Genomic DNA, 72,089 nt, shown 5'->3' with positions numbered 1-72,089 from the left:
AAAATGTCCCTGTGGCTTACTATACATTGGAGAGACCACACAAATGATTAGGGATCACATTGGGAAACATAAATCTACTATCCGAACTAAGAATCTAATGTTACCTATCCCATTTTATTTTGATTAGTGCAAACATGGGATTGATCAATTGAGGTTTCAGGTACTGGAACAGGTTAAAAGACCAAGGAGAGGAGGGGATTTGAAGAAGCTGCTGTTACGTAGAGAAGCATATTGGATCCATATGTTGGATACTCTGCACCCTAGGGGCCTTAACAGGGATTATGAGACTATGCACATCTGATATTGTGTTATTTATTTATAACCTTTATTTTTCAGACATCAATTACCCGGTGAGGGATCTCACACACCAGGAAATATGAAATGATTTGTGGTAGATATGCATATATATTTTTTGAAGTATTGTATTATATTATATATTTTTTTAAACACAGTTTGAGGCATGAACCCTGTTGTATAAGTCTTTAATATACTGATTGATATTTTTGCCTGTTACTTACCCCTCCCACCACCTGTGCAGGTGTAGGGAGTTGGTGATGATGTCATAATGGGAGGAGTTATCTCATTATATATACTTGGTCATTTTGTATACCTGTACCTGTTGATAAAGGCATGCTTGCCGAAATGCGTTCTGGATTGAGGACATCTTTTGATTTGATGTAATAAAACATCATATACTTGAAGACACGACTGCTGGTATTTTCTTTGAATATTCGTGGAGACTTCTTCGTATCCCGTGCAGTGTGCAATACTGAGTGAGTGCCGGCTGTTTTTCTTGTGACAGGATAAATATGTAACTGTAGGCAGGGGCGGACATACCGCCTGTGCAGCCGGTTCAGCTGCACAGGAGCCCAGTGTGGGAGGGGGCCCTCCACAGGACGCACAGACAGCCGATTCTAATGGTGAAGCAGAGAGCCGCCCGCTCCCAGCTACACCATTCATAACTCCATCCACTCCAGCATGTAGAAGGGGTCCCCATGGCAATCTGTGGCTCACTGTCTTGAGTCTGAGGACGTGCTGTGCCGTCCACAGCTCTGAGCAGCAGGGCCTGGGCAGCCCCTCCTGAGCTGTATCAGTGATCGCCCTGCCTCCTTACAGCCGAGTCCTGCTGTGTGGGGGGCACTGGGGCAGCCATGAAGAGTTTGAAATGAGCTCAACCAGGCCTGTGCTGAGCCACTTCACGGTGCCGGTAGCTTCGCCCCCGTCTAGTGATGACAGTAGCTCCGACCATCTAGTGATGAGGGTAGCTCCGCCCGCATCAAGTGATGGTCGTAGCCGCCATCGGTAGCTTCACCCACATCTGGTCCTCTCCTAGATTTTCAGCACCGCAGAGTTGGTGCTTAATGTGTGAGACCTGCAGCAAACCAGCAACTCAGGAGAAAGTGAGTAAGGACTGGAGGTGGCCCGTGTGCCCACTGTCCCTGCCAGACACTGAACTTGACACTTGGTATGTTTTTTTTTTTTTACTCCACCCATTACCCCTGTCCCCTTCTGGCACTCTTGTGACTGGCCCTGGCCCACACTCATGTATTTTGCGGTCCGTGGATTCGGCAAGATATGTATGTGTTCCATGTGCGATCCGCATATTTTTGCAGACCCATTGACTTAAATGGGTCTGCAGTCTCGATTTTGTAGAGAAATATAGGACATGTAACATTTTCCACTTGTGGAACGGACATACAGAGGCAGAATGCATATAGAATGCATATAGAAGTAATTTGCTTTCTGCATCCTTATGTCTGTTCCCCAAAGAATAGAAAATATGACATGCCTTTACTGGTCCCTTTACATGCAGGCTAGTTAATGGGTCTGCAAAAAAAAGGTGGATGGCACATGGACGTCATCCGTAATTTGCAGATCACAAAATGCATATGGTTTGTATTGTGTAAATTGGTTAAAAGTGTTGCTCAGACACTCAGGGGGTCATTTATTAAGACCAGCGTTTTAGACCCCGATCTTAATAACCTCTATATCTGGCGCCGGCCTCTTCATAACCCTTGGCTATCCTCCGCCAGTTCTACATGTTCTAGATCATCTAGTTCTAGATGTAGATCATTTTCTACCCATAAACCAGGCGTAGAAAATGGTGAATGAGACGGGCCTGTCGGCCTCTCCCCTTCCATGTCTACTTATTTAGACATGGTGTGAGCGGGGGAAAATGGCGCAGATTGCGTATTTTGGGATAATAAATTACCCCCTCAGGTTCTTCTGATCAGACACGGAGAAAGAGCAAAAACATTTCCGACACCCAACAATTATCAAATGAGAAGTGTCCATGTACGACACATGCTGAGCGTTGCATGGTTGCTTTGTCTGTTGTCAGCAAATGGCATGCGCGGGTGTCCCTCCACGTGTGATGTGAGATTAAATCCTCTTTCAATAGCAAATGTGTGCAGCAAATGCATATCATCCAGACTGAATCCAGACCCATTCATTTTAATGGGTCTGTGTGAGGGGGCACATATCAGGCCATAGTACTGTGAGGGGCACATATCTGGCAAAACTACTGTGACAGGGCACAACGTGTATATTACTACTGTGTTCTGGCACAAAGGGGCAATAATTACTGTGTGAGGACATTAAGGGGGCATTAATGTGGACCACAGGATCTGGACGGTCTCCACCATCTTTGATGCCCTTGATCACCCCTCCCTCCCCCTGAGGATCGGGAGGAGCTGACAATCTGGTGTGCCTTCTGCTGTCACACATCCCTATGTATTAATCTTTGCCTATGGCCTATATATTTCTGTATGTGTGGTTGCGGAAGGGCTAGGGGAAAGGAAGGGGGGCAGGCCCTCTGCTTTCTGTTTCCACCCCTGGGGGGCACATATCTACATATAAGTACTGTAAAAGGGGCACATATCTGGTCATAGCTACTGTGAAGGGGCACATATCTGGACATAACTACTGTGAGGGGCACATATCTGGATATAACTACTGTGAAGGGGCACATATCTGGGCATAAATGCTGTGAAGGGGGCATAGTGTGGGCGTTACTACTATGTGCTGGCCTTGGGAGGAGTTAGAGGCGTGGCCTAGTATGAAAAAAAATATATAAACATATTGACCCATATTATCAAGATTTATTTTTTTTATTTTTTTTGGGCACGTATATATTTATATCTGTATGGGTGTTTTTTGGTTTGTTTTTTTGCAGGTGGGGCCCAGGTACATACTTTGCACAGGGGTCCTCTGCTGTGTGTGTCTGCCCCTGACTGTAGGCCAGTGGCGGTCACAGGATAAATATTTAACTGTTGGCCAGTACAGACCCCAAAAATTAGCCAATAGGCATTCACCTGACAGCAAAGAACTTTGGATTCTGTGGCTGGAGGTAAATTAGGTGGTCACAGGATAAATATGTAACTGTCTGCCAGTGTCGGACCCTAAAATTAGGCATTCAACGGACATGGAAGGTCTTTTATGCTGCTGTATTTACCTAAAACAGGGAAAATGATTTGTTCTGGGTGGTGGCGGATATTTGTGGGCTGTCATGAGGAAATTCAATCAAACATGGTCGACTTGTCACATGTGTTGAATTCTTCCGAGATCTATGCCTCATTCATTTTTATAAATGTGAGGTAGTCCACACTGTCGTGAGCGAGGCACGTGCGCTTATCGGTCACAATCCCCCCTACTGTGCTGAATGTCCATTCGGACAGGGCACTGGACTAGGGGCAAGCCAACAGTTCCATGGCAAATTGTGCCAGCTCTGGTCACAGGTCAAGACTGCACACACAGTAGTCCAGGGGTTCATCGCTTCTCAGAGCGTCAACATCAGCCGTTAACCCGATGTAGTCGGACATCTGTCGGTCTAGGCGTTCCCTGAGGCTGGATCCGGAGGACGGCTGTCGATGGGTTGGTTGAAAGAATGATCTCATATCCGAAGTGACCAACACATCTGTGGCGAAAGCCACTTCGCCACAGTGTTTTGGAGGGGGCTGTTTGCCCGCCTCCTGCCCCTGGATTATGGCCCTTTAAGAACCATCTGGGGACATACTGTGGAGTTACTGGATGGCCACCATTTCATGTATCAGAGGCACATGTGAGAACAATGGATGGCGGCCATTTTTAACTCACAGACACTGTTTGAACTTTTCTACATGGTGCCATCTCGCCGGTATTTGGTGCACAAAGACATCGGGCAGTAGTTTTAAACTATACAACAGGGGACACATTATACAGTAATTATTTTTGATATAGCCTGTATATGTTCTGCGGAATCTGCATTAAACTGTATCTTCCATACTACTGAATGGATCTGGGTGAATTTTGGATATGTGGTTCACCCAGATCCCCTAGTTCCGAGGATATACTTGTTATAGGGTTATTGCATGTTTTGGGGTTCATGTGATATGTTTTATAAAACTGTATTTCTCTGCCTGTGATAATTATATTACCCATTGTTTTCAGTAATGATATCACAGGCAGAGGGGAGGATTTTGTGTGGGATTGTCTGTGTGTATTGTACGGATTGATTGGTTGTATTTCAAAACCCTGTGGGCAGTACTATGTTTGTGGATTGTGAATAAAAGAGTCTGTATGTGCCAGGACAGTCAGTTCTGCTTGACCTCAAAACAAAGTGTTGTCTCGTTATTGGGGGAATTGGATTGTATGCTGATTGCCAGGAGTGTAAGCTGATTGTATGTTTTTCCTGTTCAGCGGTTTCCAGTGTTCGTGTGTTTCCTGTCCGGGAGCTGAAGGATTCGTGTAGTTTGCAGTTCGGGAAATTGGTGCTTGCAGTAACTGCCTGTCAATCTGAAAGGAGGATTTCGTCTGAACGAAGTTGTGTGCTGAACGGTCCGTTACAACATCTTCAAACCGCCCTCTTCTTCCATGCGCTGTTAGATTGGTACCCGCAGCTGTTTCTCTGTGAGAGGGCCCGCAAAAGCAGAATGCAGCATTTCTCGAATCAAGGCCTGGAAGTGCTGAATTCTGACAGCCCTCTTTGACGGTGGTAACATTTCCACCATTTTGTGTTTGTACCGGGGTTCTAAGTACGTTGCCACCCAGTACTGGTCCTTGCCCTTTAAGCTATTTGAAGGCCCCCCAATTGCACTAAACTGGAAGTGGTGGAGTGGCCTGGCTCCTGCTCATCATCCAGGATAATGTCCTCGTTCTCCTCCCCCCATCCACGGACAACACCAGGGATCCCAGAAACGTTTAAAGCATGCTCTTCTTGCTCCTCCTCCACCCCGGCACCATCCTCCTCTGACTCCTCTTCAAACTCCTGTCGTTGACTTGTCTTAGATGGAGTAGCCCCCCCCTGGGAATTCATCCAGCATTGCGACTTCCTCATCTTCTAGCTTCAGCTCCTCGACAGCTTGATCAATGACACGACGCAATGCATGCTCCAGAAAGAAGGCATAAGGTACGATGTCACTGATGGTGCCCTGGCTGCAACTGACCTGTTAGGTGATCTCATCAAATGGCAGCAGAAGTCTGCATGCGTCACGCATGAGCAGCCACTGGTGCGTTGAAAAAAAAAAACAAGCTTCCCAGAACCTATCCTGCCACAGAGTTCGTACAGGTAGTCATTAACTGCACATTTTTGCTAGAGCAGCCTATCAAGCATATACAAGGTGGAGTTCCAGTGAGTCGGGCAGTCACAAATCCGACATCTGACGGGCAGATGGTGTGGCCGCTAAATTCAGCGCACTCAGCAGATTAGCACCATTGTCGCACACCACTTTACCGACTGTCAAATTGAGCGGGGTTAGCCACTGATCTGCCTGTGACTGCAAAGCTGAAATGAGTGCAGGATCGGTGTGGCTCTTGGCTTCCAGGCACAACAGATGCAGCACAGCATGGCAATGTCTCACCTGGCACATCAAATAGGTTCTGGGGATCTTGAGGGGGCGCAGCGGAAGAGATGGTTGCAGCAGAAAAGTAGGAGTCAGCCGAGGTGGAGAGGGAGGATGGAGTAGGAGGAGGAGAAGAAGAGGCAGGGCTGCATGCAATCCGTGGTGGTAACACCAAATCTACACATTGCTACGGGTTGAATGCTTGATGGCCGTCAGAAGGTTCACCCAGTGAGCAGTAAAAGTCATGTACCTTCCCTGCCCGTGTTTGCTAGACCACGTGTTTGTGGTCAGATGTATCTTGGCACCGACACTGTGTGCCAGAGATACATTCACTTGCTGGTGAACGTGGCCATATAGCTCTGGGATGCCCTTCTGGGAGAAATATTTCCTTCCGGGGACCTTCTATTGCTGTGTTCCAATGGCCATAAATTTTCTAAAAGCCTCCAAGTCCACCAGTTTATATGGCAGTAGTTGACGGGTTAGCAGTTCTGACAATCCAGCAGTCAGCCGTTGGGCAAGAGGGTTATCCGGCGTCATCATCTTTTTTCGCTCGAACATTTGGGGCAAGAAAGCCTGCCTTTTGCCAGATGAACGCAATGACGGCACGGTGGAAGGTGGAGTGGAGAATAACTGGAAGGAGAGACGAGAAGGAGAAGAGACAAGACGGTGAGTGCCTGGAGTGTGGCTATGTGGGTTCTGACGGTGTTGCTCCCACTTGGCTCGGTGATGGGAGGCCAGGTGCCTTCTTAAGGCAGTCATCCCTAGGTGAGTGTTGGGCTTACTGCGACTTATGCATTGACAGCACAGGCTGCAGATGGCAATACTATTGTCAGCAGTGGACACATAAAAAAAAGCAGCCCACTGAGTGGCTGGGTGGCGACCGTTGATACCTCCTCTTCCTGATACGATGCCAAGAATTGCAGCGCATCGGTAAGGTCTTGGAATGTATGGGAAAATAATTCCTCTGTCTCGAGCGGAGGGGATATGTTGGTGGTGGTGGTGTCTTTGGGGGTGGACACAGCAGAGAGTGAAGAGGGTGCAGATAGATGAGGATGGTGCAGAAGCAGAAGGCTGAGTGAGCCACTCAACCAAGTCTGGTGCGTCCTTTGACGTAATCTCACGCACCTTCTGCAACTTCCCACTTAGGCTCCGGCCTGGTGCATATGCCCGACCCCTATGGCCTGCCTCCTCCTCTGCCTGTCATTTTCAAAATGACCCTGTGACAAAAGTCTCTATAGAAGAGCAGTATTTGTGGAAAAAGGTATATCACACCCCTGCCTCAATCAGTTTTTTTGGGGGGCAACTGGTATATCACACCAGTAGAAATTATTGGTTCCAATAGTGTTTGTCACTCTTTGTAGAGGCGGTAACGCAGCAAAAACCACAGACAAATGCTGCACTACCTAAATGCACAATATAGAACGTATATTATTGGCATATAAAATCCCTGCTTTAATCAGTCTTTTGGGGGGACAACTGGTAAATCACACTAGTAGAAATTATTGGTTCCAATAGTGTTTGTCACTCTGGGTAGCTGCGGTAACACAGCAAAAACCGCAGACAAATGTTGCACTACCCAAATGCACTATATAGAATGTATATTATTGGTATATAACATCCTTGCTTCAATCAGTTTTTTGGGGGGCAACTGGTTAATCACACCAGTAGAAATGATTTCTTCAAATAGTGTTTGTCACTCTGTGTAGATGCCGTAACACAGCAAAACCGCTGACAAATGCTGCACTACCTACATGCACTGTATAGAAGGTATATTATTGGTATAGAACATCCCTGCTTCAATCAGTTTTTTGGGGGGGCAACTGGTAAATCACACCATTAGAAATTATTTCTTCTAATAGTGTTTTTCACTCTGTGTAGATGCAGTAAAGCAGCAAAACCACAAACAAATGCTGCATTACCCAAATGCACTATATAGAAAGTATATTATTGGTAAATAACACCCCTGCCTCAATCAGATTTTTTTTTTGGGGGGGGGGGCAACTAGTAAATCACACCAGTAGAAATTATTTGTTCTAATAGCATTTGTCACTCTGTGTGGCTGCAGTATCACAGCAGAAATACAATTGCACTATAATATAGTTTCTATGTTAGAAAGTATATTATAAGTATATTTCACCCCTCAGTAAATCACACCTATCGATAGCACACCTATACCAGTCCTTAAAAGGACTTTTGTGGCCCTATTAGCTAGTGTTTGGTGTCCTTAACAGCCTGTCCCTGCTCCACACAGCAACCTCTCCCTACACTGGCAAGAACTGAATGTAAAATGGCGGCCAGATCAGGTTTATTTATAAAGTAGGGGGTATGTCCATATGCTTAAACGTCTCTTTCCTGTACCACCTGATGGATGTGTCATGGTTCAAAGTTCTTCACAATGTAAAAGAATATGGAGGGCGCGAATATCGCCATATTTTTGCATGTTCGGCGAATCGCAAACGCGCAAAGTTCGCCGCAAAATGACCGCCGGGCGAACAGCAAGGCCATCTCTAATTATCAGTACAGTGAACATTGAATACTAAACGTCCATGAGTCAATATAATGGGCAACCTGCATAGAATATAAAAACTTGGTGAGAATAATTGTGGTTAAAAACATTTCCTGCCAATTAATAAGGAAAAGGACATTTTAATATTGAATAGTTAGGCATTAACATGTGAGAGTGATGGTTGATAATTCAAGACACACATTCAATTCAAGCAAATACTAGATTCAGGCAAAGAAAAGGGCATAGAATGTTTAAGTTCTTGCAATTCCCCCATGTCAAGGGTAATGGTAAGAGCCTTTGACTTTCCAAGTTTAATTTTAAAATTAGATGGCTGGCCAAAATCTTCAAGAAGCTGAAGCATGTGTGGAAAGGCTTGCTTGGGATTTAAAATGAACAGAAGCTGGTCATCTGCATACATAATACATAATATACATAATAATATTTGAGTGTTTCCATTAGAGATTAGTGAATCAAAGTTGACAAAGTGGAATTCGATCCAAATTTCAGGAAAAATTTGATTTGCACTGAGTCCGAATTTTCTCATGCTTCGTGGTAACTTATCAAATTTTTTCCTAAAATGGCTGCTGCATATGTTAGGACATGGAGCTAAGAACTCTGGGAACAAGGGATCACCCATAATGCCATGCATGCAGCCGATCAGCAGCCAGCCAGCCCTGTGATGTCACAGCCCTATAAATAGCCTCAGCCATCTTGGATTCTGCCATTTTCCAGTGTACTTAGTACAGGGAAAGACTTCAGCAGATGCTAGGGACAGTGCTAAAAATTACTTGAAAACTTTTATTTTGCTGAATAGAAGTTCAGGTAAAGACCATTAGAAGTGTAGGGTAAGGATAGGGAGGAATTATTCCATAGTATTGAAGCAGAACAGGGTTCAGTAAGGGAGTTTACAGACTGGGTAATAGGAACAATCCTAATACAACTTGCTGCACTGTCTGCGGATCCGAAATGCCATTATACTGTTGCTTGCAGGTTTGCAATAGATGATACCTCTGTATTTCCAGCAATCCGTTCTTTTTATTTGGGTGCAAGTGCTGTGTGAGACAGCCATTGACAGGGTGTTTTACTAGGAAATAGTCTTATTAGCCCTTGTGCAGTGCAGTTACAGTCAGGTCCATAAATATTGGGACATCAACATACAGACGTGGACAAAATTGTTGGTACCCTTTGGTCAATGAAAGAAAAAGTCACAATGGTCACAGAAATAACTTTAATCTGACAAAAGTAATAATAAATTAAAATTCTATAAATGTTAACCAATGAAAGTCAGACATTGTTTTTCAACCATGCTTCAACAGAATTATGTAAAAAAATAAACTCATGAAACAGGCATGGACAAAAATGATGGTACCCCTAACTTAATATTTTGTTGCGCAACCTTTTGAGGCAATCACTGCAATCAAACGCTTCCTGTAACTGTCAATGAGACATCTGCACCTCTCAGCAGGTATTTTGGCCCACTCCTCATGAGCAAACTGCTCCAGTTGTGTCCGGTTTGAAGGGTGCCTTTTCCAGACTGCATGTTTCAGCTCCTTCCAAAGATGCTCAATAGGATTGAGGTCAGGGCTCATAGAAGGCCACTTTAGAATAGTCCAATTTTTTCCTCTTAGCCATTCTTGGGTGTTTTTAGCGGTGTGTTTTGGGTCATTGTCCTGTTGCAAGACCCATGACCTGCGACTGAGACCAAGCTTTCTGACACTGGCTAGTACATTTCTCTCTAGAATTCCTTGATAGTCTTGAGATTTCATTGTACCCTGCACAGATTCAAGACACCCTGTGCCAGACGCAGCAAAGCAGCCCCAGAACATAACAGAGCCTCCTCCATGTTTCACAGTAGGGACAGTGTTCTTTTCTTGATATGCTTCATTTTTTCGTCTGTGAACATACAGCTGATGTGCCTTGGCAAAAACTTCGATTTTTGTCTCATCTGTCCACAGGACATTCTCCCAGAAGCTTTGTGGCTTGTCAACATGTAGTTTGGCATATTCCAGTCTTGCTTTTTTATGATTCGTTTTCAACAATGGTGTCCTCCTTGGTCGTCTCCCATGTAGTCCACTTTGGCTCAAACAACGACGGATGGTGCGATCTGACACTGATGTTCCTTGAGCATGAAGTTCACCTTGAATCTCTTTAGAAGTCTTTCTAGGCTCTTTTGTTACCATTCGGATTATCCGTCTCTTAGATTTGTCATCAATTTTCCTCCTGCGGCCACGTCCAGGGAGGTTGGCTACAGTCCCATGGATCTTAAACTTATGAATAATATGTGCAACTGTACTCACAGGAACATCTAGTTGCTTGGAGATGGTCTTATAGCCTTTACCTTTAACATGCTTGTCTATAATTTTCTTTCTGATCTCTTGAGACAGCTCTTTCCTTTGCTTCCTCTGGTCCATGTCGAGTGTGGTACACACCATATCACCAAACAACACAGTGATTACCTGGAGCCATATATATAGGCCCAATGGCTGATTACAAGGTTGTAGACACCTGTGATGCTAATTAGTGGACACACCTTGAATTAACATGTCCCTTTGGTCACATTATGTTCTGTGTTTTCTAGGGGTACCATCATTTTTGTCCATGCCTGTTTCATGAGTTTATTTTTTTACATAATTCTGTTGAAGCATGGTTGAAAAACAATGTCTGACTTTCATTGGTTAACATTTATAGAATTTTAATTTATTATTACTTTTGTCAGATTAAAGTTATTTCTGTGACCATTGTGACTTTTTCTTTCATTGACCAAAGGGTACCAACAATTTTGTCCACGTCTGTAATTCTAACATTTTTAGGTCTATCCACCACCACAATGGATTTGAAATAAAACAAACTAGATTTTAACTGCAGACTGTCAGCTTTAATTTGAGTCCAAAGAAAGAAGATGGAGGCAGCATGACCGGTAAAACATCCCTTTATTAGGGGAACCGCCAAGTGAACAGCGTGCAGGGGTTGTGACGTTTCGGCTGCTTCACAGCCTTTATCAAACACAAAATGCCATTAACAAGTGCCTGTTTAAATATCTTAAAACACACCCACTCATAAGAGAGTGGCCAATGATAGTGTGACTAAGGTGCTGAGGTCATCACAGATGCGTCCTCAGGTGCTCCTACTACATGTGTCAAACAATCATACATATTAGATCCTTATCGCCCACATACCTGACAGGCACACATGTGCCTCGGCGTTCACAAGCGCCAGGCGCGCATGACAGGAAAGAGAGGGTCACGTCACTGCCTGTTTCCTTAGGATCAGCTGCTCGCAGTGCGGCTCCGCCCACCCGATCTCACGTCATCCTATCTCCCCCGTCGTGCGCGCCGTTGTCAGGGACGCCTCCGGGCTGGTCCGCCCCTACCCCACAAGACGGGTGCGATAACTCCACCCCACCGCATCCGCAGTATTCACGATCCAAACCTAGATCGGATTAGGCTGCAATGCTGTTCTGCATTCCCTTCACAGCTTAAGGCAACGATGGGGGACGTCCACAAAGGAGGCGGTGTCATCACGTCATCAGCCGAAACCCGGCCCTGATGACATCACAGTCCCGCCTCTCCAGTGTCCGATCCACCCCGCATTGCCGAAGCTGCAACCTCGGTCTAGCCCCATCCTTTGCTGCGGTGCGTGAAGGGAGAAATCCACACTCATCTAGGGGTCACGGATTGGACCCAAGCCTTAGTTCTATGGCATGCCGTACTCCATGTGGGCTAGGAAAAAGTGAGAAACGTGCCTTAATAAAAAACAAACTACAGTTAAAACCATTACACAGAGAACCAGTTCAAAGGTCACTCAGGCTCATTACACATTCGTTATCGGAAAATCTATGTTCATCCCATAAGGTTGGAGGGCTCTCATTTCAAAAATCCACCTAAGTTCTTTCTTCTGTAGAATCCGATCCTTGTCCCCCCCACGTCTCAGAGGGCCAACCGAATTAATGATTCTGAATCGGAGTTGGTTGACCGAGTGCCCACGCTCCAGGAAATGTTTTGCCACCGGCTTGTCAATCTGGGCCCTACGGATGTTACTCTTGTGGGAATTGATGCGTTCCCTGGCTTCCATAGTGGTCTCCCCAATGTAGATGAGGCCACATGGGCACGTGATCATGTATATCACGTCCCGTGACCTGCATGTGAAAAAGTTTTTGATCTTATAAGGCTTGAGGGCATTTACATCCAAATCAGGTGAACGGTGTAGGAATTACAACAGTTTGCATATGTGCCTCCCACTTGTTTTTTTTTTTTGTATTAACAATTTTTATTGTTTTTCAAATAATAATAAAAGATAAATGACAATGGCGGGAAGGTAGCGCCAATATGAAAGTACAAAAATATAAATATACGGTATTAAGTCATACCAGCACATCATAACACAGCAAATCAGAAAGCAGTGCCATAGATTAACATAAATGGGGAAAGGGAAGTGGAGAAAACATCAACATAAACAAATGGTATAAATCAGGAAGATATAAATATACGTTATAGCTCACTTGATGCAGCATCAGGGTACGGTACTAAGTCAGTTATTTGCCCTATACAATAGAGAAAGGGTGAAATGGTAGTAATGAGAAAAGAAAGCTAGAAAAAATAAGTAAGTAAATATCAAGGAAGGCCCCTAAACGACTTCCAAGGAGCCCACATGTCTAGGAAGGTGCTTCTAGTGCGGGTTTCCCAATGAGAGAGTTCCTCTAATCTATACAATTGGTCCACCTTTTGTGTCCATTTAGCCTCATCTGGGGCTTCTGTAGAAAGCCAGGCGGCAGCAACTAAAATTCTAGATGCAGCTAATAGTATAAGTAATAAGGACCTGACCTTCTTGTGGATCCCATCCAGCCCCAGGCCAAGGAGAGTCAGTTCAGGAGAACATACCAAAGAAGTGCCACAAATCTTATTACATTTAATTATTATGGAATGCCACCATGATTGAATAGTTGGGCATTCCCACCATATGTGGTAGAAAGTGCCCTTGGAGGTTTTGCATCTCCAACAGGAGTCGGAAACGTTGGAAAAGTATTGCGCAATATTTTCTGGAGTTTTGTACCACCGCATCATAATCTTGTATCCATTTTCCTGAACACGCACGCACCTTGAAATTTTATGTGGAACAGAAAACATAGTCTTGATTTCAGTGGGGGTTAGGGATCGGTTGAGATCTTTTTCCCAAACTCTCACTATAGCTGGTGTAATGTCAGTCACCGGTGACTTGATCCTTTTGTATATGAAGGAAATTAATCTATTAGGCGCTTGTTTAGATCCAATTAGCCCTTCAAACCATGGGAACAGAGGTGTCACCTTAGGAAGGCTCTCCGCCGAAGCCATTTCAGATAGTATATATTTGTGTATAAATGAAAGAGACATAGATTCTTTCAGGTTGGTAAGAAGGAGAGGAAGGGGGGGGGAAAGTACCGTGCTCTTTTAGGATATCTGATATGAGTAAGTTAGACTGCCTAATCACGGGGCTACAAGACTCTTTTAAATCCAAGGGTGCTAAATCAATGACATCTCCCAAAGTCAGAAGTGAGGAAGGAGTGGTAAGCATTGTACCCCTAGAAGAGAACCATTCCCAAACTGCCAATGAGCATCTTATCATGGGGTTTTGGATTTGAGAAGATAGGGGAAAGGATTTCCCAGCAAGCAGAACAGCTCTGGGAGTGGAGGGGAGGAAGCTATTTTCCATCTGGACCCAAAATTTATGGGGGGGAGCTCTAATCCAATCTACTACTCTGGCTAGATGTATGGCTTTCATGTATATTTCAGGATCTGGGAGATTGATCCCACCTAGATCCTTTGGTTTGGTGAGAGTGTCCAATGCAGTTCTCGGTCTGCGCCCCTTCCAAATAAAATGACGTACTGCTTTGTTAAATCTATTAAAGAAGGATTTCGGAATCTTGATAGGCAGAACCTGCATGACATATGTCAATTTGGGTAGAATCAATGCCGATACCATATTCTTTCTGCCAAACCAAGACAGAAAAGGGAGGTCCAACGAGTCCATCTGGTCAATAACCGACTTTAAAAGAGGGATAAAGTTTAGTTTGTATAAGTCTTTAGTATTAGGGGATATGTTCACTCCCAGGTACGTCAACATTTGTGTGGACCAGTTAAAGGGAGATTGGAGCTTAAGAATTCTAATTGTTGAGGGGGGGAACCCACTATGAATGAGTTGAGATTTAGCAGGGTTTACCTTGAAATTAGAGAGTGACCCAAATAAATCCAGCAACGATAAGATAGCAGGAAGAGATTTTTTCGGATTGGTTGTGCAGATCAAGAGGTCATCAGCAAATGCAGCCAATTTGATTTCCTGACTTCCCACTTTAAGTCCTATAATATCTGTTTGCTGTCTCAGGGATTGTAAAAGCGTCTCCATAACCAATACGAAAATGAGCGGGGACAGGGGACAGCCCTGTCTTGTGCCATTCCTTATACTGAAGCAGGGAGACAGGGTATCATTAACTAGTACCGATGCCGAGGAGGAGTGATACATAGCCCTGATTGCATTTGAGAATTGAACAGGGATATTAAATTTGGCTAGTGTAAGACTAATATATAGCCAGTCTATTCTGTCAAACGCCTTCTCGGCATCGGTACCTAAGAGAACTATGGGTATTTTTTTTAAAAGAGGAGAAGTACAATGCATTTAGAACTTTCATAACATTGTCCTTACCCTCTCTTCCCTTAACAAATCCGACCTGGTCTGGATGGATCAGGGAGGGGAGTAGTTTTTGCAGTCTAGTAGCCAACATTTTGGCCAATAGTTTAAGGTCAGTGTTAAGCAAAGATATAGGACGGTAATTTGAGCAGATGGAATGATCCTTACCTGGTTTGGGAATAATTGTTATCGTAGCTCTAGACATATCGGATGACACAGGGGAGTTATGCAGAGCATTATTGCATATTGAAGTAGGTGGGGAAACAGGACTTCGGAATAAGCTTTATAATAGGACAGAGGTAAACCATCCGGTCCGGGGCATTTCCCGGCCGGGGATGAATTAAGTGCTTCTTGAATGTCCGCTATCGTAAACGGAGCAGCCAGCTGATCATGCTGGCTATTTGTAAGGACAGGGAGATGAAGCGAGCTAAGAAAGGAAGAGATATTTTGTTCTTTATCCAGTCCAGGATCAGGAAGATGGGGGGGGGGGAGATTATACAGGGACTCATAATACAACTTTAACTGTTCTGCTATTTCTTCTGTTTTGAGCAACATTGAACCTGTTGGAGAGGTAATTTTATGTATAAAGCCATTCAGTTTTCTACGTTTAATCCGTTGCATCTGAAACTTTGTTGCTTTATCGCCATGAGCAAAAAATTTTTGCTGAGAGCTTAAAAAATACTTCGCAGAGCGCTCATTTAGTAAATTTTTAAGCTCTGTTTTGAGTAAAATAAGTTCAGATAAGTGAAGTTGCAATAAAGAAATTTTATGAGTCTTCTCTAAGTTATTAATCCTGGAAAGAAGGGAGTCTATTTTTTTGTCGGCCTCTTTCTTCAGATAAGAGCATAGGCTTATCAATTGTCCCCTTATATAAGCTTTATGGGCATCCCATAGGGTATTTGGGGAAATGTCAGAAGTATGATTAATTTGGAAGTATTCCTTTAGGAGGGAAAGTATTTTATTCTTATGTTTGGCATTTTCCAAGATGGACTCGTTGAACCTCCAACCAGATTTCTTACCCATACCTTGCGAAGGGCGGATGGAGCAGAAGACTGGTGAATGGTCTGATAGCGTCATGGACCCTATTTTCGCCGAAGAGCAAAGTTGCAAGTGTTCTTTGGAGATTAATACATAATCAATTCTGCTATATGAGTTGTTGGCTGCAGAAAAAAAAGAGTAGTCAATATTAGTAGGATTAAGGCATCTCCACACATCAACCAAACCAAGTTTAAACATTCTAGCCAGAGTAGCTTTGATTGCCTTAGAGGGGAGAGCTGATTTTTTTGAATACGTATCCAAAAGGGGATTACGAGGCATATTCAAATCTCCCGCTAATATTAATATACCTTCCCTATGTTTCTCAACTAAAGATAGAAGGCTGGCAATCCATCTAGTTTGGTCAGCATTAGGGGCGTAGGCATTAACAAAAGAGTACAAGGTTTGACCGATTTTTCCTTTTAATATAATGTAACGGCCCTCTGGGTCTTGAACATGACTCAGATAGGTGAATGGGGTGTTACGCCTGAAACCAATGCTGACCCCTCTAGATGCCGCCCCATCTGCGCCACAATGATACCAAGTAGGGTATTTAGTGAACGATAGGTTTGGAAAGTTGTCCTGCTTAAAATGAGTTTCTTGTAGGAAAATCACTGCACTTTTTTCCTTCCAGAGGAGAGAAAAGATTTGACTGCGTTTAGAGGGGGACCTTAATCCTTTCACATTATAAGAGACAATTACTAGTTCAGACATTTCTTGACCATAATAACATACGGAGCGTAGCGATGCATAATGAGCATAATAGAATCTATAGGCCCTGAGTTATACCATAATAACATATAAACAGAAACTTGAGACCACATTAAGTGGTAGAACAACAACATGTGAAGTCGCACGTACAGCAACTATCAAATGGGATAGGGGGAAAGTGAAACAAGTTCACAAGTAACCTGCATCAGGGAGGGAACCGGCCTAAAATATAAAACATAAAATCATAAGAGACAAAAGCATAGATCAAATATGTAAAAGGAAGGTGACATTAAAGCTGGATTAAAATAACAGTATAGTGGACTACAAATAGAGAGGGACTGACAGGACAGTAAGAGAATAGAAAAAGAAAAGTCAAAGACAAATGACACCAAAAGTTCAGGAGCTATCCTGTGGGAAGTGGGTCTTTTTTGGTGTTGAGACATCTCTGGACTTCTTGGACCTCATTTTATTCGGTGTTACAGTGCTCTCCCAAGGCTGGGGGACAGGTAAGGCTGGTAGAGCTGAAATATCTTGAACTTTGTCCCAATCTGGAATGTTCAAAGGAGGAGAGTCCAAAGCTATATAGGCTTCCGATAAGTCCGAGAAGGATGATATCATGATCCTTTTTCCATCAGCTAGGAAGGACAGCCCAAACGGAAAGGACCATCTGTAGAGGATCTTCTTTTCCTTAAGCAATGACGTAAGGGGCCTCAAAAATCGCCTTTTTTGCAGGGTAGATGGTGATAAGTCTTGATATATCTGTATCTGCGACTCCTCCAGGAGAATCGATGGTGCAATTCTGGCAGCTTTCAATATTGCTTCCTTATCCTGGTAGTTCAGGAAACGACATATCACGTCCCTGGGGGGATCAGTGTCCATAGGACGAGGGCGTAAAGCTCTGTGTGCCCGTTCTATTATCAGCATGGCTGGATCAAATTCTCCCAGCAAGGAAGTGACTATTTTTGTAATGGCGTTTGCAATGTCTGAGGTGGAGATCGTCTCAGGGATCCCTCTAAACCGGAGGTTATTACGCCTTCCTCTATTCTCCTGGTCTTCCAGGGAGGAATATAACTGATTAAAGTGAAGCTGACAGGCAGATAACGATTTAGTGACTGCAGCGCTGTGGTCAAGCGTCGCTGCGTGCGCAGTTTCTAGCGCATCCACTCTGTGGCCTATCTGTTGAATGTCCTGAGCCACCTCCTGTAGTTTCGAGATTACCGGGTGCATTGCCTCCTCTAAAGCTTGCTTAATGAAGCGACGTGAAACCGGGAGGTTGCGGGACTCACCCTCTTCCTCCGCATCTTCCTCACCTTCAGAGAAGCTTGTAGTGCGGCCTCGTGGAGCGCCGCCGGGAGCCGCGGCCATCTTGGATTCTTTGGCCGGGCCGGCTGCCTGCTGCTTCTTCAGATATTTTGTCATGTCCGAGACCGCTGGCGAAGATTTAGCTTGTGCAGCTTGGTCACACTGCTTCTGGCCACCGTATTTGACCATTTTGAGCTCTCTGTGTTAAAGATAGCCGTTCCCTCAGCAGGTTGTAAGCCGGAGCTCTAACCGGATGCTTCCATTCAGTTCAGGAGCTAGCTCCGCCCCCCGTTCCTCCCACTTGTTAAGGGACCAAAAGTAATGGGACCTTTTTTTTTTTTTTTTAAAGTTTTATTGAATAAATCAATACAATACAAAAATTGAGCAGAAGAGAAGTAACATACTCCCCTACTCTTACACATAAGGAAAACAGAGTACAGGTCTGTCAAATATTAATTATACAATAAGTATGATAAGACGAAATCCCAAGGGTTAATCAGTAGGAAAACATCCAATGGAAAATATACTTAGTAAAAGCACATTTGATAACCAGGTGGCAATTATTGTCATAAAAATATCTACTAATTACCTTAAGTCTTAGTGCTATGATCCATCCGAGACGGCCCAAAGCGGGAGCAGCAGTACCATCTGAACAACTCTAAGTTAAGTAATGTGAGGGGGGTTAGGAAAGAAGTAGATGGGGAGATAGATGAGAAGGGCCCTAAATGCTGTACCTCTAGGAATAATGCTATTTGTGCTAACCCCCGTCTAATAGCCAAGGTAATCCATTGGCTCCAGTTCTTTAGAAAATTATGATGGGATCTAAGTTCCCATGAGGATAACTCTTCCAATCGGTAAATTTGATCAATCTTCTGATACCATTGATCCATAGAGGGAACCTCGGAAGATAACCATAATATAGGGATTCAGGAGGGCAACTTCCAGAGACGGCGTGATGTTGGTATTGCAAATCTTATTACAGATTTGGAAAACCTTCTCCCACCAACTAAGTAAAATTGGGCAAGTCCACCATATGTGGATAAAAGCGCCCCTTTCTTTTGAGCATCTCCAACATGTGTCAGATGCTGTAGCTGAGTATAAGCACGTCTTGTCGGTTTTATACCATCTTGTGATGATTTTGTAGTTATTCTCCTGAATCTTGACGCACCTTGAGGTTTTATGTGAAGAGTTATAAATAATGCAGGTATCCTCCGAAGAGAGACTTTTATTTAGGTCTTTTTCCCAAAGTCTTATGAAAGCAGGCGTTAGGGCATCAGGGGGAGTTCTCAACCTGTTGTACCATTGTGAGATCAGCTTATGTGGGGTAGACTCTTGAGAGATAATGTGTTCAAACCAAGTAATAGGGCATAGCAGCGTATGTAATTGTATGTTTTGAGACATGTATGCTCTTAAGAAATGGAGCCCAGTAAAGCTTGAGCATGGACTTTTTAAGAGATCACATATTTCAAAGTAGTTTGCCTTCTTTGTAAAGATCTGTCAGTTTCAGATTAGACTGAGCAATCTCAATGGGAATGCTGCTCTGTAAGGCCTGGGGGGCTAAGTGGAAAATGTCCTCTATTTTAAGGACAGGAGATGGGAGTGGGGAGCTCAAGGGTGATTTTTGTAAGGTGTTCCACGCATTTAGAGTAGCTTTCATAACCGCGGTGATATCAGGATGGGGGGCAATGGAGACATGCGTCCCAGTAAAGCCGCTCTGAACGGAAGTCCCAGCAAGGTCTCCTCCATTGGGACCCAAGATTTTTGCTTGGGGGCCGTCAACCAGTCTACTACTCTATTGAGTAAAATAGCTCTACCGTAGAGTTCAGGGTCTGGTAAAGCTATTCCTCCCCTCTCTCTCGGGTAAGACAAAGATTTGTAAGACATTCTGGCCTTTTTCTTATTCCATATAAAGGAACGAAACATGGACTTGAGTTTAGAGTAGTATATGGAAGGGACGGGAATTGGTAAAGTTTGTTGGAGGTAAGTAAGTTTAGGGATGATGAGTGACATTAATATGTTTTTCCTCCCAAACCACGAGAGTGTGGGGATATCAAGGGAGGTTAGATCTTCCGCCAATTTATTTTGAAGAGGAATATAGTTCAGATTAAAGAGTTGATTGGGATCTGTACTCATTTTGATACCCAGATAGGTTTAGGAAAGGGGATGACCAATTAAATGGCGAACCTGCTTCTAGATGAATCTTCAAAGACTTTTTAAGTCCTGTGGAAATTATTAGTCCGACAGTATATTCTAACACAGAGGCGTTCCCATAGTGATGGGGACGCTTCAAGTTACAATATACTTATTTTTTGGCTATATCCTACATCAGGGGCTTGGCTGTGCTTGCTATTTTATTGAGGGGTAAAATACAATTGCCAAAATAGCAGCACCCTAAATCTGGTGTTTCAGCTGTGGCCAGCCAATTGTAATACTGGCTGCTGTCTGGCAAAGGATATATTTTTGTTCAGGGTTGAAATACAATTCCCAACTTAGCAATTTCCTAAATTAGTGGTTTCTGCTGTATCAGGGCTACTTTAAATGTATTCATTAAAAGGGTATATAAGATTCAAGGTGCAGATAGGGTCATTCTCAATAACTTCACACGCTACTGTGCATTTCCAAGTCTAATTCTGTCTATAAACGTATACCTTTCACCCAGCGCCTAAATAATAGGCGTCAAATTTACATTCATCTAAATCTGTGTTTATTGCTGTGGCTGGTCAAGTTATTTAGTGTCCGTCAAAGCACAGTTTTTGTTCTGGGTTGAAATACAATTCCCAATTTAGCAATTTCCTAATTTAGTGGTTTCTGCTGTATCAGACCTACTTTAAATCTATCCCTAAAAGGGTATATTAGATTCAAGGTGCAGATAGGGTCATTCTCAATAACTTCACACACACGCTACTGTGCATTTCCAAGTCTAATTCTGTCTGTAAACCTATACCTGTCACCCAGCGCCTAAATAATAGGCCTCAAATTTATAGTCAGCTAAATATGTCGTTACTGCTGTGGCTGGTCAAGTTATTTAGTGTCCGTCAAAGCACAGTTTTTGTTCTGGGTTGAAATACAATTCCCAATTTAGCAATTTCCTAAATTAGTGTTTTCTGCTGTATCAGACCTACTTTAAATCTATCCATAAAACAGTATGTTAGATTCAAGGTGCTGATAGGGTCATCCACAATAACTTCACACGCTACCGTGCATTTCCAAGTCTAATTCTGTCCGTAAACGTATACCTGTCATCCAGCGCCTAAATACTAGGCCTCAAATTTATATTCAGCTAAATCTGTAGTTACTGTTGTGCCTTTATTAGTTTAATACGGTACCTAAATAGATAGCCAGATAGTGTTAGGTGTCTGTAAAAAAAGGCCTGAATTTGAATTCAATACATTGGGCCAAATAATATTTTTCTTGTTGTGGTGCACGGTAACAATGAGGAAAACATCTAGTAAGGGACGCGGACGCGGACATGCTCATGGTGGTGTTAGTGGACCCTCTGGTGCTGGGAGAGGACGTGGCCGTTCTGCCACAGCCACACGTCCTAGTGTACCAACTACCTCAGGTCCCAATAGCCGCCATAATTTACAGCGATATTTGGTGGGGCCCAAAGCCGTTCTAAGGATGGTAAGGCCTGAGCAGGTACAGGCATTAGTCAATTGGGTGGCCGACAGTGGATCCAGCACGTTCACATTATCTACCACCCAGTCTTCTGCAGAAAGGGCATCCACCTAGCCCTTCCCCAGCGGTGGAAGACATAGAATGCACTGACGCACAACCACTTATGTTTCCTGATGATGAGGACATGGGAATACCACCTCAGCACGTCTCTGATGATGACGAAACACATGTGCCAACTGCTGCGTCTTTCTGCAGTGTGCAGACTGAACAGGAGGTCAGGGATCAAGGCTGAGTAGAAGATGATGCAGGGGACAATAAGGTCCTAGACCCCACATGGAATGAAGGTCGTGCCACTGTCTTTCACAGTTCGGAGGAATAGGCAGAGGTGAGACCGAGCCAACAGCGTAGCAAAAGAGGGAGCAGTGGGCAAAAGCAGAACATCCGCCGCCAAGAGACTCCGCCTGCTACTGACCGCCGCCATCTGGGACCGAGCACCCCAAAGGCAGCTTCAAGGAGTTCCCTGGCATGGCACTTCTTCAAGCAATGTGCTGACGACAAGACCCGAGTGGTTTGCACGCTGTGCCATCAGAGCCTGAAGCGAGGCATTAACGTTCTGAACCTTAGCACAACCTGCATGACCAGGCACCTACATGCAAAGCATGAACCGCAGTGAAGTAAACACCTTAAAAACAAGGAAGTCACTCAGGCTCCCCGTGCTACCTCTTCTGCTGCTGCCGCCTTGGCCTCTTCTGCTGCTGCCGCCTCGGCCTCTTCTGCTGCTGCCGCTGCCTCGGCCTCTTCCTCCGCCTCTGGAGGAACGTTGGCACCTGCCGCCCAGCAAACATGGGATGTACCACCAACACCACCACCTGTGTCACCAAGCATCTCAACCATGTCACACGGCAGCGTTCATCTGTCCATCTCACAAACATTTGAGAGAAAGTGTAAATTCCCACCTAGCCACCCTCGATCCCTGGCCCTGAATGCCAGCATTTCTAAACTAATGGCCTATGAAATGCTGTCATTTAGGCTGGTGGACACAGACAGCTTCAAACAGCTCATGTCGCTTGCTGTCCCACAGTATGTTGTTCCCAGCCGGCACTACTTCTCCAAGAGAGATGTGCCTTCCCTGCACAACCAAGTATCCGATAAAATCAAGTGTGCACTGCGCAACACCATCTGTGGCAAGGTCAACCTAACCACAGATACGTGGACCAGTAAGCACGGCCAGGGACGCTATATCTCCCTAACTGCACACTGGGTAAATGTAGTGGCGGCTGGGCCCCAGGCAGAGAGCTGTTTGGTGCACGTCCTTCCGCCGCCCGCCAAGGATCGCAGGGCAACATTCTTTGCCTTCTGTTGCCACCTCCTCCTTCTCAGCTTCCTCCTCCTCTTCTTCCACCTGCTCATCCAGTCAGCCACACACCTTCACCACCAACTTCAGCACAGCCCGGGGTAAACGTCAGCAGGCCATTCTGAAACTCATATGTTTGGGGGACAGGCCCCACACCACACAGGAGTTGTGGCGGGGTATAGAACAACAGACCGACGAGTGGTTGCTGCCGGTGAGCCTCAAGCCCGGCCTGGTGGTGTGTGATAATGGGCGAAATCTCGTTGCAGCTCTGGGAATAGCCGGTTTGATGCGCATCCCTTGCCTGGCGCATGTGCTGAATTTGGTGGTGCAGAAGTTCATTCACAACTACCCCGACATGTCAGAGCTGCTGCATAAAGTGCGGGCCGTCAGTTTGTGCTTCCAGCGTTCACATCCTGCCGCTGCTTGCCTGTCTGAGCTACAGCGTAACTTCGGCCTTCCCGCTCACCGCCTCATATGCGACGTGCCCACCAGGTGGAACTCCACCTTGCACATGCTGGACAGACTGTGCGAGCAGCAGCAGGCCATAGTGGAGTTTCAGCTGCAGCACGCACGGGTCAGTCGTACTGCGGAACAACACCACTTCACCACCAATGACTGGGCCTCCATGCGAGACCTGTGTGCCCTGTTGCGCTGTTTCGAGTACTCCACCAACATGGCCAGTGGCGATTACGCCATTATCAGCGTTACAATACCACTTCTATGTCTCCTTGAGAAAACACTTAGGGCGATGATGGAAGAGGAGGTGGCCCAGGAGGAGGAGGAGGAGGAGGAAGAGGGGTCATTTTTAGCACTTTCAGGCCAGTGTCTTCGAAGTGACTCAGAGGGAGGTTTTTTGCAACAGCAGAGGCCAGGTACAAATGTGGCCAGCCAGGGCCCACTACTGGAGGACGAGGAGGATGAGGATGAGGATGAAGCATGGTCACAGCGGGGTGGCACCCAACGCAGCTCGGGCCCATCACAGGTGCGTGGCTGGGGGGGAAACGCAGGACGATGACGATACGCCTCCCACAGAGGACAGCTTGTCCTTACCCCTGGGCAGCCTGGCACACATGAGCGACTACATGCTGCAGTGCCTGCGCAACGACAGCAGAGTTGCCCACATTTTAACATGTGCAGACTACTGGGTTGCCATCCTGCTGGATCCACGGTACAAAGACAATGTGCCCACCTTACTTCCTGCACTGGAGCGTGATAGGAAGATGCGCGAGTACAAGCGCACGTTGGTAGATGCGCTACTGAGAGCATTCCCAAATGTCACAGGGGAACAAGTGGAAGCCCAAGGCCATGGCAGGGGAGGAGCAAGAGGTCGCCAAGGCAGCTGTGTCACGGCCAGGTCCTCTGAGGGCAGGGTTAGCATGGCAGAGATGTGGAAAAGTTTTGTCAACACGCCACAGCTAACTGCACCACCACCTGATACGCAACGTGTTAGCAGGAGGCAACATTTCACTAACATGGTGGAACAGTACGTGTGCACACCCCTCCACGTACTGACTGATGGTTCGGCCCCATTCAACTTCTGGGTCTCTAAATTGTCCACGTGGCCAGTGCTAGCCTTTTATGCCTTGGAGGTGCTGGCATGCCCGGCGGCCAGCGTTTTGTCTGAACGTGTATTCAGCACGGCAGGGGTGTCATTACAGACAAACGCAGCCGCCTGTCTACAGCCAATGTGGACAAGCTGACGTTCATAAAAATGAACCAGGCATGGATCCCACAGGACCTGTCCATCCCTTGTGCAGATTAGACATTAACTACCTCCCCTTAACCATATATTATTGTACTCCAGGGCACTTCCTCATTCAATCCTATTTTTATTTTCATTTTACCATTATATTGCGGGGCAACCCAAAGTTGAATGAACCTCTCCTCTGTCTGGGTGCCGGGGCCTAAATATATGACAATGGACTGTTCCAGTGTTGGGTGACGTGAAGCATGATTCTCTGCTATGACATGAAGACTGATTCTCTGCTGACATGAAGCCAGATTCTCTGTTACAGGACCTCTCTCCTCTGCCTGGGTGCCGGGGCCTAAATTTATGACAGTGGACTGTTACAAGTGTGGGTGACGTGAAGCATGATTCTCTGCTATGATATGAAGACTGATTCTCTGCTGACATGAAGCTAGATTCTCTGTTACGGGACCTCTCTCCTCTGCCTGGGTGCCTGGGCGCCAGGGCCTAAATATCTGACAATGGACTGTTACAGTGGTGGGTGACGTGAAGAATGATTCTCTGCTATGATATGAAGACTGATTCTCTGCTGACATGAAGCCAGATTCTCTGTTACGGGACTTCTCTCCTCTGCCTGGGTGCCTGGGCCTAAATATCTGACAATGGACTGTTCCAGTGTTGGGTGATGTGAAGCATGATTCTCTGCTATGATATGAAGACTGATTCTCTGCTGACATGAAGCCAGATTCTCTGTTACGGGACCTCTCTCCTCTGCCTGGGTGCCTGGGCCTAAATATATGACAATGGACTGTTACAGTGGTGGGTGACGTGAAGCCTGATTCTCTGCTATGGGACCACTCTCCAATTGATATTGGTTAATTTTATTTTATTTTTATTTTAATACATTTCCCTATCCACATTTGTTTGCAGGGGATTTACCTACATGTTGCTGCCTTTTGCAGCCCTCTAGCCCTTTCCTGAGCTGTTTTACAGCCTTTTTAGTGCCGAAAAGTTTGGGTCCCCATTGACTTCATTGGGGTTCGGGTTCGGTACGAAGTTCGGGTCGGGTCGGCCGAACTTCTCGTACCCGAACATCCAGGTGTTCGCTCAACTCTACTCATTACCTTTTGTCATATCTGCCAATTGTCTCTTCAAAAGCTCTACCGTGTAGTACTATTAGGGAAAATTGCTTCTTTATTGATCTGCAACTTCTCCAATACTTCCAATATGATCACAGTCTAGCCCTTAGATTTTTAACCGTCCTGCCACAATCCCTGTTTTATACATCTTAAGAATTCTAATTACGTTCTTATAAGCAGCTTCTACATTGTGTTGATTAGTGACTTGGTTTTGCAGAGGGAACGCTGCTTTTTATTTGGCTGGCTTTGATGGAACTTACAGGTGGTGTTTGTGAATAATGCTATTATTCGTTTTTACTAACTGTTCTTTCTATTTTTTTTTTATTATTATTTTGGAATAAGTCCAGGCTTTAAAGTAACTTCTAATGAGGAGAAAATGATTAGCCATGCTGGCAAATATGCCCATTTAATTTATTTTCACGAGATCCTCTACATGTTATTTTAGAATGAACAAAAGAACTTCTGCATGAAGGCCAAGCTGGGATACCAGGCTTCAATGTGCAATTTAAATGCATCACATTGCAAAAACAAATTTTTATGATTATTTTTACCTCCTATTTTAACGCTAAAGCACGTAAATTGTCAACTAGTGTTACTATATTTAACAATATTTCTATATAAGAGTCTACATAAGCATATAAAAAGTAGCAAAATGGGTACTCATGTTAAAGTACAGCAGAAAAAGTGGATGTACTTCCCTAAAGATCTGGAAAATCTGGAAAGTGTGGTGCTTTACATTCACATTTCCATTAGGATAATATACAGAGGTAAGTCATGTTACCAATAGCAGAATGGGGAAATAAGGATCAATTGAAGGCATCAGTTTGTCAAATGGCCAGTTTTTATAGTTTGATTCAGAGGATTAACCCTTTCAGGATCTTGCTATTTTTAACCTTAAAGAACAGGCCATTTTTAGAAAATCTGACATGTGTCACTTTATGTGGTAATAAATGTAAACACTTTTAGTTATCCAGGCCACTCTGAGACTGTTTTCTCATCACATATTGTACTTCATGACAGTGGTAAAATTCAGTCAAAATATTTAATTCGTATGTATAAAAAATACCAAATTTACCCGAAAAAATTGAAAAATTAGCAAATTTTCACATTTCAATTTCTCTACTTTTATAATAGATAGTAATAACTCAAAAAAAGGTTATTACTTTACAATCCCCATATGTCTACTTAATGTTTGGATCATTTGGAAAATTATATTTTATTTTTTTGGGACGTTAGAAGGCTTAGAATTTTAGAAGCAAATCTTAAAATTTTTTAAGAAAAAATAAATAAAAAAATAGGGCATAATTGCTGTTCAGCTGTGCAGTGATATATTCTACAGCACTGTTTGCAGTGTATCAGTGGCAATATAAAAATATATTTCCCGTTCAGCGTTGCACTTCTCTATTCAAAAGCCTTTTGTTTTGTGTCAAAGTGGAGAAAAAAATAGGACCTAATTGCCGTTCAGCTATGCAGTTATATTTTCTACATTCCTGTCTGCCATGCATTAGTGGCAAAAAAAAAGTATATTCACCGTCCAACATTGCACTTATGTGTTGAAAATAATTTTGTGTATTGTAAAAGTTGAAAAAATGTAGGGTCTAATTGCCGTTCAGCTAAGCAGTTATATATCCTACAGCCCTGTTTGCTGTAAATTATTTGTGAAATAAAAGTATATTCGCCATCCAGCATTGCACTGATCGATCTGTTGACAAGCCTTTTGTGTAGTGTCAAAGTAGAAAAAAATTAGGGCCTAATTGCCTTCCAGTGGTGCAGTGATATATTCTAAAGCCCTCTTTGCCTTGTATTAGTGGCAAAATAAAAATTTAAGTTGAGCTGGAGTGCTAACCTTGCTCCATCTGTATTTGCCGTTCAGTGTTGCACTTATGAGTTGAAAAGCATTTTGTGTAATGTAAAAGTTAAAAAAGAATTAAGGCCTAATTACGGTGCAGTTATATTTTCTATAGCCCTGTTTGCCATGTATTAGTGGTGAAATAAAAATATATTCACCGTCCAGCGTTCCACTTATCTGTTGAAAAGCCTTTTGTGCAGTGTAAAAGTAGAAAAAAATTAGGGCCTAATTTCCTTTCAGTGTTGCAGTGATATATTCTATAGCCCAGTTTGCCATGTATTTGTGGCAAAATAAAAATATATTCGCCGTCCAGAGTTGCAGTTATCTTTTGAAAAGCCTTTTGTGTAGTGTAAAAGTAGAAAAAAATTAGGGCCTAATTGCCGTTCATCGGTGCAGTGTTCTATTCTATAGCCCTATTTGCAGTGTATTAGTGGTGAAATAAAAATATATTCACCGTCCAGCATTGCACTTATCTTTTGAAAAGCCTTTTGTGCAGTGTAAAATTAGAAAAAAAAATAGGGCTTAATTGCCGTTCAGCTGTGCAGCAATATATTCTACAGCCCTGTTTACCATGTATCAGTGGCAAAATAAAAATATATTTCCCATTCAGCATTGCACTTATCTTATTCAAAAAACATTTGTGTTGTGTCAAAGTAGAAAAAAATTAGGGCCTAATTGATGTTCAGCTATGCAGTTACATTTTCAACAGCCCTGTTTTCCGTGTATTAGTGGCAAAATAAAAATATATTTGCCGCCCAGCGTTGCAGTTATCTGTTGAAAAGCCTTTTGTGTAGTGTAAAAGTAGAAAAAAATTAGTGCCTAATTGCCTTTCAGTGGTGCAGTGATATATTCTACAGCCCTGTTTGCCTTGTATTAGTGGCCAAATACAATATATTTGCCGTTCAGTGTTGCACTTATCTGTTGAAAAGCTTTTTGTGTAGTGTAAAAGTAAAAAAAATTAATAAAATTAGGGTGTAATTGCCGTTCACCTATGCAGTTATATTTTCTAAAGCCCTGTTTGCCGTGTATTATTGGCAAAATAAAAGTATATTCGCCGTCCAGCATTGCTCTTATGTATCTGTTGAAAAGCCTTTTGTGTTGTGTCAAAGTAGAAAAAAATTAGGGCCTTATTGCCATTCAGCTGTTCAGTTATATGTTCTACAGCCCTGTCTGCCATGTATTAGTGGCAAAATAAAATATATTCACAGTCCAGCATTGCATTTATCTGTTGAAAAGCCTTTTGTGCACTGTAAAATTAGAAAAAATGGAGGGCCTAATTGCCATTCTGCGTGCAGTGATATTGTAATGGTGCAGAACTCCAAACAACCAGACAGAGTTTAAACAATGGTGCATTTATTAAATGACGGCAGTACAGTCCAGACCAGAAATCATATGCAGGTAATCAATCCAAATAATAACTTGTGCAGGAAAACTCACAAGGGACAGCCAGAGCAGGCCAAAGTTCATATGCACAGAAATAGTCCGTGTAACATAGTACCTAGGGATGAGACATTTCCAGGGTCCGATCCCAGGTCCAACACTAGACAAACTGTTCTGGATAGAAGTTTACCACAGGCAGTCTCTAGGGCATGAATGTCAAACTCATGGCCCTCCAGATATTGCAAAACTGCAACTCCCATCATTCCCTGATAGCTGTAGTATGCCCAGGCATGATGGGAGTTGTAGTTTTGCAACAGCTGGAGGGCCACGAGTTTGACATCCCTGCTCTAGGGATTGAGGAAGTCAGAGGTCATGCACAGGTAGACTGGAAGAATGTAAACAGCAATATACACCCGGGCTATCAAAACAACAGTGGGCACTGACCAGTCAGGGAGATCACCTCTTAAACACCTGCTAGTCAATCACAGAGTGTCATGTGTCTATTCCTCATAGGCCATATGATTATCCTAATCCCTGACACTTGTGCGGCATTGGCTGGTCATTTATCAGTTAACTCATGAATGCCCTTTAATCTACTAGAGTTTATATACAGGTATATTCCCATTCAGCTGCCGGCGTAGCGAATAAGATGTGCGTACATTCGGTTGCTTAACCCTTTGCTAACCTCCTCTCAAGCGTGCATACGGAAGCTCAAGAGGCCCAGCATGGATACGCGATCGCTGCGGCACAGACGCCAGTATCGCATATTGCCCGCAAAGGAGTCAGAACCGAAGATTCCGCAGGCACATGTGTGACCTGTCCCGCTACTCCAATGGGGTGTCACCGCCAGATCTCTGAGAAGGTCTGATAGACGTTCTTCAGTACCTCCTACATGATGTTCTGTTGTTTTGGTTTCACTTTGACATCTCTTCTCCCTCTCCCAGCCATCATCTATTAGCACTGATTGCCTCCCTTTATATCCCCTCCCATACTGCCTCACTTTGTGGTTTATACAACTTCCTGGATGGTGCTCACTGCTAGAACTTTGCTACTGCTGATTTCTCAGATAAGTCTTTCCCATTATTTGTGTTTTCCTGTTGGCTTGGATCTAGGTGACCCTGACTCCCTCCGTATTAAGTGCAGGGAGCCGGTGGTCGTGTCCCCTCACTATTATAGGGGTTTCAGGTGTCACTCAGTCTAGGTACGTGGACATGCAACTTTCTATCCCAGAGATCTTTGCATGGGCTGAGCAGTCAGGGAGAGCTATAGGGTTTTAATAGGGCTCACCGTTTTGTTCCTTAGTTTTGGGATCAAGTCAGTTGGATCTTTATTTGTTACTTCTTGTTTTCTGCAACACCATCCGTGACATGGGGTCCCACATAGGCCTAGCCCCACGAGAATTCCTGGGGGCCCCAGTGGACCATGAAACAGGAGAGTGTCTTACAGATATATTCTACAGCTCTGTTTGCCATGTATCAGTGGCAAAATATAAATATATTTCCCGTTCAGTATTGCACTTATCTGTTGAAAAGCCTTTTGTGTTGTGTCAAAGCAGAAAAAAATTAGGGCCTAATTGCCGTTCAGCTGTTCAGTTATATGTTCTACAGCCCTGTTTGCCATGTATTAGTGGCAAAATAAAAATATATTCGCCGCCCAGTGTTGCAGTTATCTGTTGAAAAGCCTTTTGTGTAGTGTAAAAGTAGAAAAAATGTAGGGCCTAATTGCCATTCAGCGGTGCAGTGTTATATTCTATAGCCCTGTTTGCTGTGAATTAGTTTTGAAATAAAAATATATTTACCATCCAGAGTTGCACTTATCTTTTGAAAAGCCTTTTGTGCAGAGTAAAATTAGAAGAAAAAAAAAATAGGGCCTAATTGTGGTTCAGCTGTCCAGTGATATATTCTATATCGCTGTTTGCCATGTATTAGTGGCAAACAAAAAATAAATTTGCTGTCCAGAGTTGCACTTATCTGTTGAAAAGCCTTTTGTGTAGTGTAAAAGTAGAATAAAATTAGGGTCTAATTGCCATTCAGCAGGGCAGTGATATATTCTACAGCCCTGTTTGAGTCTATTAGTGGTGAAATAAAAATATATTTGCTGTCCAGCGTTGCATTTATCTGTTGAAAAGCCTTTTGTGTACTGTAAAATTTGAAAAAAAGAAGGGTATAATTGCCATTCTGCAGTGCAGTGATATATTTTACAGCCCTGTTTGCCGTGTATTAGTGGCTAAATAAAAATACATTCACCATCCAGCATTGCACTTATCTGTTGAAAAGCCTTTTGTGTAGTGTAAAAGTTGAAAAAAATAAGTGCCTAATTGCTATTCTGCTGTGCAAATATATATTTTACAGCCCAGTTTGCCGTGTATCAGTGGCAAAATAAAAATATATTTCCCGTTCAGAGTTGCACTTATCTATTGAAAAGCCTTTTGTGTTGTGTCAAAGTAGAAAAAAGTTAGGGCCTAATTACTATTCTGCAGTGCAGTGATATATTCTACAGCCCAGTTTGCCATGTATTTGTGGCAAAATAAAAATATATTCGCCGTCCAGAGTTGCAGTTATCTTTTGAAAAGCCTTTTGTGTAGTGTAAAAGTAGAAAAAAATGAGGGCCTAATTGCCGTTCATCGGTGCAATGTTCTATTCTATAGCCCTAGTTGCAGCGTATTAGTGGTGAAATAAAAATATATTCACCTTCCAGTGTTGCACTTATCTTTTGAAAAGCCTTTTGTGCAGAGTAAAATTAGAAAAAAAAATAGGGCTTAATTGCCGTTCAGCTGTGCAGTGATATATTCTACAGCCCTGTTTACCGTGTATCAGTGGGAAAATAAAAATATATTTCCCATTCAGCGTTGCACTTATCTATTCAAAAAACTTCTGTGTTGTGTCAAAGTAGAAAAAAAAATAGGGTCTAATTGCCATTCTGCGGTGCAGTGATATATTTTACAGCCCTGTTTGCCGTGTTTTAATGGCTAAATAAAAATACATTCGCCATCCAGCGTTGCACTTATCTGTTGAAAAGCATTTTTTATTGTGTAAAAGTAGAATAAAATTTGGGCCTAATTGCCATTCAGCAGTGCAGTGATACCTTCTACAGCCCTGTTTGCGTCTCTTAGTGGTGAATTAAAAATATATTCTCCGTCTAGCGTTGCAGTTATCTGTTAAAAAGCCTTTTGTGTAGTGTAAAAGTTGAAAAATAAGGGCCTAATTGCTGTTCTGTGGTGCAAATATATATTTTACAGCCCTGTTAGCCATGTATTAGTGGCTAAATAAAAATAAATTTCCCATCCAGCATTGCACTCATCTGTTGAAAAGCCTTTTGTGCAGTGCAAAAGTTGAAAAAATATAAGGACCTAATTGCTGTTAAACAGTGCAGTGATATATTCTACAGCCCTGTTTGCCGTGTATTATTGGCAAAATAAAAATATTTTTGCCGTCCAGCTTTGCACTTATCTGTTGAAAAGCTTTTTTGTTGTGTAAAAGTAGAAAAAAATAGGGCCTAATTGCTATTCAGCAGTGCAGTGAAATATTCTACAGCCCTGTTTGCGTCTATCAGTGGTTAAATAAAAATCTATTCTCCATCTAACATTGCACTTATCTGTTGAAAAGCCTTTTGTGTAGTGTAAAAGTTGAAAAGCATAAGGGCCTAATTGCCATTCAGTGGTGCAGTGATATATTTTACAGCCCTGTTTGCCATGTATTAGTGGCTAATAGAGTTGAGTGGACACCTGGATGTTCGGGTTTGACGGGTTCGGCTTAACTTCGGAAAAAAAAGTTTGAGTTCGGGACCCGAACTTGACCCCGAACCCCATTGAAGTCAATGGGGACCCGAACTTTTGAGCACTAAAATGGCTGTAAAAATGTAATCGAAAGGGCTAGAGGGCTGCAAATGGCGTCAAAATGTGTTTAAGAGCATGGCAAGTGCTCTGCAAACAAATGTGGATAGGGAAATGACTTAAAATAACATAAAATACGTAAAAATTAAAAAATTATAATCTTGATCTAGGAAGATCAGGTCCATATGGAGTAGGAGGTTGAGGAGGCGATGGATGTGGCCGTGTAGGTGGAAGCGGCGGTGGAGGAGGAGGAGGTAACCTACAATGATTTTTGGTTTAAATTTTATTTTTAAAATTAGGGTACACCCCAAACCATTGGGAAATATAACCTGTGATAACCCCCTCCAGTCACGCTAAACACACGTTCAGACAATACACTGGCTGCAGGGCAGGCCAGCTGTCACAACCAGACAGCTGAGAAGCTCTGACAGAGGCTTTTCAGAACCTCCCCCTTGAGTTTCTGTGTTGTGGTATTCAGCTCCTCCTCTCGTCAGCCTCTCTCAGCTGTCATGTCTTAATTGCTTCCCTTTAAATGCCTCCCCAGAATGCTTTTCTGGGCGGCTTATATTACTTCCTGGAGTGTGTGTGCACGCTGATCTGTCCTCCTGTTTGCTTCAAAGCTAAGTGTACTTTTATATGTTAATATCTGTTTGCTGGATCCCAGGTGACCCTGACTCCCTCCGTGTCTTGTGTAGGGAGCCGGTGGTCGTGTCCCCTCACTATAGTAGGGTGCTCAGGGCTTTATAGTCAAGGTTCGTGGATATGCAAACCTCCACCATTAGGATCTTTGCATAGGCTGAGCAGCCAGGGAAAGTGCCAGGTCTTCTGCAGGGGTCTCCCTTGGTTCCTTAGTTTTTGGATCCAGCGAGTCGTTTATACATGTTGCTTTGCCTTGTTACCTGTACACATTCCGTGACATTATAAGCCGCCAAAACCGTCTTAAGCATGGATCCGGTTTCACTTTTGGCTGAACGCTTCCAGGGTCTTTCATTGGAGGTAGCTGACCTCCGTAAGACTTTGTCTCAGCTTCAAGTGACCGGTTCAGCTTGCGTTCATGGAGCTTGTTCTGAGCCTAAGATCTCGCTCCCGGATACGTTCTCCGGGGGTAGTGAGAATTTTGTGCGTTTTAGAGAGGCTTGCAAACTCCATTTTCGCCTTCTTCCCCATTCTTCTGGTGATGAGGAACGGAGGGTGGGGATCATTATATCGCTGCTCAGGGGTAACGCTCAGTCCTGGGCCTTTTCGCTGCCGGAGGGGGCACGGCCCCTCCGTTCAGTGGATGAATTCTTTTTAGCCCTGGGTCAGATATATGATGATCCGGATCGTATTGCTCTGGCGGAGTCTAAACTACGTCTATTATGCCAGGGTAAACAATCCGCAGAAATATACTGCTCAGAATTTCGGAGTTGGGCAGCTGATACTGGTTGGAATGTTGCTGCACTCCGAAGTCAATTTTGCCATGGTCTTTCAGAGGGATTGAAAGATGCATTTGCCTTTCATGAAAGGCCTATTTCTTTGGACTCTGCTATGTCTCAGGCCGTTCGTATTGACAGGCGTCTTAGAGAGAGAGGAGAGATCTCTCCTTCCTGTCATACTCGGTCCCAGGACTGTGCAGCGGTCCCATTCTCTGCGCAGGGGTCTCAGTCGCTGTCAGCCCCTTCTGAGCCGGAGCCCATGCAGCTGGGGTTGATTGCTTCTGACAATAGAAGATTCAGCCCGCATGGGAGGGTTTGTTTTTGTTGTGGAGGTATTAATCATTTGGCAAATATTTGTCCCTCTAGGAGATTCAGGCAGTTCTCTGGGTATAATAAAGAAACAAAGAGGAAAAAATCTTTGAAAAATGTTCCGTCTGTTACTATTGGCAGGATTGAGGCGGAAATTGAAGATTTTCCGTTTGCTTGTAGTTCCCGTTTTGTCCTGCCGGCTAGGGTGGCGCTAGAGAGCAAGAACATTTTTTGTGAGATTTTTGTGGATAGTGGAGCAGCTGTCAATCTCATTGATAATCACTTTGCGATAACTCATGGTTTCCAGGTGTGCGCTTTGAGAAAGGATATTCCTGTGTTTTCTATCGATTCCGCTCCACTTTCTCAGAAGTCATTAAAGGGCATAGTTCACAATATCCGTTTAATTGTGAGTGATGCTCATGTTGAGGATGTGTCATGTTTCGTTCTTAGCGGTTTGCCGACTCCTCTAGTGTTGGGGCTACCCTGGCTCACTAAGCATAACCCCACCATTGATTGGCAAGCGAGGCAAATAAATGGTTGGAGTGACTTTTGCAGAGAGAATTGCCTCATGACATCTGTTTCTGAGGTTGCTACTAAGACTATACCATCTTTTCTCTCTGAATTTTCGGATGTCTTCTCTGAGAGTGGAGTTCAGGATTTGCCCCCGCACAGGGAGTACGATTGCCCTATTAATCTCATCCCAGACGCCAAGCTGCCTAAATCTCGTTTATACAATCTTTCCCAACCTGAGAGGATCGCTATGCGTGCTTATATCTCTGAGAGTCTGAGAAAGGGACACATACGACCCTCGAAGTCACCTGTTGCCGCTGGTTTTTTCTTTGTTAAGAAAAAAGATGGTTCTTTAAGACCTTGTCTGGATTTCAGGGAGCTGAACAATATCACAATTCGTGACCCTTATCCGCTTCCTCTGATCCCGGACCTGTTTAACCAGGTTGTTGGGGCTAAAGTCTTTTCCAAATTAGATTTAAGAGGGGCATACAACCTGGTCAGGGTCAGAGAAGGGGACGAATGGAAGACGGCCTTCAATACCCCTGAGGGCCATTTTGAGAATTTGGTTATGCCTTTTGGTTTGATGAATGCCCCAGCCGTTTTTCAGCATTTCGTGAACAGCATTTTTTATCATTTGATGGGAAAATTTGTATTGGTGTATTTGGATGACATTTTGATTTTTTCTCCCGATTTCAAAACTCATAAGGAACATTTACGTCAGGTCTTGCTCATCCTGCGGGAGAATAAATTATATGCGAAACTGGAAAAATGTGTGTTTGCGGTTCCAGAAATTCAATTTCTGGGGTTTCTTCTCTCCGCTTCTGGTTTTCGCATGGACCCCGAGAAGGTCCGCGCTGTGCTTGAGTGGGAGCTTCCTGAGAATCAAAAGGCGCTGATGCGTTTTTTGGGCTTTGCCAATTATTACAGGAAGTTCATTTTGAATTATTCTTCTATTGTTAAACCACTCACTGATATGACCAGAAAGGGGGTAGATTTTTCTTCTTGGTCAGTAGAGGCGCGTAAGGCCTTTTCTGATATCAAGGAGAGTTTTGCTTCCGCTCCCATCTTGGTGCAACCTGATGTTTCATTACCCTTCATAGTTGAGGTTGATGCTTCTGAGGTGGGTGTGGGGGCGGTCTTGTCTCAGGGTTCCTCTCCTGCCAATTGGCGACCGTGTGCCTTTTTCTCAAGAAAACTCTCCTCCGCGGAGAGAAATTACGATGTGGGAGATAGGGAATTGTTGGCCATCAAGTTGGCTTTTGAGGAATGGCGCCATTGGCTAGAGGGAGCCAGACACCCTATTACCGTATTTACTGACCATAAAAATCTGGCCTACTTGGAGTCAGCCAAGCGTCTGAACCCGAGACAGGCCAGATGGTCGTTGTTCTTTTCTAGGTTTAATTTTGTTGTCACGTTCCGCCCTGGAGTTAAGAATGTGAAGGCAGATGCCCTGTCACGTTGTTTTCCGGGAGGTGGGAATTTTGAAGACCCGGGTCCCATTTTGGCTGAAGGTGTGGTGGTCTCTGCTCTTTTTCCTGAATTGGAGGCAGAGGTGCAGGCAGCCCAGTCAGAGGCTCCTGATCTTTGTCCTCCTGGGAGGTTGTTTGTGCCTCTCGCTTTAAGACACAAGATTTTTAAAGAACACCACGATACGGTCCTTGCTGGGCACCCGGGGGTAAGAGCCACACTGGATCTCATCGCTCGGAGATTCTGGTGGCCTGCGCTTCGTAAGTCGGTTGAGGGTTTTGTGGCAGCCTGCGAGACTTGCGCTCGTGCCAAGGTCCCTCATTCACGGCCATCAGGTCCTCTCCTTCCCTTACCCATTCCTTCCCGTCCTTGGACACATCTGTCCATGGACTTTATCACGGACCTGCCTCGTTCCTCGGGGAAGACTGTGATTCTGGTGGTGGTGGACCGTTTTAGCAAAATGGTGCATTTCATCCCTTTTCCTGGTTTGCCCAATGCTAAGACGCTGGCGCAGGCATTTGTTGATCACATTGTCAAGTTGCACGGTATTCCTTCAGACATAGTCTCTGATAGGGGCACGCAGTTTGTTTCCAGATTCTGGAAGGCTTTCTGTTCTCGCTTGGGGGTTCGGTTGTCATTCTCTTCTGCTTTCCACCCGCAGTCGAATGGCCAGACAGAGCGCGTCAATCAGAATCTGGAGACATATCTGCGTTGTTTTGTGGCGGAGAATCAAGAGGATTGGTATTCTTTTTTGTCCCTTGCTGAGTTTGCTTTAAATAACCGTCGTCAGGAGTCCTCTGATAAGTCACCATTTTTTGGTGCATATGGGTTTCATCCACAGTTTGGGACTTTCTCGGGAGAGGGATCTTCTGGTTTACCTGATGAGGACAGATTCTCCTCGTCTTTGTCATCTATTTGGCAAAAGATTCAAGATAATCTAAAGAGCATGAGTGAGAGATATAAGCGTGTGGCTGATAAGAGACGTGTGCTTGGTCCGGACCTGAATGTTGGTGATCTGGTGTGGTTGTCTACCAAGAATATCAAATTGAAGGTTCCCTCCTGGAAGTTGGGTCCTAGGTTTATTGGGCCTTACAAAATCCTGTCTGTCATCAATCCTGTTGCATACCGTCTTGATCTTCCTCAGACTTGGAAGATCCATAATGTTTTTCATAAGTCCTTATTGAAACCTTATGTTCAACCCATTGTACCCTCGCCTTTGCCTCCTCCTCCGATTATGGTTGATGGGAATCTTGAATTTCAGGTCTCTAGGATTGTGGATTCTCGTCTTGTCCGCAGTTCTCTTCAGTACCTTGTTCAGTGGGAGGGGTATGGTCCTGAGGAGAGGATGTGGGTCCCAGTGACGGACATTAAGGCCTCTCGTCTCATCAGGGCATTCCATAGGTCCCATCCTGAGAAGGTGGGTTCTGAGTGTCCGGAGTCCACTCGTAGAGGGAGGGGTACTGTCACAACCAGACAGCTGAGAAGCTCTGACAGAGGCTTTTCAGAACCTCCCCCTTGAGTTTCTGTGTTGTGGTATTCAGCTCCTCCTCTCGTCAACCTCTCTCAGCTGTCATGTCTTAATTGCTTCCCTTTAAATGCCTCCCCAGAATGCTTTTCTGGGCGGCTTATATTACTTCCTGGAGTGTGTGTGCACGCTGATCTGTCCTCCTGTTTGCTTCAAAGCTAAGTGTACTTTTATATGTTAATATCTGTTTGCTGGATCCCAGGTGACCCTGACTCCCTCCGTGTCTTGTGTAGGGAGCCGGTGGTCGTGTCCCCTCACTATAGTAGGGTGCTCAGGGCTTTATAGTCAAGGTTCGTGGATATGCAAACCTCCACCATTAGGATCTTTGCATAGGCTGAGCAGCCAGGGAAAGTGCCAGGTCTTCTGCAGGGGTCTCCCTTGGTTCCTTAGTTTTTGGATCCAGCGAGTCGTTTATACATGTTGCTTTGCCTTGTTACCTGTACACATTCCGTGACACCAGCACCTCCAAGGGGTAAAGGGCAAGCTCAGGCCATGTGCCCAATTTGGAGACCCAGGAGTTGCAGGGGCTGACCCCTGTCAGTCAGTTCGTGTAGGCGTGTGCACACTTACTGCCCCACCATGTTGCACGTCCCCGTGATGTTCACGATCCAACGCTATCAACTTTTGTTGTTCTTTTATACGCCCACCATGGTGATCACGGGTAACGGGGAATCAGGGTTCCAGGCCAGAGAGGGAGCGTGAGAAAGAGAGACCACATCCAAGGGAGGATTCATTTTTTCTAATTTTAATTATGGAGTTGAAATATGGTAGACATTTTTAAAGCATAAAAGTGTGACAACTTTTCAAAGTTTAAGCATTGAATGAAAGGATGTGTTGCACATTAATTACTGAATAATTTATTACATTTTATACCCTGTCACCTATGCAGAGCAGGTGTTTATTCACGTCTAAAATTGTATAATGTCAACCCAAGAATGTAACAGAAAAATTATTGAAATTTATTAAGCTGTCAACTAGGTAGAGGAGGGGTATATTACACCCAAATATTGGTGAATTTCACCCAAAAATGTAACTGACAAATTATTATTTTTTTGTTTAACCTGTCTACTAGGTATAGTAATATACACACCAAAATTGGTGAATTTCACCCTAACATGTAAATGACAATTTATTTATTTTTTAACAGGTCTACTGGGTATAGCAGTGGTACTATACACCCAAAAATTGGTTTATTTCACCCGAAAAAGTAAATGACAATTTATTTTTTTATTTTTTTTGTTTAACCTGTCTACTAGGTATAGCAGTGGTACTATACAGCCCAAAAAATGTTAAATTCACCAGAAAATGTAAATTGCAAAGTATTGAAATGAAATAAAATAAAACACGTACAAAAAAATAAATGGATTTATGAGGTGGAGTTCCATATGGAGTAGGAGTTTGAGGAGGCGGTGGACGTAGCGGAGTAGGTGGAAGCGGCGGTGGAGGAAGACGAGATAGCCAACACAGGTTTTTGGTTTTAATTTAATTTTGTAAAATTAAGGTACACTCCAAAAGAGTGTGAAATATCCAAAATACAAACATGAGCAATTGTGCTGCAGTATAACAATGGCTGCTTAGTGCCAGTATACATGTCTATTCTGCACAAGGTACGGACAAGTCCTGCGGGATCCATACCTGGTTCATTTTAATGAACGTGAGCTTGTCCAGATTGGCTGTGGACAGGCGGCTGCGCTTGTCTGTGATGACGCCCCCTGCCGTTCTAAACACACGTTCAGATAATACACTGGCTGCAGGGCAGGCCAGCACCTCCAAGGCGTAAAGGGCAATAAACTAGTAATGTAGACAAACAGCTCACCCCTTTCACAATTCTGGAGTGGGTGCTCTAGTCTCAATTGTTTCACTCAGATCAAAAAAGGGAATATAAATAATGTATTATGAGACTGGCACTCCCTCGTACGGAAAAATATAAGTCCTAAATAGTGCTGTCTAAGTGGTACACAATATTTAATATGGCACACAATATTAACATTAACATATCACATAAAATACAATAATCAGTACTTCACAATCGATGCAGCAAACAAAGTAAAATGATCCCTAAAAATCTAAAACTTCAATAAAAAGTCAATAAAAAATCCAAAAAAGAAGGGAACCATAAATCCTAAATAAGAAAATGTGTAACGCAGACAAAAGGTGTAGTTTATCCAAGCTCAGGCCATGTGCCCAATTTGGAGACCCAGAAGTTAAAGGGGGCAGACCCGTCATTCAGTACGTGTAGGCGTGTGCACACATACTGCTCCACCATGTTGGTGAAATGCTGCCACCTGCTAAGATGTTCCATATCAGCTGGTGGTGCTGGTTGTTGTGGCGTGCTGACAAAGCCATGCTAACCCTGCCTTCTGAGGTGCTGGCGGTCCCCAGCTGTGCTGGCGGCCTCTTCCTCGTCCTCTGCCTTCACCTTGTGCTTCCACTGTGTCCCTGCTGTCAGGTGGTAATGGCACCAGCAGCACGTCTACCAGGGTGCGTTTGTACTCGCGCATCTTACGATCACAATCCAGTGACGGAATTAAGGACGGTACCTTGTCCTTGTAATGGGTATCCAGCAGCGTGGCCACCCAGTAATCAGCACAAGTTAGAATGTGGGCAACTCAGTGGTAGTTGCGGAGACACTGCAGCATGTAATCGCTCATGTGTGCCAGGCTGCCCAGAGGCAACGGAAAGCTGTCCTCTGTGGGAGGTGTATCATCTGTGTCCCCTGTATCCCCCCATCCACACACCAGGTTGTGCACAAAAAGGCTGTATTTCAAATGGCTGTATTTCAAATGCCTAATTCAAACCCCTGTATGTAGAGGTGGTATCTCAGAGGGCCCGAACCTCTGTAGGCCTGCAGTAAATATATCTTTGCACAAAATGGCTGTATTTCAAATGGCTGTATTTCAAATGCCTAATTCAAACCACTGTATGTAGAGGTGGTATCTCACATGCCCTGAACCAGTGTAGGCCTGCAGTAAACATATCTTTGCACAAAAAGGCTGTATTTCAAATAGCTGTATTTCAAATGCCTAATTCAAACCCCTGTATGTAGAGGTGGTATCTCAGAGGGCCTGAACCTCTGTAGGCCTGAAGTAAATATATCTTTGCACAAAATGGCTGTATTTCAAATGGCTGTATTTCAAATGCCTGATTCAAACCCCTGTATGTAGAGGTGGTATCTCAGAGAAAAAAATGCACCAAACGGATATGCCACTGACTATACAAGCTAGTCATACAAGCAGATATTAAAAGCTGAGACTTTTGCCAATATATTCCTGTCAGGAACACAGCGGAGCCCATTATGCACCACGTCACGGTCTCTCAGCATGGCAAGGGTCCTACCACTACGCTAACTATGGTGTAAACACGGTCTGAAGGTGATGAAATGGAGCTCACAGCCAAGCTTCCACACAACCGCATAGCAGGACAACTAATGCAATGTGAATAAAGCAAGACTGTAAGCCACACCCATATCAGACCATGTAATGGAAGTTACCAGGTGCAAAAGAATGTTTAAATGCCAGGTAAAGGCACATTCAATACATATAAAACATGATGGGCTCCGATGTGTTCCTGACAGGAATATATTTGCAAAAGTCTCAGCTTTTAATATCTGCTTGTTTGACTAGCTAGTATAGTCAGTGGCATATCCGTTTGGTGCATTTTTTTTCAGTGATATATATAATTATATTTTCATCCGCACAATGCTCCGTTTTGTGTAGGATGCCTTTGTGGTGCATGTGGACCACGCCTGCATCCTCCATTGTACACATTTTTTGCTGGGGATGGTCGTTTGCTGCCGTCCACATGCGGTGGGACTTCTCCCCCAATGAGAAACACGCTACAGTGTTTAGGGTTTGAGCAGTTCCCCCATATTTGCCACTATATTTATGTGATTTTGTTTTATATGTATTGAATGTGCCTTTACCTGGCATTTAAACATTCTTTTGCACCTGGTAACCTCCATCACATGGTCTGATATGGGTGTGGCTTACAGTCTTGCTTTATTCACATTGCATTAGTTGTCCTGCTATGCTGCTGTGTGGAAGCTTGGCTGTGAGCTGTATTTCATCACCTTCAGACCGTGTTCACACCATAGTTAGCGTAGTGATAGGACCCTTGCCATGCTGAGAGACCGTGACGTGGTGCATGATGCGCTCTGATGTGTTCCTGACAGGAATATATTGGCAAAAGTCTTAGCTTTTAATATATGCTGGTATGACTCGCTAGTATAGTCAGTGGCATATCCGTTTGGTGCATTTTTTTCTGTGATTTATATAATTATATTTTTATCCGCACAATGCTTCATTTTGTGTAGGAAGCCTTTGTGGTGCATGTCGACCACGCCGGCATCCTCCCTTGTACGCATTTTTTGCTGGGGATGGTCGTTTCATGCGGTCCACATGTAGTGGGACTGCTCCCCCAATGAGAAACACCCTACAGTTTTTGGGGTTTGAGCATTTCCCCCATATTTGCCACTATATTTCTGTGATTTTGGTATCTTACAGGACCTGAAGCTCTGTAGGCCTGCATTAAATATATATTTGCACAAAAAGGCTGTATTTCAAATGCCTAATTCAAATCCCTGTATGTAGGGGTGGTATCTCAGAGGGCCTGAACCAGTGTAGGCCTGCAGTAAATATATCTTTCCACAAAAGGGCTGTATTTTAAATCTCTGTATTTCAAATACCTAATTCAAACCCCTGTATGTAGAGGGTGTATCTCACAGGGCCTCAACCAGTGTAGGGCTGAATTCAATATTGGTGCACCAAATGGCGGGATTCAACATCTCTAACTGTACCCAAATGAATTAAGGGTGTATCTCACAATGACATCTGCATCAAAAGCTGCGCCAACTAAATTTTTGGTGCCCAAATGAATGTTTGTTTAAAAACTGAATTTGACAGCAGTATATAAGCCTGTAATTTCACACGTGCTGATGCTGCAAGGCCTGAAAATAGTGTTTTTTGTCAAAATAGTGTGTTTTTCAAACCCCAGAAAATGATGGGTGTATTTCAACCTTAAATTGCACACTGACTAATACAGATGTTGTAGATTGCCAAAAAAGTCTTTTTTTTTGCTAACAGAATATGAAAGCTGTATATATTAAACTTGAATTTAACACTTGCAGATCTGGAAAATACTGCTTTTTGAAAAAATTAAATAGGGTGTTTTTCAAACCCCAGAAAATGATGGGTGTATTTCTACCCTAAAATACACACTGACTAATACAGATGTTGTAGATTGCCCAAAAAGTCTTTTTTTTTGCTAACAGAATATGAAAGCTGTATATATCAAACTTGAATTTAACACTTGAAGACCTGGAAAATACTGTTTTTTGAGAAAAAGAAAAAATAGAAAATGATGGGTGTATTTTTTTACCTTAAATTGCACACTGACTAATCCAGATGTTGTAGTTTGCCCCCCAAAAATTGTGATTTGCAATGTCCCAAAAAGCTCAGATGCAGTGCTGGTGAACTGAGCATGCATAAAATGCCCGCCGCCACCCACCTAACTAACAGAATTTTAAAAGTTAGTATCTTTTGGTCAATGAGCTCAGGGTAGGGTAAAACGATAGTGCCCTGCACCCACACAACTATTTGTCTGTAGATTGCTGAGTTAGATTCTCTCCTATGCTCTCCCTGAATTCACAAGTCCAGCAGCATCCTCTCCCTACACTTGTAACAGCAGAGTGACGTGCAGCGCTACGTGACTCAAGCTTATATAGAGCCTGGGTCGCATGCTGCTCTTGCCAGTCACAGCCATGGCATTAGTAGGCATTGCTGTGATGGCCTCTTGGGGCAAGTAGTATGACGCTTGTTGATTGGCTGCTGTGCAGCCTTTCAAAAAGCGCCAAGAAAGCGCCGAACACCGAACCCGAACTTTTTCGGAAATGTTCAGGTTCGGGTCCAGGGTCCAAAAATCCTAAAGTTCGGTACGAACCCAAACTTAACAGTTTGGGTTCGCTCAACCCTAGCCTACTTGCCATTCAGCGGTGCAGTTATATGTGGTAAAGCCCTTTTTGCTGAGTAATTTTTTTGTGACACAAGCTTTTTTCGGGAAAATTTATGGGTAATTGTACACCTTCTTTTGCTGTATGGACCGACCAATTTAGTGGTGAAATTCTTTGTGTGACACAGGCTTTTTTGAGGGATAATTTGTGGGTGATTGTACACCTCCTTTTTTGCGATATGGGCGAATTATGTAGTGGTAAAATTTGTTATGTGAAACTGGCTTTTTTCTGGGAAAATTGATGTGTGACTGTACACATCCTTTTTCTGTATGGGCCGAATTACGCAGTGGTGAAATTTTTAAATTTCAAAGCAAACTCCGCTGCTCTGTATCTCTTGTGAAGTCAATGTCTCCAACTATGCCCTCGTGCGATTTACACCAATTATATTATTTTCATGGAGATCCAAAAATTAAGTTGGAGGCATGTAGTGTATGCAAGCCATGTGTGACCCCTCTCATCACGCTCACGCTGTTCTGGAACTGGTTTGACTGGACGAACAGAGTCACAAAGGGGTGGAACTACTCTGAGTCCTTCGGTAAGAAATCAAATCCTGGCTTTCTCCACAACAACTCAAAATCGGAACCATGGTGACCGACAACGGGATGTGCTGCGTCAAGGAGGTCTGAGCCATATACTCTGCATGGCACATGTGTTCAATCTGGTTGTCAAGCGGTTCCTAAAGTCTTCCATCCATCTGCAAGACATCCTAAAAATTGCTTGGAAACTTTGCATGCACTTCAGCTAGTCGTACACCGCAAAGCACAACCTCCTTGAGTGGCAGCGGCAGAATGGCATCCCCTAACATAGGCTGATATGCGGCATTTCCACCCATTGGAATTCCACCCTCCATATGTTGGACCAACTATACAAACAGGGAAAGGCGAAATACGGACAGGTGTAGTCGCTTGTGTAACTTCGACGTCAGCCAGTGGCAGCTCATGCGTGACACCTGCTATTTGCTCAGGACCTTTGAGGAGGCCACGTCATTTGTCAGTTGCCAGGATTACGGGATGAACAATGTCATTCCACTGCTTCATGTCCTGAAACAGATACTGGTAAATCTGGCTGGTGAGGGGACTAGAGACGTGACACCTAGAAAGATGGTGGCAGAGTTTGATACATTTGTCTGTCAAGATCACTGTTTACAGTCAGTGAACCGGAACATAATTTATTGCAAGGATATGCAAACACCAACCGATGGGGTGATAACCCAAAGAAGTAGGTCATCATCACAAAGGAGCAGCCATTTTCACAGCCCGAGGTATACTCCCGGAAGGTTGACCTCTGCACGACGACGGTCTGCATTGCAAAGCCTGTCTGAAAGAAAAATACTGCAGTGCACCCTCTTGGAGGAAACTCTTGATCTGGCACAGGTTGCGTTGCTCCTTCAAAAACAATGGACTCTGTATAGCGTGGCACAGATGTATAATTTCTCATACACCAGACTGAAAGAGTATTCCAAAGACCTGTCTGCCAACATAGCTGCCGAGAAGCAGAAGGGTCTTGCCATTGAAGTGGGCTCAGAACTGAACCTAAAAGCCAAAGTTTACTGTTTACTTGGATTCAAAGGAAATGACAGAGATCCACTGGCTGTGCTCATACAGATTTCATCCAAGCCTCCACTCACCAAGGCAAGCACAGAAGATTAGATTGTGTGGAGGTGTTACCAAAGACATTTACTTGTCTCATGCTGTTCTTGTATAACGGCTCTGAGGCTCTCACGGCTATCGTAGGGACATGGTTCCAAAGAAACTTTGACTGTTGTTTCGGTAATCTGGTGATCAGTTCTCAGGACCTTACGTGGCTAGCAGCGATGTGGACTGGGTATGACGTGTCTGAATCAGTGTTGGCCACAGAGCTTGTTTTCTCTGTGCCCGTCGAACCTCGCATGGACATTTCTTATGTCATCCACGCAGAGGATTTCAAGACTTTATGGAATGATATTCATAAATCAAAGGACGAGGTCACGTTGGAGGAAGTGGACAATTTATCCCAATGTCTTTACTCGCAGTTATTCAGACACTTTAAAATCCACTTATCAGCAACCCAGCTCGTCAAGGTGACGACATCTGTGGCATAAGCACATTGTGAATAAAAAGAAGTTCCTTAGTATGGACTACCTAATCCGAATGCTGGGATTCATCACGGAGCTGGCCATCAATAAGATCCAGTATTGAACACATGGACAACTCTAATTTTGTACCTTGTCCACAATGTTCGGGACCCCCGGACGTCTTACATGTCTTAGACATGATCCCTGCAGTTCTTACTACATGTTATACTGCCTCTTACCATTCTGTTACAGCGGCTGTGAGACCTGCACATGCTAAGGCTTATTTATAAAGATTTCAGGGTGTTGCCTGTACCTTCCAGCTGTGATTGTGTAGCCTGCACTGTAGGAATGAGCTGGAGTTGGCTTGTTTGCTGGACTGTCCTCCAGTTATCAGCCATACCCCATAAATTTCATGATCTATATGCATTACCATTGTGGTCTCCCAGACATGGGTAGTCAATCAATTCTTGTTGATGAAGCACTTTTTTTTTTTTTGTTTCTCCACCATTAAAAACCCCCAAAGAATTTGCTTGTGATTTGGTAGCCAAAAGCAGGAGTGGGTACAATACACCGAAGGCATGCAAATATTCTGTTCACATATCATCTCTATTTTGCATTTACTCCTGTTTTTTTTGGGCATTAGAAATACTGATGGATTACTGACCAAATGCTGACCAAGTGAAGGCAGATGCTCCACAGACAGGATCCATTTTTGTGGGTTATTGTTCTGACGGATCAGAGGAAGAGCAAAATTATCAGTGACTAGTGTTGGGCGCGAATATTCGAATTGCGACTTTTAATCGTGAATATCGCCACTTTGAGAATTTGCAAAGATTTAGAATATAGTGCTAATCGCAAATATTCTAGATTTTTTTTTTCATCTGAACATATGATCCCTCCATGCTTCTTCCTTGTGGGCCAATGAGAAGGCTGCAATGTCTTTCTCTGAGCTTAGCAACATCCCTAGCAACCAATAGGAAAGTTGCCTGATCCTTACTATAGAAGAACCTCCCCAGCAGCCATTTTCTGCAGTTTTTTGCAGTTCTGAGAGAGACAGCAGTGTTATTGCTGTGCTCTGTGCTTTGCTGTGTCATTACATTAGATAGTTAGCTTATATACTGTATATATAATACAGATAGTTAGTGGGAGACAGTCAGTGTAGGTTAGATCGTGATATAGACATAGTGCTGTGATGTCACAAGTTCACAACAATACTGCACCAATCAGTAATATTTAGTCAGACCTGCTAAAATGTGAAGTTGCACGTATTGTTGTACATGTGCAAAAATATGCACATCATTAATTGCGAATATATTGGAGCACTCTATCAGCATATAAAGCTATTGTAATGTTCTGCCGTGCCAACCATTTTCTCCAGTCTCAGAAAACTCCTAGCAGCTTGAAAAATGTAGCAAAAGTGACCTACGCCTGTATTGCTTGCGCAATACTGGCATATTGCATTGCCGATTTTCGCAATCCAGAAAATAATGGCAAATTCTCACATTCTCGAATTTATGACGAATATTTTCCCAAATATTTGCAAAATATCGCAAATTTGAATATTGCCCCTGCCGCTCATCATTATCAGTGACATCAACACAAAATTACTGCTGGTTCCCTCTCCACTCTGTCGGGAGGCTCTACTTATTGTGGCAATTTGCTCTGGTAAACAGGCTTTTGGACACAGTATAGAGTCAACAACAATGTCTTTAATTTAAACAGTTTGGTGTTTATTCACACATAAGGATAACCAAAACAAAAAGTCGGTTTCAAGGAAAACAGTCACCTTGAGTCTGGTGTTTGTTCACACCATGCAGCAAAGCGGAAGTCCTTGGACATAGCAGAAACCACCGGCTCTCACGCCAACAAGTCAGGAGGCTTTTACCCAGGCCCAAACTCCCAGGTCCCAACACAGCGACTGACAGAGCTTCACTGTCAGAGAGGAGTAAATTCCTCCCACCTGACAGTGCTGCCTCTGTTTTATAGCCCAAACCAAGACCCGGCCGGGAACGTGAGGAGCAGCCACCCACCCTGCACTTTGGCTGCTCTGGCACTTCGAGAATTTGCGAGTATTTAGAATATAGTGATATATATTTGTAATTTTGAATATTCTAGATTTTTTTCAATGGTAACCTCCCTTCTTGCTTGTGTGCCAATGAGAAGGCTGCAATGTCTGAGCTTAGCAAAATCCCTAGTAACCAATAGGAAAGTTGCTTACTCCTTATTATATAAGAACTTCCCCAGCAGCCCTTGTATGCAGTATTTTGCAGATCTGAGAGAGAAAGTAGTGTTATTGCTGTGCTCTCTGCTTTCCTGTGTCATATATTAGATACAAACCAGATTCCCAAAAAGTTGGGACACTAAACAAATTGTGAATAAAAACTGAATGCAATGATGTGGAGATGGCAAATGTCAATATTTTATTTGTAATAGAAGATAGATGACAGATCAAACATTTAATCCGAGTAAATGTATCATTTTAAAGGAAAAATAAGTTGATTCAAATTTTCACGGTGTCAACAAATCCCAAAAAAGTTGGGACAAGTAGCAATAAGAGGCTGGAAAAAGATAATTTGAGCATAACGAAGAGCTGGAAGACCAATTAACACTAATTAGGTCAATTGGCAACATGATTGGGTATAAAAAGAGCTTCTCAGAGTGGCAGTGTCTCTCAGAAGTAGGGATGAGCGAACCCGAACTGTATAGTTCGGGTTCGTACCGAATTTTGGGGTGTCCGTGACACGGACCCGAACCCGGACATTTTCGTAAAAGTCTGGGTTCGGGTTCGGTGTTTGTCGCTTTCTTGGCGCTTTTTGAAAGGCTGCAAAGCAGCCAATCAACAAGCGTCATACTACTTGCCCCAAGAGGCCGTCAAAGCCATGCCTACTATTGGCATGGCTGTGATTGGCCAGAGCACCATGTGAACCAGCCTCTATTTAAGCTGGAGTCACATAGCGCCGCCCGTCACTCTGCTCTGATTAGCGTAGGGAGAGGTTGCAGCTGCGACAGTAGGGCGAGATTAGGCTGATTAACTCCTCCAAAAGACTCCATCCATTGATCGATCTGCAGCTGTGGATGATTGAACTGCGGCTATTGAATTGCTCACTGTTTTTAGGCTGCCCAGAGCGTTTTTCAGTCACTTTTTTTCTGGGGTGATCGGCAGCCATTTTGTGTCTTGTGTTGCGCCAGCACAAGCTGCCACCAAGTGCATTTAACCCTCAATGGTGTGGTTGTTTTTTGGCTAAAGCCTACATCAGGGTCAAGCTGTCACACCAAGTGCATTTAACCAGCAATAGTCTGTTTATTTTTTGGCCATATACTACATCAGGGGCAACCTGCGCCTGTCACCAAGTGCATTTAACCCTCAATGGTGTGGTTGTTTTTTGGCTAAATCCTACATCAGGGTGAAGCTGTCACACCAAGTGCATTTAACCAGCAATAGTCTGTTTATTTTTTGGCCATATACTACATCAGGGGCAAGCTGTCACCAAGTGCATTTAACCCTCAAAGGTGTGGTTGTTTTTTGGCTAAATCCTACATCAGGGTGAAGCTGTCACACCAAGTGCATTTAACCAGCAATAGTCTGTTTATTTTTTGGCCATATACTACATCAGGGGCAAGCTGCGCCTGTCACCAAGTGCATTTAACCCTCAGTAGTGTGGTTGGTCAAGCTGTCACACCAAGTGCATTTAACCAAAAATAATCTGTTTATTTTTTGGCCATATACTACATCAGGGGCAAGCTGCGCCCGTCACCAAGTGCATTTAACCCTCAGTAGTGTGGTTGGTCAAGCTGTCACACCAAGTGCATTTAACCAGCAATAGTCTGTTTATTTTTTGGCCGTATACTACATCAGGGGCAAGCTGCACCTGTCACCAAGTGCATTTAACCCTCAGTAGTGTGGTTAGTCAAGCTGTCACACCAAGTGCATTTAACCATCAATAGTGTGGTTATTTTTTGGCCATATCCCAGTCTAATTCTGTCAGTAAACGTATACCTTTCACCCAGCGCCTAAATACTAGGCCTCAAGTTTATATCCAGCTAAATCTGTCGTTACTGGTGTGGCTGGTCAAGTTATTTAGTGTCCGTCAAAGCACAGTTTTTGTTCTGGGTTGAAATACAATTCCCAATTTAGCAATTTCCTAATTTAGTGGTTTATGCTGTATCAGAGCTATTTTAAATCTATCCCTAAAAGGGTATATAATAATCAAGGGGCACATAGGGTCATTCTGAATAACTTCACACACACGCTACTGTGCATTTCCAAGTCTAATTCTGTCAGTAAATCTTTACCTGTCACTCAGCGCCTAAATACTAGGCCTCAAATTTATATTCAGCTAAATCTGTCATTACTGCTGTAATGTTGTGGCTGGGCAAGTTATTTAGTGTCCGTCAAAGCAAATTTTTTGTTCTGGGTTGAAATACAATACCCAATTTAGCAATTTCCTAATTTAGTGGTTTCTGCTGTATCAGAGCTATTTGAAATCTATCCCTAAAAGGGTATATCAGATTCAAGGTGCACATAGGGTCATTCTGAATAACTTCACACACACGCTACTGTGCATTTCCAAGTCTAATTCTGTCAGTAAATCTATACCTGTCACCCAGCGCCTAAATACTAGGCCTCAAATTTATATCCAGCTAAATCTGTCGTTACTGCTGTACTGTTGTGGCTCGTCAAGTTATTTAGTGTCCGTCAAAGCACATTTTTTGTTCTGGGTTGAAATACAATTCCCAATTTAGCAATTTCCTAATTTAGTGGTTTCTGCTGTATCAGACCTACTTTAAATACATCCCTAAAAGGGTATATCAGATTCAAGGTGCACATAGGGTCATTCTGAATAACTTCACACACACGCTACTGTGCATTTCCAAGTCTAATTCTGTCAGTAAATCTATACCTGTCACCCAGCGCCTAAATACTAGGCCTCAAATTTATATGCAGCTAAATCTGTCGTTACTGCTGTACTGTTGTGGCTGGGCAAGTTATTTAGTGTCCGTCAAAGCACATTTTTTGTTCTGGGTTGGAATACAATTCCCAATTTAGCAATTTCCTAATTTAGTGGTTTCTGCTGTATCAGGCCTACTTTAAATTTATCCCTAAAAGGGTATATCAGATTCAAGGTGCACATAGGGTCATTCTGAATAACTTCACACACACGCTACTGTGCATTTCCAAGTCTAATTCAGTCAGTAAACCTATACCTGTCACCCAGCGCCTAAATACTAGGCCTCAAATTTACATCCTGCTAAATCTGTCGTTACTGCTGTACTGTTGTGGCTGGGCAAGTTATTTAGTGTCCATCAAAGCACAGTTTTTGTTCTTGGTTGAAATACAATTCCCAATTTAGCAATTTCCTAATTTAGTGGTTTCTGCTGTATCAGGCCTACTTTAAATACATCCCTAAAAGGGTATATCAGAATCAAGGTGCTGATAGGGTCATTCTCAATAACTTCACACACACGCTACTGTGCATATCCCAGTCTAATTCTGTCCGTAAAACGTATACCTGTCACCCAGCGCCTAAATACTAGGCCTCAAATTCATAGTCAACTAAATCTGTGGTTACTGCTGTGCCTGTATTAGTGTAATACGGTACCTAAATAGATATCCAGATAGTGTTAGGTATCTGTAAAAAAAGGCCTGAATTTGAATTCAATACATTGGGCCAAATAATATTTTTGTTGTTGTGGTGAACGATAACAATGAGGAAAACATCTAGTAAGGGACGTAGACGTGGACATGGTCGTGGTGGTGTTAGTGGACCCTCTGGAGCTGGGAGAGGACGTGGCCGTTCTGCCACATCCACACGTCCTAGTTTACCAACTACCTCAGGTCCCAGTAGCCGCCAGAATTTACAGCGATATATGGTGGGGCCCATTGCCTTTCTAAGGATGGTAAGGCCTGAGCAGGTACAGGCATTAGTCAATTGGGTGGCCAACAGTGGATCCAGCACGTTCACATTATCTCCCACCCAGTCTTCTGCAGAAAGCGCACAGATGGCGCCTGAAAACCAACCCCATCAGTCTGTCACATCACCCCCATGCATATCAGGGAAACTGTCTGAGCCTCAAGTTATGCAGCAGTCTCTTATGCTGTTTGAAGACTCTGCTGGCAGGGTTTCCCAAGGGCATCCACCTAGCCCTTCCCCAGCGGTGGAAGACATAGAATGCACTGACGCACAACCACTTATGTTTCCTGATGATGAGGACATGGGAATACCACCTCAGCAATGTCTCTGATGATGACGAAACACAGGTGCCAACTGCTGCGTCTTTCTGCAGTGTGCAGACTGAACAGGAGGTCAGGGATCAAGACTGGGTGGAAGACGATGCAGGGGACGATGAGGTCCTAGACCCCACATGGAATGAAGGTCGTGCCACTGACTTTCACAGTTCGGAGGAAGAGGCAGTGGTGAGACCGAGCCAACAGCGTAGCAAAAGAGGGAGCAGTGGGCAAAAGCAGAACACCCGCCGCCAAGAGACTCCGCCTGCTACTGACCGCCGCCATCTGGGACCGAGCACCCCAAAGGCAGCTTCAAGGAGTTCCCTGGCATGGCACTTCTTCAAACAATGTGCTGACGACAAGACCTGAGTGGTTTGCACGCTGTGCCATCAGAGCCTGAAGCGAGGCATTAACGTTCTGAACCTTAGCACAACCTGCATGACCAGGCACCTGCATGCAAAGCATGAACTGCAGTGGAGTAAACACCTTAAAAACAAGGAAGTCACTCAGGCTCCCCCTGCTACCTCTTCTGCTGCTGCCGCCTCGAGCTCTTCTGCTGCTGCCGCCTCGGCCTCTTCTGCTGCTGCCGCCTCGGCCTCTTCTGCTGCTGCCGCCTCGGCCTCTTCTGCCGCTGCCGCCTCGGCCTCTTCCTCCGCCTCTGGAGGAACGTTGGCACCTGCCGCCCAGCAAACAGGGGATGTACCACCAACACCACCACCACCTCCGTCACCAAGCATCTCAACCATGTCACACGGCAGCGTTCAGCTCTCCATCTCACAAACATTTGAGAGAAAGCATAAATTCCCACCTAGCCACCCTCGATCCCTGGCCCTGAATGCCAGCATTTCTAAACTACTGGCCTATGAAATGCTGTCATTTAGGCTGGTGGAAACAGACAGCTTCAAACAGCTCATGTCGCTTGCTGTCCCACAGTATGTTGTTCCCAGCCGCCACTACTTCTCCAAGAGAGCCGTGCCTTCCCTGCACAACCAAATATCCGATAAAATCAAGTGTGCACTGCGCAACGCCATCTGTAGCAAGGTTCACCTAACCACAGATATGTGGACCAGTAAGCACGGCCAGGGACGCTATATCTCCCTAACTGCACACTGGGTAAATGTAGTGGCAGCTGGGCCCCAGGCGGAGAGCTGTTTGGCGCACGTCCTTCCGCCGCCAAGGATCGCAGGGCAACATTCTTTGCCACCTGTTTCCACCTCCTCCTTCTCGGCTTCCTCCTCCTCTTCTTCCACCTGCTCATCCAGTCAGCCACACACCTTCACCACCAACTTCAGCCCAGCCCGAGGTAAACGTCAGCAGGCCATTCTGAAACTCATGTTTGGGGGACAGGCCCCACACCGCACAGGAGTTGTGGCGTGGTATAGAACAACAGACCGACGAGTGGTTGCTGCCGGTGAGCCTCAAGCCCGGCCTGGTGGTGTGCGATAATGGGCGAAATCTCGTTGCAGCTCTGGGACTAGCCGGTTTGACGCACATCCCTTGCCTGGTGCATGTGCTGAATTTGGTGGTGCAGAAGTTCATTCACAACTACCCCGACATGTGAGAGCTGCTGCATAAAGTGCGGGCCGTCTATTCGCGCTTCCGGCGTTCACATCCTGCCGCTGCTCGCCTGTCTGCGCTACAGCGTAACTTCGGCCTTCCCGCTCACCGCCTCATATGCGACGTGCCCACCAAGTGGAACTCCACCTTGCACATGCTGGACAGACTGTGAAAGCAGCAGCAGGCCATAGTGGAGTTTCAGCTGCAGCACGCACGGGTCAGTCGCACTGCGGAACAGCACCACTTCACCACCAATGCCTGGGCCTCCATGCGAGACCTGTGTGCCCTATTGCGCTGTTTCGAGTACTCCACCAACATGGCCAGTGGCGATTACGCCGTTATCAGCGTTACAATACCACTTCTATGTCTCCTTGAGAAAACACTTAGGGCGATGATGGAAGAGGAGGTGGCCCAGGAGGAGGAGGAGGAAGAAGAGGGGTCATTTTTAGCACTTTCAGGCCAGTCTCTTCGAAGTGACTCAGAGGGAGTTTTTTTGCAACAGCAGAGGCCAGGTACAAATGTGACCAGCCAGTGCCCACTACTGGAGGACGAGGAGGACGAGGATGAGGATGAAGTATTGTCACAGCAGGGTGGCACCCAACGCAGCTTGGGCCCATCACTGGTGCGTGGCTGGGGGGAAACGCAGGACGATGACGATACGCCTCCCACAGAGGACAGCTTGTCCTTACCCCTTGGCAGCCTGGCACACATGAGCGACTACATGCTGCAGTGCCTGCACAACGACAGCAGAGTTGCCCACATTTTAACGTGTGCGGACTACTGGGTTGCCATCCTGCTGGATCCACGGTACAAAGACAATGTGCCCACCTTACTTCCTGCACTGGAGCGTGATAGGAAGATGCGCGAGTACAAGCGCACATTGGTAGAAGCGCTACTAAGAGCATTCCCAAATGTCACAGGGGAACAAGTGGAAGCCCAAGGCCAAGGCAGAGGAGGAGCAAGAGGTCGCCAAGGCAGCTGTGTCACGGCCAGCTCCTCTGAGGGCAGGGTTAGCATGGCAGAGATGTGGCAAAGTTTTGTCAACACGCCACAGCTAACTGCACCACCACCTGATACGCAACGTGTTAGCAGGAGGCAACATTTCACTAACATGGTGGAACAGTACGTGTGCACACCCCTCCACGTACTGACTGATGGTTCGGCCCCATTCAACTTCTGGGTCTCTAAATTGTCCACGTGGCCAGAGCTAGCCTTTTATGCCTTGGAGGTGCTGGCCTGCCCGGTGGCCAGCGTTTTGTCTGAACGTGTATTTAGCACGGCAGGGGGCGTCATTACAGACAAACGCAGCCGCCTGTCTACAGCCAATGTGGGCAAGCTGACGTTCATAAAAATGAACCAGGCATGGATCCCACAGGACCTGTCCATCCCTTGTGCAGATTAGACATTAACTACCTCCCCTTAACAAAAAATTTTTGTACTCCAGGGCACTTCATCATTCAATCCTATTTTTATTTTCATTTTACCATTATATTGCGAGGCAACCCAAAGTTGAATGAACCTCTCCTCTGTTTGGGTGCCGGGGCCTAAATATATGACAATGGACTGTTCCAGTGTTGGGTGACGTGAAGCATGATTCTCTGCTATGACATGCAGACTGATTCTCTGCTGACATGAAGTCAGATTCTCTGTTACGGGACCTCTCTCCTCTGCCTGTGTGCCTGGGCCTAAATATCTGACAATGGACTGTTCCAGTGTTGGGTGACGTAAAGCATGATTCTCTGCTATGACATGCAGACTGATTCTCTGCTGACATGAAGCCAGATTCTCTGTTACGGGACCTCTCTCCTCTGCCTGTGTGCCTGGGCCTAAATATCTGACAATGGTCTGTTCTAGTGTTGGGTGACGTAAAGCATGATTCTCTGCTATGACATGCAGACTGATTCTCTGCTGACATGAAGCCAGATTCTCTGTTACGGGACCTCTCTCCTCTGCCTGTGTGCTTGGGCCTAAATATCTGACAATGGTCTGTTCCAGTGTTGGGTGACGTAAAGCATGATTCTCTGCTATGACATGCAGACTGATTCTCTGCTGACATGAAGCCAGATTCTCTGTTATGGGACCTCTCTCCTCTGCCTGGGTGCCTGGGCCTAAATATCTGACAATGGACTGTTACAGTGGTGGCTGACGTGAAGCCTTATTCTCTGCTATGACATGCAGACTGATTCTCTGCTGACATGAAGCCAGATTCTCTGTTACGGCACCTCTCTCCTCTGCCTGGGTGCCTGGGCCTAAATATATGAAAATGGACTGTTACAGTGGTGGGTGACGTGAAACCTGATTCTCTGCTATGACATGCAGACTGATTCTCTGCTGACATTAAGCCAGATTCTCTGTTATGGGACCTCTCTCCTCTGCCTGGGTGCCTGGGCCTAAATATATGACAATGGACTGTTACAGTGGTGGGTTACGTGAAGCCTGATTCTCTGCTATGACATGCAGACTGATTCTATGCTGACATGAAGCCAGATTCTCTGTTACGGGACCTCTCTCCTCTGCCTGGGTGCCTGGGCCTAAATATATGACAATGGACTGTTACAGTGGTGGCTGATGTGAAGCCTGATTCTCTGCTATGACATGCAGACTGATTCTCTGCTGATATGAAGCCAGATTCTCTGTTACGGGGCCTCTCTCCTCTGCCTGGGTGCCTGGGCCTAAATATATGACAATGGACTGTTACATTGGTGGCTGACGTGAAGCCTGATTCTCTGCTATGAAATACAGACTGATTCTCTGCTGACATGAAGCCAGATTCTCTGTTACTGGACCTTTCTCCTCTGCCTGGGTGCCTGGGCCTAAATATATGACAATGGACTGTTACAGTGGTGGGTTATGTGAAGCCTGATTCTCTGCTATGACATGCAGCCTGATTTTCTGCTGACATGAAGCCAGAATCTCTGTTACGGGACCTCTCTCCTCTGCCTGGGTGCCGGAGCCTAAATATCTGACAATGGACTGTTCCAGTGTTGGGTGACGTGAAGCATGATTCTCTGCTATGACATGAAGACTGATTCTCTGCTGACATGAAGCCAGATTCTCTGTTAAAGGACCTCTCTCCTCTGCCTGGGTGCCTGGGACTAAATATCTGACAATGGACTGTTACAGTGGTGGGTGACGTGAAGCCAGATTCTCTGCTATGGGACCTCTCTCCAATTGATATTGGTTAAATTTTATTTATTTTATTTTTATTCATTTCCCTATCCACATTTGTTTTCAGGGGATTTACCTACATGTTGCTGCCTTTTGCAGCCCTCTAGCCTTTTTAGTGCCGAAAAGTTCGGGTCCCCATTGACTTCAATGGGGTTCGGGACGAACATCCAGGTGTTCGCTCAACTCTACAGGGAACCCCAAACACAGGTGTCCCCTGGCTCACCTCAGAGAAGACCAGTGCTGACCACTGGTCACCTCCCCCTGATCGTCCCCACGACCTGCCCAGCAGCTTTTTTCAGCTTCTGGCTCTGCAATGTGCCGGTCTTCATTGACCGGCCAATTACAGCGCTTGGAGGTGTAGGGGGGCAGTGCTGCACCATGATGCCCTTACCTGGCTGGATGCCTGCCGATAAGAGAAGCTATGGTCCCCAGATTCCCTTGCGATCCTACCCAGCACCCGGTGCTGGTCCTTAAGTCACGCCCAGTTGAGCCATACATGTACGGCGCGGGTCCTTAAGGGGTTAATAAGGCACCATATATAAAGGCTTGGGTACTATTGAAGAAACATTAATATGAGCTACATATATCTCAATAGCATAAAAATGCTGAAATCTAATACATATGATATAAACTAATACATACAGATAATCGGGGGGCGGAGCTAGCACCTGAACTGAGTGGTCGCATGCAGCAGTAGCGCCGTTCATTACATTGCCCAAAAAGCTAGTTTTTCCAGCCTGTCGGATCCAAGATGGTAAAGATAGGAGGCTCTAAAGCAGCTGATTTCTCCAACCAACACAGATCTTCATCAAATGAAGGAGAGATGGACAATTTTATTAAAAAAGAAACCAAGAAGGCGCCGACCTCGCCGCACGCCGCTACACACAAGCAGTCAGTGGACCCTGGCGCTTCTCATAAAGGTGAGGAAGACTCCGATTCTCTACCCATCTCCCGCACATACCTCAGAGATGCCCTCACTTCTTCACTGGCAGCGGTGCTGGAGCCCCTGAGCTCTGACCTCCTGGCCAGAAAGCAAGACGTCCGAGGGGCGGAGCCTGCAGCCGTGCTGAATGGCTGTGTGAAGACAGAGCTCCGTGATAAAAGTGCCCTTACAGCCTGGATTTCAGCGTGATTCGGCCTAATAATGGTAAAGATCGGAGGATCTAAAGCTGGAGAAGCCGCTGCGCAAGTGAAGCCTGCAATAACAAGCGGCGATATGGACAAATTTATAAAAAAAAGCAGCCGCTACCTACGCCAGCAGAGAAGCAAAGATGGCGCCGGCGTCTCCACATGCGGCCAGCAGAAGACAAGGAGAAGCCCTTCTCGGCGCTCAAGGAGGTGAGGATGACTCTGACACCCTCCCGATCTCCCGCTCCTACCTCAGAGACACTCTGACAGCTTCACTGGCATCCGCGCTAGAACCACTTAGCAATGATATCGGCGCGATTAAACAAGATGTCCGCCATATAGGCCGCAGAGTGGAAGCTCTGGAAGAGACACAAACAGCCCTGTTAGACCATCAAACGGCAGGTGGCACAAAAGTTGCAAGTGGTGCAAGTGAATATGAACACAATATATAGCTCCTTAGAAGATCAGGAGAACAGAAGCCGCCGCAACAACCTATGCTTCAGAGGGATACCTGAAACGGTTGCCCAGGGAGATATCCCTAACACTATTGTGCAGATATGCTCTTCCTTGTTGGGTCCTGATTCAGTTCATGAAATTTTACTAGAAAGGGCTCACAGAGCTTTGAAACCCAAGCCTGTCCCCCCAGCACCACCGAGAGATGTCATATGCAAATTTCTGAGCTTTCCAGTAAAAGAAGCGGTACTAAATAAAGCCAGAGATGTACACGTGGTGCAGTGGGATGGCCATGAGATCCTTGTCTTTCAGGACTTAGCCCAATCTACACTGAGGAAAAGGAGAACCCTTAAGCCATTAACACACTGGCTCAGGAGGAACAACACCATGTATAGATGGACTTTTCCATTTGGCCTTACATTTGTCTATGATGGCCGAAGAATGTCGATTTCTTCTTTTCTGGATTTGGATGCAGTATATGAACATCTGAACATCGCTCCACTGGATATCCAGGACTGGGACCCAGTACAAGACTTATGCGGACTACCTGCTCTCCCTCCTATTGAAGCTTGGGACAAACAACATACTCCCAAACAGCAAAGAAACAGAAGAGGAAATCAGAAAACCACCCCGAGAAGACTTCCTATGGGAGATTAGTAATTCACCAATATGCTAATAGTCATGAGGTTTAGTACTACTCGGATTCTCTCCACCTATTGTATCATTTCCCCTTCAGTATTTCCACCTAAGACCTTTTTTTTTTCTTCTCCTTCCTGCTATTGATCTCTTTGTTCCCTCCTTGGTCTGACAGGACCACTCTCTTGATATAAGGGCACTGGAACTGAAATGTTTTCTCCCCCATACTTTACCTTTCCATCAGATTATTTTTCCATTTTCCTACTCCTTTTCTACAGCTCTGTTTCATTTCTTTATTCTACCTGGTTATTATTTCTTTACCACATGATCTCTATGCTAAATGTGAAGCAGAAGAGAATGCGGTATTATTGTTACCGGTTATTAATGTTTGTACATGTTGTCTTTATAGGTAGAGATCTTACTGACAATCCTAATATATCTTATCATTATAGGATGATAGAAGGGATACTGATAACTTTATCCGGGAAGGCACATCTATACCCCTGGCTCCTAGGACTACTAGAATATATCATTAGCACTGGTTTGCCTACATTTAAGGTAAATAGATGGCGGACTTAAATGTGGTTTCTTATAATGTGAAAGGATTCAATGCGCCCTCCAAAAGATGCCAGATTCTCTCCCTACTTAAAAAGAAAGATTGCTCAATCCTGTTGCTACAGGAAACACATTTTAGATTCGACCGTTATCCTAACTTATCCCATTCGAAATTCCCGCTATGGTTCCACTGTGGTTCCAATTCCTCGGCGTCTAGGGGAGTTAGTGTGGGAATCAGGGGAGATGTGCCTTTCCAATTATGCTCTCAATTACATGACCCAGAAGGGCGTTACATTTTGGTTAAGGGCTATATTTCGAATCAAATCTACACGTTTATTAATATCTATGCCCCAAATACTAATCAACAGCATTGGTTTAATAGTCTCGTCCCAATAATAGAGCCATTTAAAGAAGGTATCATTGTATTGGGTGGAGACTTTAATCTGACCCTAGACCCTTTAATAGACACATCCTCCCAAAAATCTGCCCTCTCCCATAAGGCTTTAGTTTCCATTAAAAAATTATTTCACAATCAGGACCTCATTGATGTCTGGAGAACCCTTAACCCAGAATCTAGAGATTATACCTTTTTCTCCCAGGTCCATGGCTCATACCACAGGCTGGACCATATTATGATTTCCAGGGAGCATATCCATCTGTGCTCTAAAGCGTGGATTGACTCTATCCACTTATCCGATCACTCCCCTATTCTGGTTAACATCTCCACACCTCAATTGTCTCCAAGGGCCTTTATATGGAGACTTAATGAACAACTCCTATCATCTAGAGAACAAATTCTAGGCATTCAGAAATACATGGAGGAATTTTTCACGTTTAACGCGATTCCTGAAACTTCCCCCCATGTAGTCTGGGACACCCACAAGGCCTTCATAAGAGGTCAGTTCATCAAGGCAGGTTCGATACTTAAGAAGAAAAGGAAGGCACATATGGACCATCTAATGTTAGAAATCCGTAAATTAGAAACTCTTCATAAAAAGTCTTTGCAGGATTCCCAGCTCTCCAGACTTAGCGAACTGAGAGCGGAATTGAAAAACTACCTAAACGCACAATCCGCCAAGTTTTTCTTACATTCTCAGTATAAATTTTTTGCTAATGGTGATAAAACGTCTAGATTCATGATGAGTAGAATAAAAAAAAGAAGAGCCCACAACTATATACATAAAATTGTTAAGGCCGGAGGTGACCAAGCTGTGACTACTAAGGAGATAGCCCACCAATTCCATGAATACTATAAAGCCCTCTATAATATCCCTCAAACAAGCGGTGACACAAAATCCGTGCCACCCCCTCCCTCAATTCAGCAATTCCTAGATCAAATCCCCCTTCCTAGACTTGATGACTCCCAAAGAAGTAAACTTAGTTCTCCATTCACCTTGGAAGAGCTTTTGCTTACTATCAAACAGCTTCCCAAGAACAAGGCCCCTGGCCCAGATGGCCTCCCTGCCCTTTACTATCGCACCTTTGGTGGAATTTTAGCCCCCCATCTGCTAAAGATTTGTAATTTGTCCCTGAAGGGTCTCCCTTTGTCCCCCGAAATGTCCACAGCGCATATCACCATTATCCCCAAAGAGGGGAAAGATCCCTCCTCTTGCGCTACCTACCGCCCTATATCTCTCCTGAATCTGGACCTAAAATTACTAGCAAAAATGCTGGCCAACCGTTTATCTCCTCTACTTCCCTTACTGGTACATAGAGACCAGACTGGCTTCGTTACTGGAAGAGAGGGCAAAGATAATTCAGCTAGGTTGCTAAATGCTCTGTTTCACGCTAAGAAACATTCTACCCCCCTAGTCTTTCTCAGCACCGATGCTGAGAAAGCATTTGACCGGGTCAAATGGGATTATATGACTCTTACGTTAGGAAAATTTGGACTACCCCCAGAATTCGTTGCCGCAATCCACTCAATGTATACCAGAGCCTCAGCAGCAGTGATAGTTAACAGCTCCCTATCCCTTCCCTTTTCTATTAAGAATGGAACGAGACAGGGCTGTCCCCTTTCCCCCTTTTTATTTGTTTTAGTTATGGAGCCCCTCCTACAGACTATCCGCCAGGAAAAGAAGATTGAAGGTATTAAGTTAGGGGGACAGGACCATAAGGTTGCCGCTTTTGCGGATGACCTTATGATTACTACGACGAACCCAGAGATGTCTCTACCCATTATCTATAAGATACTGGAAACCTTTAGCCCGATCTCAAATTTTAAAATTAACTTAAAAAAATCCAATGTTTTAGCTGTCGGCATAAAACCATCAGTCAAGTTAAAACTTGCTAGAATCTCCCCCTTCAATTGGGACACACCTTTTCTCACCTACATTGGCATCAAAATTTCGGACGACTTGGACAAGCTATTCTCCCTTAACTACACTCCACTTCTTAAATCTATACAGGACTAATTAGCCACTATGCACTCTCCCTTTTTATCCTGGTTTGGCCGTAAGAATATGGTAATGTCCTTGGTCCTCCCCAGACTTAACTACCTACAACAAGTCCTCCCTGTTCCTATCCCGACAAACTATTACTCTACCCTTTCTAAGGCAATTAGAACGTTCATTTGGAATAAAAAGAAATCGAGGATATCGTTACCTACTCTTCAGAGACATAGATCTGATGGTGGAATAGGCCTCCCAAATCCGCTTATGTATAATAGAGCTATTCTCCTGACAAGAGCCCTGGATTGGTTTAGGCAACCTCCTCATAAATCGTGGGTGGGCATGGAGGCTTCCCAGTCTGGATACTCTTTTAGGAGCCTTTTAGTTGACACCTCCAGCTTCCCATTCAAAAATATAATTGCTAGTCCCTCAGCTAAAGCTACCTTGGAAGCATGGAAATGGTTTCAAACTTCCAGTTTGGGCATTCCCATCCCCTCACCGATGGTACAGATAAGAGATGTACTTGACCTTGCCTCCAAGGATTTGAAACAACATATTCCAATGGCCCTCCGCCTTTCAACTACTCCTATCATCTCTTTATACACTGAATCAGGGACCTTATTGGATGGAGATGCATTCTACTCGGCTTTAAATGTCCCTTTCACCAACCCTCTTATTACCTCATTTTTGAAGACTAATATCAATAGACTTATACCTTACCACTCTCTAATAAGACCTCTTACGTGGTTTGAACACATGATCCAGACTCAATCCCCCCCTATTAAGCCTATATCGCAAATTTACAAAAGGCTTAACTCACCTATTATGCCACCAAAACCAGCTTTCATAAACCTCTGGGAAAAAGACCTCGATCATAGATTCTCCTCGAAGGAATTAACTCGTATATTCATGACCCCCCACTCCTCCTCTCGTTGCGTAAGAATACAAGAGAACGGTTACAAGGTACTAACCAGATGGTATAAGACCCCAGACTAGAGTTGAGCGAACACCTGGATGTTCGGGTTCGAGAAGTTCGGCCGAACATCCCGGAAATGTTCGGGTTCGGGATCCGAACCCGATCCGAACTTCGTCCCGAACCCGAACCCCATTGAAGTCAATGGGGACCCGAACTTTTCGGCACTAAAACGGCTGTAAAACAGCACAGGAAAGGGCTAGAGGGCTGCAAAAGGCAGCAACATGTAGGTAAATCCCCTGCAAACAAATGTGGATAGGGAAATGAATTAAAATAAAAATTAAATAAATAAAAATTAACCAAAATCAATTGGAGAGAGGTTCCATAGCAGAGAATCTGGCTTCCCGTCACCCACCACTGGAACAGTCCATTCTCAGATATTTAGGCCCCGGCACCCAGGCAGAGGAGAGAGGTCCCGTAACAGACAATCTGGCTTCATGTCAGCAGAGAATCAGTCTTCATGTCATAGCAGAGAATCAGGCTTCACGTCAGCCACCACTGCAACAGTCCATTGTCATAAATTTAGGCCCAGCACCCAGGCAGAGGAGAGAGGTCCCGTAACAGAGGATCTGGCTTCATGTCAGCAGAGAATCAGTCTGCATGTCATAGCAGAGAATCAGGCTTCACGTCAGCCACCACTGCAACAGTCCATTGGCATATATTTAGGCCTAGCACCCAGGCAGAGGAGAGAGGTCCCGTAACAGACAATCTGGCTTCATGTCAGCAGAGAATCAGTCTGCATGTCATAGCAGAGAATCAGGCTTCACGTCAGCCACCACTGCAACAATCCATTGGCATATATTTAGGCCTAGCACACAGGCAGAGGAGAGAGGTCCCGTAACAGAGAATCTGGCTTCATGTCAGCAGAGAATCAGTCTGCATGTCATAGCAGAGAATGAGGCTTCACGTCAGCCACCACTGCAACAGTCCATTGGCATATATTTAGGCCCAGCACACACACAGGCAGAGGAGAGAGGTCCCGTAACAGAGAATCTGGCTTCATGTCAGCAGAGAATCAGTCTGCATGTCATAGCAGAGAATGAGGCTTCACGTCAGCCACCACTGCAACAGTCCATTGGCATATATTTAGGCCCAGCACACACACAGGCAGAGGAGAGAGGTCCCGTAACAGAGAATCTGGCTTCATGTCAGCAGAGAATCAGTCTGCATGTCATAGCAGAGAATGAGGCTTCACGTCAGCCACCACTGCAACAGTCCATTGGCATATATTTAGGCCCAGCACACACACAGGCAGAGGAGAGAGGTCCCGTAACAGAGAATCTGTCTTCATGTCAGCAGAGAATTAGTCTGCATGTCATAGCAGAGAATGAGGCTTCACGTCACCCACCACTGCAACAGTCCATTGGCATATATTTAGGCCTAGCACACAGGCAGAGCAGAGAGGTCCCGTAACAGACAATCTGGCTTCATGACAGCAGAGAATCAGTCTGCATGTCATAGCAGAGAATGAGGCTTCACGTCACCCACCACTGCAACAGTCCATTGGCATATATTTAGGCCTAGCACACAGGCAGAGCAGAGAGGTCCCGTAACAGACAATCTGGCTTCATGTCAGCAGAGAATCAGTCTGCATGTCATAGCAGAGAATGAGGCTTCACGTCACCCACCACTGCAACAGTCCATTGGCATATATTTAGGCCTAGCACACAGGCAGAGCAGAGAGGTCCCGTAACAGACAATCTGGCTTCATGACAGCAGAGAATCAGTCTGCATGTCATAGCAGAGAATGAGGCTTCACGTCACCCACCACTGCAACAGTCCATTGGCATATATTTAGGCCTAGCACACAGGCAGAGCAGAGAGGTCCCGTAACAGACAATCTGGCTTCATGTCAGCAGAGAATCAGTCTGCATGTCATAGCAGAGAATGAGGCTTCACGTCACCCACCACTGCAACAGTCCATTGGCATATATTTAGGCCTAGCACACAGGCAGAGCAGAGAGGTCCCGTAACAGACGATCTGGCTTCATGTCAGCAGAGAATCAGTCTGCATGTCATAGCAGAGAATCAGGCTTCACGTCAGCCACCACTGCAACAGTCCATTGTCATAAATTTAGGCCCAGCACCCAGGCAGAGGAGAGAGGTCCCGTAACAGACAATCTGGCTTCATGTCAGCAGAGAATTAGTCTGCATGTCATAGCAGAGAATCAGGCTTCATGTCAGCCACCACTGCAACAGTCCATTGGCATATATTTAGGCCTAGCACACAGCAGAGGAGAGGTTCATTCAACTTTGGGTAGCATCGCAATATAATGGTAAAATGAAAATAAAAATAGGATTGAATGAGGAAGTGCCCTGGAGTCCAATAATATATGGTTATGGGGAGGTAGTTAATGTCTAATCTGGACAAGGGACGGACAGGTCCTGTGGGATCCATGCCTGGTTCATTTTTATGAACGTCAGCTTGTCCACATTGGCTGTAGACAGGCGGCTGCGTTTGTCTGTAATGACGCCCCCTGCCGTGCTGAATACACGTTCAGACAAAACGCTGGCTGCCGGGCAGGCCAGCACCTCCAAGGCATAAAAGGCTAGCTCTGGCCACGTGGACAATTTAGAGACCCAGAAGTTGAATGGGGCCGAACCATCAGTCAGTACGTGGAGGGGTGTGCACACGTACTGTTCCACCATGTTAGTGAAATGTTGCCTCCTGCTAACACGTTGCGTATCAGGTGGTGGTGCAGTTAGCTGTGGCGTGTTGACAAAAGTTTTCCACATCTCTGCCATGCTAACCCTGCCCTCAGAGGAGCTGGCCGTGACACAGCTGCCTTGGCGACCTCTTGCTCCTCCTCTGCCTTGGCCTTGGGCTTCCACTTGTTCCCCTGTGACATTTGGGAATGCTCTCAGTAGCGCGTCTACCAACGTGCGCTTGTACTCGCGCATCTTCCTATCACGCTCCAGTGCAGGAAGTAAGGTGGGCACATTGTCTTTGTAGCGTGGATCCAGCAGGGTGGCAACCCAGTAGTCCGCACAGGTTAAAATGTGGGCAACTCTGCTGTCGTTGCGCAGGCACTGCAGCATGTAGTCGCTCATGTGTGCCAGGCTGCCCAGGGGTAAGGACAAGCTGTCCTCTGTGGGAGGCGTATCGTCATCGTCCTGCCTTTCCCCCCAGCCACGCACCAGTGATGGACCCGAGCTGCGTTGGGTGCCACCCCGCTGTGACCATGCTTCATCCTCATCCTCCTCCACCTCCTCCTCATCCTCGTCCTCCTCGTCCTCCAGTAGTGGGCCCTGGCTGGCCACATTTGTACCTGGCCTCTGCTGTTGCAAAAAACCTCCCTCTGAGTCACTTCGAAGAGACTGGCCTGAAAGTGCTAAAAATGACCCCTCTTCCTCATCCTCCTCCTCCTCCTCCTGGGCCACCTCCTGTTCCATCATCGCCCTAAGTGTTTTCTCAAGGAGACATAGAAGTGGTATTGTAACGCTGATAACGGTGTCATCGCCACTGGCCATGTTGGTGGAGTACTCGAAACAGCGCAACAGGGCACACAGGTCTCGCATGGAGGCCCAGTCATTGGTGGTGAAGTGGTGCTGTTCTGTAGTGCGACTGACCCGTGCGTGCTGCAGCTGAAACTCCACTATGGCCTGCTGCTGCTCGCACAGTCTGTCCAGCATGTGCAAGGTGGAGTTCCACCTGGTGGGCACGTCGCATATGAGGCGGTGAGCGGGAAGGCCGAAGTTACGCTGTAGCGCAGACAGGCGAGCAGCGGCAGGATGTGAACGCCGGAAGCGCGAACAGACGGCCCGCACTTTATGCAGCAGCTCTGACATGTCGGGGTAGTTGTGAATGAACTTCTGCACCACCAAATTCAGCACATGCGCCAAGCAAGGGATGTGCGTCAAATTGGCTAGTCCCAGAGCTGCAACGAGATTTCGCCCATTATCACACACCACCAGGCCGGGCTTGAGGCTCACCGGCAGCAACCACTCGTCGGTCTGTTGTTCAATACCCCGCCACAACTCCTGTGCGGTGTGGGGCCTGTCCCCCAAACATATGAGTTTCAGAATGGCCTGCTGACGTTTACCCCGGGCTGTGCTGAAGTTGGTGGTGAAGGTGTGTGGCTGACTGGATGAGCAGGTGGAAGAAGAGGAGGAGGAAGCCGAGAAGGAGGAGGTGGCAACAGGAGGCAAAGAATGTTGCCCTGCGATCCTTGGCGGCGGCAGGACGTGCGCCAAACAGCTCTCCGCCTGGGGCCCAGCTGCCACTACATTTACCCAGTGTGCAGTTAGGGAGATATAGCGTCCCTGGCCGTGCTTACTGGTCCACGTATCTGTGGTTAGGTGGACCTTGCTACAGATGGCGTTGCGCAGTGCACACTTGATTTTATCGGATACTTGGTTGTGCAGGGAAGGCACGGCTCTCTTGGAGAAGTAGTGCCGGCTGGGAACAACATACTGTGGGACAGCAAGCGACATGAGCTGTTTGAAGCTGTCTGTGTCCACCAGCCTAAATGACAGCATTTCATAGGCCAGTAGTTTAGAAATGCTGGCATTCAGGGCCAGGGATCGAGGGTGGCTAGGTGGGAATTTACGCTTTCTATCAAATGTTTGTGAGATGGAGAGCTGAACGCTGGCGTGTGACATGGTTGAGACGCTTGGTGACGGAGGTGGTGGTGGTGGTGTTGGTGGTACATCCCCTGTTTGCTGGGCGGCAGGTGCCAACGTTCCTCCAGAGGCGGAGGAAGAGGCCGAGGCGGCAGCAGCAGAATAGGCCGAGGCGGCAGCAGCAGAAGAGGTAGCAGGGGGAGCCTGAGTGACTTCCTTGGTTTTAAGGTGTTTACTCCACTGCAGTTCATGCTTTGCATGCAGGTGCCTGGTCATGCAGGTTGTGCTCAGGTTCAGAACGTTAATGCCTCGCTTCAGGCTCTGATGGCACAGCGTGCAAACCACTCGGGTCTTGTCGTCAGCACATTGTTTGAAGAAGTGCCATGCCAGGGAACTCCTTGAAGCTGCCTTTGGGGTGCTCGGTCCCAGATGGCGGCGGTCAGTAGCAGGCGGAGTCTCTTGGCGGCGGGTGTTCTGCTTTTGCCCACTGCTCCCTCTTTTGCTACGCTGTTGGCTCGGTCTCACCACTGCCTCTTCCTCCGAACTGTGAAAGTCAGTGGCACGACCTTCATTCCATGTGGGGTCTAGGACCTCATCGTCCCCTGCATCGTCTTCCACCCAGTCTTGATCCCTGACCTCCTGTTCAGTCTGCACACTGCAGAAAGACGCAGCAGTTGGCACCTGTGTTTCGTCATCATCAGAGACATGCTGAGGTGGTATTCCCATGTCCTCATCATCAGGAAACATAAGTGGTTGTGCGTCAGTGCATTCTATGTCTTTCACCGCTGGGGAAGGGCTAGGTGGATGCCCTTGGGAAACCCTGCCAGCGGAGTCTTCAAACAGCATAAGAGACTGCTGCATAACTTGAGGCTGAGACAGTTTCCCTGGTATGCATGGGGGTGATGTGACAGACTGATGGGGTTGGTTTTCAGGCGCCATCTGTGCGCTTTCTGCAGAAGACTGGGTGGGAGATAATGTGAACGTGCTGGATCCACTGTCGGCCACCCAATTGACTAATGCCTGTACCTGCTCAGGCCTTACCATCCTTAGAACGGCATTGGGCCCCACCATATATCGCTGTAAATTCTGGCGGCTACTGGGACCTGAGGTAGTTGGTACACTAGGACGTGTGGATGTGGCAGAACGGCCACGTCCTCTCCCAGCACCAGAGGGTCCACTAACACCACCACGACCATGTCCACGTCCGCGTCCCTTACTAGATGTTTTTCTCATTGTTATGGTTCACCACAACAACAAATATATTATTTGGCCCAATGTATTGTATTCAAATTCAGCGGGATATAAATTTGAGGCCTAGTATTTAGGCGCTGGGTGACCGGTATGGATTTAGTGACAGAATTAGACTTGGAAATGCACAGAAGCGTGTGTGTGAAGTTATTCTGAATGACCCAATGTGCACCTTGAATATTATATACCCTTTTTGGGATAGATTTCAAATAGCTCTGATATAGCAGGAACCACTAAATTATGAAATTGCTAAATTGGGAATTGTACTTCAACCCAGAACAAAAAATGTGCTTTGACGGGCACTAAATAACTTTCCCAGCTACAACAGTACAGCGGTAACGAGAGATTTAGAGGGATTTAAATTTGAGGCCTAGTATTTAGGCGCTGGGTCACCGGTATGGATTTAGTGACAGAATTAGACTTGGAAATGCACAGAAGCGTGTGTGTGAAGTTATTCTGAATGACCCTATGTGCACCTTCAATATTATATACCCTTTTAGGGATAGATTTCAAATAGCTCTGATATAGCAGAAACCACTAAATTATGAAATTGCTAAATTGGGAATTGTACTTCAACCCAGAACAAAAAATGTGCTTTGACGGACACTAAATATCTTGCCCAGCAACAACAGTACAGCGGTGGGTAACGAGAGATTTAGAGGGATTTAAATTTGAGGCCTAGTATTTAGGCGCTGGGTCACCGGTATGGATTTAGTGACAGAATTAGACTTGGAAATGCACAGAAGCGTGTGTGTGAAGTTATTCTGAATGACCCTATGTGCACCTTCAATATTATATACCCTTTTAGGGATAGATTTCAAATAGCTCTGATATAGCAGAAACCACTAAATTATGAAATTGCTAAATTGGGAATTGTACTTCAACCCAGAACAAAAAATGTGCTTTGACGGACACTAAATATCTTGCCCAGCAACAACAGTACAGTGGTGGGTAACGAGAGATTTAGAGGGATTTAAATTTGAGGCCTAGTATTTAGGCGCTGGGTCACCGGTATGGATTTAGTGACAGAATTAGACTTGGAAATGCACAGAAGCGTGTGTGTGAAGTTATTCTGAATGACCCTATGTGCACCTTCAATATTATATACCCTTTTAGGGATAGATTTCAAATAGCTCTGATATAGCAGAAACCACTAAATTATGAAATTGCTAAATTGGGAATTGTACTTCAACCCAGAACAAAAAATGTGCTTTGACGGACACTAAATATCTTGCCCAGCAACAACAGTACAGCGGTGGGTAACGAGAGATTTAGAGGGATTTAAATTTGAGGCCTAGTATTTAGGCGCTGGGTGACAGGTATGGGTTTAGTGACAGAATTAGACTTGGAAATACACAGTAGCGGGTGTGTGTGAAGTTATTCTGAATGACCCAATGTGCACCTTCAATATTATATACCCTTTTTGGGATAGATTTCAAATAGCTCTGATATAGCAGGAACCACTAAATTATGAAATTGCTAAATTGGGAATTGTACTTCAACCCAGAACAAAAAATGTGCTTTGACGGACACTAAATATCTTGCCCAGCAACAACAGTACAGCGGTGGGTAACGAGAGATTTAGAGGGATTTAAATTTGAGGCCTAGTATTTAGGCGCTGGGTCACCGGTATGGATTTAGTGACAGAATTAGACTTGGAAATGCACAGAAGCGTGTGTGTGAAGTTATTCTGAATGACCCTATGTGCACCTTCAATATTATATACCCTTTTAGGGATAGATTTCAAATAGCTCTGATATAGCAGAAACCACTAAATTATGAAATTGCTAAATTGGGAATTGTACTTCAACCCAGAACAAAAAATGTGCTTTGACGGACACTAAATATCTTGCCCAGCAACAACAGTACAGCGGTGGGTAACGAGAGATTTAGAGGGATTTAAATTTGAGGCCTAGTATTTAGGCGCTGGGTGACAGGTATGGGTTTAGTGACAGAATTAGACTTGGAAATACACAGTAGCGGGTGTGTGTGAAGTTATTCTGAATGACCCAATGTGCACCTTCAATATTATATACCCTTTTTGGGATAGATTTCAAATAGCTCTGATATAGCAGGAACCACTAAATTATGAAATTGCTAAATTGGGAATTGTACTTCAACCCAGAACAAAAAATGTGCTTTGACGGACACTAAATATCTTGCCCAGCAACAACAGTACAGTGGTGGGTAACGAGAGATTTAGAGGGATTTAAATTTGAGGCCTAGTATTTAGGCGCTGGGTCACCGGTATGGATTTAGTGACAGAATTAGACTTGGAAATGCACAGAAGCGTGTGTGTGAAGTTATTCTGAATGACCCTATGTGCACCTTCAATATTATATACCCTTTTAGGGATAGATTTCAAATAGCTCTGATATAGCAGAAACCACTAAATTATGAAATTGCTAAATTGGGAATTGTACTTCAACCCAGAACAAAAAATGTGCTTTGACGGACACTAAATATCTTGCCCAGCAACAACAGTACAGCGGTGGGTAACGAGAGATTTAGAGGGATTTAAATTTGAGGCCTAGTATTTAGGCGCTGGGTGACAGGTATGGGTTTAGTGACAGAATTAGACTTGGAAATACACAGTAGCGGGTGTGTGTGAAGTTATTCTGAATGACCCAATGTGCACCTTCAATATTATATACCCTTTTTGGGATAGATTTCAAATAGCTCTGATATAGCAGGAACCACTAAATTATGAAATTGCTAAATTGGGAATTGTACTTCAACCCAGAACAAAAAATGTGCTTTGACGGACACTAAATATCTTGCCCAGCAACAACAGTACAGCGGTGGGTAACGAGAGATTTAGAGGGATTTAAATTTGAGGCCTAGTATTTAGGCGCTGGGTCACCGGTATGGATTTAGTGACAGAATTAGACTTGGAAATGCACAGAAGCGTGTGTGTGAAGTTATTCTGAATGACCCTATGTGCACCTTCAATATTATATACCCTTTTAGGGATAGATTTCAAATAGCTCTGATATAGCAGAAACCACTAAATTATG

The 72,089-nt window shown here is 44.9% G+C and overlaps 1 pseudogene; it reads left to right on the top strand.

Moving 5' to 3' along the window:
* Positions 1-45,303: 45,303 nt before the first annotated feature.
* Positions 45,304-46,299, top strand: LOC122939422 (annotated as a pseudogene).
* Positions 46,300-72,089: the final 25,790 nt, after the last annotated feature.

This window comes from Bufo gargarizans, chromosome 5, assembly GCF_014858855.1.
Source record: "Bufo gargarizans isolate SCDJY-AF-19 chromosome 5, ASM1485885v1, whole genome shotgun sequence".
Lineage (NCBI taxonomy): Eukaryota > Metazoa > Chordata > Amphibia > Anura > Bufonidae > Bufo > Bufo gargarizans.
The sequence above is the reverse complement of the archived record's forward strand: the minus strand, read 5'-3'. Positions and strand labels throughout refer to the sequence as shown.